Raw genomic sequence first — 72,089 nt, 5'->3', positions numbered from 1 at the left:
TAACCTCTATTTTGTTATAAAAAAACTCGGTCCCAACTTGGTAATAACCTCTATTATCAAACTCTATTTAATAATAACCTCCCAATTGTTATATAAATAGCTCGGTCTCAAGTGTATTCTTATATAGAGGTTTTACTGTATAGATAACTTTTCTTTCTAGAAATTTTTTTAAATTTTCCTAATATGCTCTTTATTTATTATACATAAATAATAATAAATAAATAAAACACATCAAATTAATTTAACTCAAAAATCCTGACCTATTAAAAATATTATTGTGGTACTTATATGCTGACATATAATTTGCTAATATTTATAGTGTAATCTATCAAAATTAAAAAATATATATATGAACAAATTTAGATGGAATTATTATAGACAGCGAAATTGAACTTTTAATTATAAATAAATAGTGGAATCTAAAATTACAAAACATGTTGTAAATAAAATTTAAATATATAATAATTTAAAAAATAGATGTTGAATAAAATTTAAATATACAACACAGAACCCAGGCTTTGTCAAATGCAATATTGACAGGACAATTTTTAAAGAACTAAGGAGCAGTGGCATGGGAGCGGTTATCAAAGACGAAAAGGGAGCATTCTTACTATGTAGTAGCAGTATTGTCCCAGGTATCAAAGAGCCTCGTGTCATTGAAGCTCTTGCAATTCGTACGAGCTTACTCTGGCTTTCTAATATGGGATACACTTCTGTTGAATTTGAATCTGATGCTAAACTTGTGGTAGATGCTATTCATTCTGGAAAACAGGATATCTCTGAGTTCGGTATGATAATAGAAGAATGTCGAGCAGTGTTAAGATCCATCCCATCATTTAAATTAGCTTTTATTTCTCGTGTAGCGAACAGTGCAGCTCATTTGGTAGTTAGGCTTGCATGTTCCAATGCTAGCGATTTCTTTTCAACTGTAGTGCCGGAATGGCTTGTAAACACTATTTACATGGATGCAAATCCATCAGTTATATAATCTTCACTTTCTGGTTCAAAAAAAATAATCTACGTAAGAATATATTATTTTCTTTTGCAATACGACTGTTATAGCATTATTTATATTATTTTTTCGATATAAAATGATTGGAATTACTTTATTAAAATAAAAATAAAAATTCAATAACTTTTATAATAAAGTGAATTTTAATTTTTTAACTATTTCAAAATTTTATTAAATATTTTTTTATCTATATTTTGAATTCAAAAGACAAAAAAAAAATAATAATAATTCGGAAAAATGCAACCAAACCGATACGTAATAACCATACCATATGCACCTAATCCATACAAAAATATATAGTGGAATATATAATGGATATCATATGATATTATTGGTATAGGAAATAATGGTTCTAGAAGAAGCAAATATTATATGGGAGATGACGCATTGACTTTGCCAGTGGCACAGTCATGGGCTTTCAATATTATTTTCTCATCTCATCTCATCTGCTTCAAATTCAATTATTTGGTAACATTTGGCTCATGATCTATCCAAAGTATTAGTATTTGCTGTAGAAACAAAAAAGAGAATATAAGAACTTATCGGGACGGAATTGCTGTGTCGTGAACAAAACCACTGAGTTAAAAACGATTACGGTAGACTCTGGTGCAATCTGAAAGTTTGATCGTCAATCAAAGTTTACACAGCAAGCATCGACCTAGTGCACTCTAGGAAGAAGCTTTGGAACAACAAAAGTATTTTACCCAGAAAAGAAATAATTTTGAGAGCAAAAAGAGAATCGCAAAAACCGTGTATACAGAACTGTGTTGAAATCTCTTTTATTTTAGTTTGGAAAACGAACGTTGTAGTGGACAACGTTTGTGAGAGAAAAACGTGGTTTGTTGAATGAAATTAGGGATAGTGGAGATAAGACTTGAACTGCTTGAGAATTAGTCAAAAAGGTTTAAAAATATTTAATTGTCAAATAAAAATTAGGTCCAGTCGGGACGGGCGGGCACGCGAACAAACGAGCGAGCGCGCATGGTATATTTTGTAAAACCCACTAAAAACAATTTAATATCTCATAAGGCCCAACCCAATATAAACCCTTCAACTAACTCTCAAGTTTCCAATGTGGGATAAAAAAAAGTAGCAAAACAAAGGCAATGGCTAAAATGCCATTTCACATAAAATCTCCGACATTTGCCTCATGATTTATCATTTGGTTATATTTGTGGATGGTTAAGATTTCACAAATTTGAATAGATTGCGGGGCAAATGTTACCAAATAATAGATGAGAAGAGAAAATAAACATTTTGGATAGTTACGGGAAAAAATATTACCAAATGATAGATTATAAGTCAAAAATCAAGTCTTCTCTCTCTCAGATCTGTTGTCATGGTGAAGAATTTTTATGAAGATTAAGAGTTTTGAGATCTATCTCTTCTCTTTTAGATCTTTCTCTCTCTTTTAGATCTATCTTCTCTTTTTCAGATCTGTCTTCTCTCTCTCAGATCTGTTGTCATGGTGAAGAATTTTTATGAAGATGGAGAATTTTGAGATCTATCTTCTCTCTCTCAGATCTATTTCTCTCTTTTAGATCTTTTTCTCTCTTTTAGATCTTTTTCTCTCTTTTAGATCTATCTCCTCTCTCTCTCTCTCTCTCTCGGCTAGGGTTCATGGTAAAGCGTGTTAGGGATAGATCTAGGGAGAGGGGGGCTATGGCCGGCAAGGCGGGGTCGGATCTGGAGGGGATTTGCGGCAAGGAAGGGGGCGGCGGCCTGGTGGTTTGGGGCGAGAAGGGTGAGGCAGGTTTTGTTGGCGGCGAGCGTGCGCCTTGTGTAGATCGGGGCGGGGCGCTTGGCGGGGTGGAGGCATGGGAATCCAGGGGCGTCGGTAGGGATCTCATGGGCATGGATGGTGCGTCGGCAGGGTTCTCGCGGGCGCCGCCCGTGCGGCTGGGGACGGATCTTTGCGATCCACAGGCGGCAGATTCGGCAAGGTTGTCGCGGCTGGGTGCGGATCAATGGGAGATACGGGCGGCTGGGTTTTCTGATGCCGGGGGTAAGGCTCCCCCAATCTCGGGGGGAGAAGTGGGGCGGGGGGTGCCTGGCGCAGGGCTATGCGCCGATAGTGCCGGGCACTGCCCAGGCGCTGCCGGCTCCTCGATCGGGCAGTGGGCTGGGGCTGTCGGCGCAGTGCCTTGCGCGGGATCCTCTCCTCCGGGCTGTGAGGGGCAGGCAGGGGCTACGACGGGGAGGCAGGCTGCCTCGGGTCTGGATGTTTCTAATAATTCGGGAAGGGTGGGTGTTGTAGGAGTAGCTCATGGGAAGACGGTCTCCCCCAGACCTAGGGTTCAGATGAGCGAGATTGGTAAAAACTCTTGGAAGGACACGGTCATGGGGGTGGCTGAGGAAGAGCCGGTTTTAAAGGAAGTTTTAATGGTGGGAGATTCTGATGATATGTTCTCGGATTCTGATGAGGAAGATAATAGCCAGGAGGATCCTCTCTGTCCGGTCATTAGACTTTCCGCTGCAGAGAAGCGTGAGCTTAGAGAGAAGTGGAAGGTGTCTTTGATTGTTACTGTCCTCGGTAAGCGAATTAGTTTTAACTATTTTGCCCAAAGAATACAAGCGCAGTGGGCAAGGAAAGGTAAAGTCAGTATTACTGACCTGGAAAATGACTACTATGTCATTAAATTTACCAGGGTTGAGGATTATAATTCGGTTATCAAGGGAGGCCCATATATCATTTTCAATCATGTTTTGGCCTTAAGGCCTTGGGTTCCTAATTTTAATCCTCACGACTGTTCGGTTAACAGGATCTTGACTTGGGTAAGATTCCCGGGCCTTCCCATTGAGTACTACAGTGAAAACTTTCTGAGTAAAATAGGAGGTTTGGTTGGTAAGGTCCACCATGTGGACAAGACTACAATTGGGGCCATTAGGGGTAAGTTTGCTAGGGTATGTATAGATGTTGATCTGGCTAAACCTTTACTTTCAAAGTTCTGTGTTCAGGATAAAGTGTTCTTTATTGAGTATGAAGGTTTACATAACATTTGTTATGATTGTGGCATGTATGGTCATTCTCAGGAGGGTTGCCCTAAAAGGGAGAGGGTTGTTATAGAGAGGGTTGAGAGTAGTGTGCGGATTACTGGAGGGAACCAGGGGTATGAAGGGAACTTTGGTCCCTGGATGGTGGCAAAGAGGCCCGCTAGACGTAGGAATCAACCTGCAGTGGTTCACAATCGTCCTCCTGATATCAACACAAATTCTAAGTCCTTTTCTCCTAAAGCTACTGTTATTCCAAATGTCAAAGAGAAGCCTGTCCTCAAAGCTAGAAATGAGGCTGGGGTTTCTTCAGTAGCCTTGCCTGGGTCCAGATTTGGGGCCCTGATAATTGAGGAAGTTCAAGAGTCGGACCAAGATGAGAATCATATGGATTAGAGTATTCCAGGATTGGAGTCTGTAGATCCAGTCGAGAAGGTGGTTGAATCTGTGAACCCGCTTTTTATCTCTAAGGATGAAGCCCAGGGGGGGACCCTGACCCTTGCAGCTAGAAGGATGAAGAAATCAAATGAGGTTAGTATTCATGTTCCTGGTATTGATCCTGGGATTGGGAAATCTATAGGAGTTAACAAAACTAATATGAAAAAGCTTAAAGGAAAACAAAAAAATGGCCTTAACACTTTGGCGTTTCCAGATAAGAGGGGGCCTGGGGGTACCTCGGTAAGGCTCTCAGGATCCCCTAGTAAATACCTGGCTTAGGGTAGGGGTGTGGTCAGTTGTCCTCCTTTCTATGGATTTGTTATTTTGGAATGTTAGGGGTGCGGCTAGCAAGGCTACCCGTATCCATATTAATGATCTTATTAAGCAGTTTAATCCATCTTGTTTTGCTCTTTTGGAAACTAAGATTAGTGGTGAGAAAGCAGATGAGGTGGTTAAGAAGTTTAGGAACTGGCACTGTGTTAGATCGGAGGAAACTGGCCGGTCTGGGGGGATTTGGCTTTTTTGGAGGCCAGATCGGATTCATTTTGATATTCTTAGAATGGATAAGCAGTTCATTCATTGTAAAGTGAGTATTTCCGGCAATACTCCCTTTTTTATTACCCTTGTGTATGCTGACCCTATCTTGTCTAATCGAAAACGGCTCTGGAAGGTTCTCTATTCTATGAGTGTCAGCATTTCAGAGCCCTGGTTTGTGGCGGGTGACTTTAATGATATCGCCTTTATGAGTGATCAGAGAGGGGGATCCAATCATTATGTTAATCGTTGTCTGCATCACAAGAATAGTATGGATTTATGTGGGCTTTCCGATCTAGGGGCTTCTGGTCATAAATTCACTTGGAAGCGTAATAATACTTTTGTTCGATTGGACAAAGTCTACGCTAATGTTTTAGCTCTAACTTCCTTCCCCGAGTGCTCTGTGTTGAACCTCCCGTTCCGTCATTCGGATCATTGTCCTATTTTGTTTAGACTTTTGAGAGGTAAGCATCCTAGGGGTAAGAGACTGTTCCGGTATCAGTTGGCTTGGGAGTCCCATCCTAAGTTTAAAGAGTTCGTTCATGAGAGTTGGAGACCTCATTTGTATGTACTGCAAGCTGCTGAAGGGTTCAGGAATAAGGTGCATGGGTGGAATAGGAATGTGTTTGGGCATTGATAACATTGAGATATTATCCTGAGGACCAAAAAGGATATTCGCCTCTACATACGCCGCGTAGTGATTCTCCAAAGGGAGCTGATGGGCGGATCTCTATAAACCAGCTCTGAGAGATCCGCTGGCGGACCGACAAGGCGAATCTCTTCATTCGCCTCTATAACGGCTGGCCACCGACACGGCCATAAAAGATCATTAATGAGCTATCAATTAGCTAACCGACACATTAAAGATAACCTGTAACCGCCATTAATGAGGCATTAATGGTGACTTTCTAGTTGCCTAAAGGTTATAACTTCCCAGCTATATATAGCCCAACCTCTTAGGCTATCGAGGTATGCTTTTATCACTATCCTTGTCAATTCAGTTTGTTTTCCTTGAAATACCTTACTAACTTTGGCATCGGAGCTTCCCCCCGTCGAACCCAACGACGCCCCCACAGGGACGAACGTTGATCGGAATTTCTCCCCTTGTTAACATTGGTGCGGTGATCGTGGAACCCTTAATCAAACAAAGGGTTTTCCGTTCACAATAAGAAACTATGATGACTGGAGATCAGAATCCCTCTTCAGGGATCGAAACACCATTAGTTACACCATCTAGTGCTGGCCGCACAGACACAACTGCTCCCGCAATGCACGTTGAAAGTAGTATGAACCCTGATGCTTTCATCAGCATGTGTGCACAAGCCATTGGTGAGCGGTTTGGAGCCGAGACAGGGAATCGCCTACGGTCGTTCATGACTATACCTCCACACTAGAGCATGGCATCCACATCGACTGTATCATCCCGGCCCTTGTTAAACTTTGGACCGGGCGCTCTGAATTCTTCATTCCTCCAAGCTCACACCACGGACTCTATGATAACCACCACGACGTCGGCGGGTGAGCGGCACATCAATCGTGAGTTATTTCCTGATGGCGCTGAAGGAAGTCAAAGAAATGATTCGACTCTTCCTGGCGGATCTGGGGGTCCACGGTTGAATCTTGGTGGGCCCAGTGTACCCAGGCGTCCACGGACGAATTTATCCCTTGGCGGATCTAAAGAACCAACTCACAAGAAGCATAGAAAAGGGAAAAGTAAATGGACTAGGTCACCTTCGCCCAGGCGAGCGAGATCCCCTCATCGTGGTAGATCGCCCCCATCTACTGGCCGTAGACAAAGTAAAAGGCCAGAAAAAACGTTCCATGCAGGTGGACCACCACCGCCGCCGCCTTCGGGAACTGTCGGGCATATCCCGTCAGGAGGACAGGGGGGAGGAAATGGTCTGACTCCCCCAGATAGAGGAGACAGAGGAGGAGGTGGTGGTGGAAGAGGAGGCGAAGGAGGAAGTGGACGTGGTAATGGAGGAAGACGTTCGCCATCAGACCCTTCATCTGATTCAAGTTCCTCTTCTTCTTCTTCTTCTCCAAGCAGATCACCACGAAGAGGCCGCCCCAGGGCGGATCCGGAAAATTTTGATGATAGAGTAAGGGCCCTGGTGCTCCGTATGAATGAAGAAAATGCCAGGCACAACCCGTTCGCCAATAGAGATTCGCCTTTCGCAGCTTGGATTGAGGCGGAGGAGACATACAGAGCTTTTAAGATTCCCAATCTTGCAATATACACAGTCAAAGATAATCCAGAAGCTCACATTCGAAAGTACCGAATAACGGCCAGCCTCAACCGAGCTACTGAGCCTGTGCTCTGCAAGATGTTTGTCACCACGCTAGGGGGTCCGGCTTATTTGTGGTTCCAATCTCTACCTCCAGGCTCGATTAACAACTTTGATCAGTTGAGCAAGGAATTTTGCGCTAAATTCGCCGGTTGTATTCCTGCAGTGGTGAAATCTGGAAAGCTTTTTGAGTTAAAGCAAAGGGCGAATGAGTCCCTTCGGGAATATGTGGACACCTTCAACCAATTGTGCATACAAATCGTGGATGTAGATATCTTCGTAGCTGTGGAATGCTTCGTGAGAAACACCACTTGTAAGAGTTTACAGGAAGATCTCATTCGAAAGAAACCCACCAGTATGGCAGAGTTGATGGAGCGTTGTAAAGATTTCATAGAGGTGGATGACATTCGCCGAGGTTCACCATCATCACCAAAAAGGGACAAAGGCGAATCTCGTCCTCGAGATAGAGACAGAGACAGGCGTCAGGACACTTCCTCTAGAAACAGACGAAGATATTCTAAAGGCAAATCAACGTTTGTTACCTCTTTCACACCTCTCAACGCTTCTAAAAGTGAAGTTCTTATGTGGATCGAGAACAGTCAACACAAGCGGAGAATTTCATACCCCGAACCAAAGGGAGGGGAGTACACCAATAATGGTAAAAATCCTAAAAACTATTGTAAATATCACAGGAAAAATGGCCATGACACTGACGCATGCTGGGAGTTGGCTCAAGAAATCGAACGTCTCATAGAGAGGGGCAAATTGGATCGGTTCATCCAAACTGAGGCCAAGAGAGGAGATGGTGATAGATCCAAGGAGGACCCAAAGAAGAAAGGAAAGGGTACCATCAATGTCATAGCAGGCGGACCTGGATACCAGCCAACGTTGAAAAAAGCAAAGACTACCGCCCTCGACCGAACATCGTTAAATCGTCCCTTTTCAGAGGCAGGTCCAGAAATACCACCCCATGCAGATGCACTGGTCGTCACTATGACAGTGGAAGGCTGGGAGATAAAAAGGGTAATGATTGATACTGGAAGTTCATGCAATGTCATCACCAGAGGTGCTTTCGCCAAACTCATGATTGATCCTGACCAAGTAGAGCCAACTGTAGTCGATATCTTGGGAGTGACGGGGCATACTATTCAAACAAAAGGCCAAGTCACTCTAGATTGTGAGCTTACAGATGATGATCAAATCTGGAGAGGAGATTTAGAATTCTCTATCTTGGATGGTCAATTAGCTTACAATATCATCCTCGGACGACCATTTATCTCTGAAGTTGCAGCTCTTATCTCCATTCGCCACTTAACACTCTACATTCCCACGGCCAAGGGAGGAGTAATGATCAGATGTTGCCAAAAGGTAGCCCAGGAGACATATTCGGCATCACTAATGATTCGCCCACAATCTAAGGAAGAAGATGAAGAGGAGCACGTCACAATGGCCTTGGGCGAGACCGAAATGTACCTTATGGCGGATGAGAAGCAGGTGCGAATGGCTAAAGGGCTCAAAGGGGAAATTAAAGATGCAATCACCAAAGTGCTTTGTGAAGCGGTAGATGCCTTCGCATGGAAGGATGGAATTCTCCCTGGAATCAGTCCAGACGTGATCACTCACAAGCTCAATATTGATAAAGATGCAGTTCCCGTGGCTCAGAAATGGAGAAATCATGGACCGGAAAGACAGAGGGTGATAGAGGAAGAGATCGCCAAGCTCCAGAAGGCGGATGCCATTGAGGAAGTGCGTTACACTCAGTGGCTGGCGAACGTCGTTTTGGTGAAAAAGGCTGGCGGATCTTACCGCATGTGCATTGACTTTACAGATCTCAATAAAGCTTGCCCCAAAGACAACTATCCTTTGCCATGTATTGATATGCTCGTAGATGGAACCGCCGGCCACGCAATGTACTCTTTTACTGATGTAAAGTCAAGTTACCATCAGATCCCCATGGAGCCCTCTGATAGAATCAAGACCTCGTTCGTAACACACCAAGCCACTTATTGTTTTAAAGTCATGCCTTTCGGGCTTAAGAACGCAGGTGCAACTTATCAGAGGATGATGAACAAGATATTCGCAGATAGTAAAGGGGATAACTACTCTGTCTATATAGATGACATGATCATCAAAAGTACGACCATAGAAAAGCATGCGGATGATATAAAAGAGGTACTGGACGTACTCCGACGCCATAATATTAAGCTGAACCCAGAGAAGTGCACTTTCGGGGCAACATACGGAAAATTCTTAGGATTCATGATCAGCGAAAAAGGAGTTAGCCCAAATCCTGACAAAGTTAAGGCGGTCCTGGAAATGCAAGCGCCGTGGAATATCAGAGAAGTACAACGCCTAAATGGGCGTATCATAGCGTTGGGCAGATTTATCTCTTGTTTAGCTCGCAGATGCCAGCCCTTTTATGAAGTCATCAAGAAGCAAAAGGCATTCGAGTGGAATGAGGATTGTGAAAGAGCCTTCGAGGGAATCAAGCGGTTCCTCACAGAACCGCCCATGATGAGTCGACCTTTAAAGGGAGAAGATCTCTACATGTATGTATCGATCACGGACAAAGCCGTGTGCACGGTCATGATACGAGAAGAGGATGGCCAGCAGTTCCCAATCTATTACGTGAGCAAGGTTTTGAAAGACGCCGAAACCAGGTATTCAAAGCTTGATAAAATGGCACTGGCTGTCGTAACCACGGCAATCCGCCTTAGGCCATATTTTCAGGCGCATACTGTAGTGGTTCGAACAAATATACCAATGAGAAAAGTGTTGCAGAAGCCAGACACTTCGGGAAGGTTGATGGAGTGGGCAATTCGCCTTGGCGAATTCGATGTGAGGTATGAAAGCAGGTCAGCCTTAAAGAGTCAGGTCCTGGCGGACTTCGTGAATGAATTCACTGATGAAGGGATGGATCATCCCAAGCCTCCGATAGAGGAATGGTCAATGTACACCGATGGAGCCTCCTCCACGGATGGAGCGGGTGCAGGCGTTGTGATTAAAGGTCCCCAATACATAAAATTATGGTACGCAGCAAAATTAAATTTCCATGCCACTAATAATGCTGCTGAATACGAAGCTCTGATATTGGGATTACGCCTACTCCAAGAAATCACTCCGGAGCGGATCATGATCTATAGCGACTCTAAACTAATGGTCAACCAAGTAATCAAGAATTATGAGGTGAAAGATGAGGTTCTGGCCAAATACGTAGCGGAAGTCAAAAAATTGCTGGATCACCTCGAAGCTAAGGAAACTAAATGGGAGCTGATTCACATACCAAGGGAGTCCAACACAGAGGCTGATCATTTGGCCAAAATGGCCTCTTGTGAAGAAAACTGGACGGATCCGGATTGTCCCTTCGAAGTTAAAATAGCTCCAGCATTTGCCTCAGAGGAGGTATCCCTACTCACAACAGTAGAAGATGATTGGCGATCGGACATTCGCCAATACCTGCTAAATGGAACCTTACCTGAGGACAAAGAAGAGGCACGACGGATAGTCAGGAGAGCAGCTTATTTCTCCTTGATAAATGACGACCTCTACAGAAAGTCCTTTAGCCATCCTTGGTTGAAATACATTCTACCGGAAGAAGGGCAACATATCCTCAAAGAGCTACATGAGGGATCATGTGGGGCGCATGAAGCATCCGCCACCATCTTGAAAAAATCCAGGATAGCAGGTTTCTACTGGCCCACGGCTGAATTAGATGCCCAAAAATTGGTAGAATCATGTCACAGTTGTCAGATTCATGCGAATGAATCACATATTACCAAGCACATTCAGAGGCCAATCATAGAAGGGCGCCCATTCGCCCTCTGGGGAATAGATATTGTCGGCCCATTTCCCCCAACTCGTCGGCAAAGAAGGTACGTGGTAGTGGCAGTGGATCATTTCACCAAATGGGTAGAAGCCGAAGCCGTTTCCTCCATTACTGCAGAACGAATGGTGGAATTCGTCAAAGACAACATCGTAGGAAGATACGGTGTTCCACATACCATCATCACCGATAATGGAACACAGTTCAACTGTGGCGAGTTCAAAGCTTTCTGTGAAGGGTTGGGCATCCTGAACAGATTCGCCTCCGTTTATTATCCCCAGTCCAATGGAATGACCGAAGTTACCAATCGTACGATCGTAAAGGGGATAAAAAAGAGATTGGGAGAGCATGATAAGAAGTGGGCGGATCAACTAACAAGTGTTCTATGGGCTTATCACACCACCCCGAGGACAGCTACGGGGGAAACACCGTTCGCCCTTTCTCATGGCGTGGAAGCCGTTATTCCAGTCGAAATATAGGTCCCCAGTGATCGAGTGGCCTTTTATTGTGAAGAAGACAACGGCAAACGACTAAAGGAGCACCTAGACCAGATTGAGGATCGCAGGGATCAATCCTATGTGCGCATGGCAACATACAAACAGAGGATTGCGGCTTACCATGATAAAAGAGCCAAACTTGTGGACCTAAATATAGGAGATCTCGTGCTCCGTAAAGCTGATAAAGTCCAATCTCGAGAAGGCAAGGGCAAGCTAGGACTCAACTGGATGGGTCCATATCAGATAGTGGACAAGATTGGACCAACCACATTTAAGATACAAGACATGGAAGGCAATACACTACCACGCACGTGGAACCTCCAAAATCTCCGCAAATACTTTGTCAGAAAATGAAGTGTATACACGGTCTTGAGTACTCTTTTTCCTTTAATAAGCTTTTTCCCATGTGGTTTTTCTTATTAAAGGTTTTAATGAGGCTCACTTATAAGACCTGCTTGCTGTAATAAAGCATTTTACCCATTAATAAACATCATTTGTTCTATTATCTATGTTCTTTTTTATTTACTGCAGCAATATCAATATTCCAGTCTTAAAAAAAAGGGGGGACACCCAACGCTCTCCACATTTACAACGGATCGCTATCTTATAGCTACGTTCTCTTCGCTCAGGGGACATAAGAAAGTCAATCTTATGGGCGGATTCGCCTCTAGGCAAATCCCAATCTCCAATAGAGTTAAAACGATCCTTGGACGCAAGGTCTTTACACTCTTTTATCCTTTTCCAGGAAGGATCCACAAGTCCTACGGGCGGATCATTTCGTCTCAAAGATAGATAGCAAATTGATCCCCTAGGCAGCTTTACTTCCTCTAGAAGGAATAGAACAGCTTCTAAACCTCCACAAAGGTTCATAAATCGAAGTATGGCTGGCCACCTACTTCACATCCTAGATGCCTATATGTTTCCTTACGCAAACGTAAAGGTAAAATAAACATAGCTTCCATAAAAAATAAAAACAAAGTATACTTAGAAATGTTTTTACAGTATCCCAAATAAAAGCAAGCTAAACAACTATAGGAGCATCCTCCTTTACACTCTCTTCGCCCACGATGCTTGTTTGGGAACCTTCTTTCTCCACATTCGCAGATACGCCATCAGGAGATACTTCCTTATCCGCCAAAGATGTGGGGTCAAGTAGAGGGGCTTGACCGGGAATTGGTTCTGCATCCGCCTTAAGGGGCACTTCATCAGGCTCATCCACCAAGACCGTAGTGGAGGGTTTAGTTTCCTCCATAGGCCCCTTCATCCATCTCCGGACGTAATCACGGAGGTACTCCTTAGCATCTGGCATTTTATTGAACCTCGCCACATCTTCTGGTTCAGGAACAGCGAATTATGGATCTGAGAAATCAATCTCGGGATGCGCCAAGGAGAAATACGCCATAAGCATCTCTCCGTAATAAAAAGCTTGTACACCCGCCGTGTATTCAGCTTCTCCAAGGGCGTCTTCGTGGCTCTTGGCATCAGAGGCAATCTTTGCCTTTAAACTCTTATTTTCCTCGTCCCTGAGAACTAAGGCGGATGTGGCAGAAGCAAGGTTCGCATTCACAGAGGCAAGACTTGCATTGAGAGAAGCAATAGTGGAATTGGCTTCCGCTATCTCTTTCTCCAACCTCTCGATAGTGGCCTTATCCGCCACATTCTGAAGGAGCTCATTTTCCAGGGAGCGAAGGCGAGCATACAACTGTCAAGAAACAAACGACTTAATCAAGAAACAAAAAGATTAAGGAACTAATTCTTTCTACATCTTTTCTAAAAGAAACTCACCGAAAGGAGCTCCATCTTCCCCTTTTGGGTATGAATTGAACCAGGAATCTGGTTATAATTCCTCTGCACTTCGCCCACCTGACCCAAGGCCTCATCCAGGTCATTAAGGATGGATTCGTTCTCAAAAGAGCCTTGGGCTCCCAATTTGGCGGACCAATATCCACCCATGTCAGGCCTCGCCGTCTACACAAACATGAAAAGGTCAGAACTCCGATCCAGAGCTTGAGGAACAAAATGGAAATCAAAGGTGAACTACCTGTGCAATCTCCTCGACAGGTCTGGCGGACCTCATGGCATCCGCCATAAGCTTAGGAACCCCAACGATGTTGGGTTTCCTCTTCTTCACTGGCGGAGCAACCCCCGTTTCCGCAGGACGTCTGCCAACAGCGGTCGAAGGATTCGCCGCTTGATCTTTCTTGCGTGCTTCGGCCTCCAAAAACTTCCTACGCGTCTCTGCAAGAGCGTGATTGGCCTTAGATAAACCCCTGCCAAAGGAAACATTAAAATAATCAAGGTTCGTGAAGAAAATGAAAGGTACCTTGGTCAAATTGCGTAATCTTGGAGTAAATGAATTGATCCCCCACTCGGCGAATCAAGGGAATTTCACTCATCATAAAGGCTAGGGCATCCGCATATGTCCATGCGTCCGCCTTGATTTGCTTCATGAGCTCCGCCACCTTCTCATCGCTGTCTATCAGGATACGCATGTCATCCACCATATGTAGCGGCCTGGGATTCCAAACTGAAGGAAAACCCAGTGGTTCGCCATCCTTTATCTTCACGTAGAAGAAACTCTCGTCCCAGCAATGGACATTGGACATTTTGTCACTGAAGGGCGAGTATACTCCGAATTTGGCGAACGTGAGATAAGATTCAGATTTCCTTTTCGAAGGTTTGTGAAAAGCTCTAAAGATACGACCCGTATATACAACTCCTAAATTCGAAGCAAAGAAGCAGTCCAGAGCTATGTCCAACCAGCAGTTAGGATGAAGCTGGCTGACGGTGATGTCAAAATAAGAGAGGATATCCGCCATCATCTTTGGAAGAGGAAGTCGGAACCCTCTCTCCACATGACTACAATGTACTGTGAGGAAGCCGCTAGGCGGACAGGAAGGACGTTGATGAGAGGTGGCGAGCTGGGTCTCATAGTTTTTAATACAGGGAAAGCGATTCGCCAGATCTACTAGATCAGCGGCGCTCATACGAGACGGAGTAGACTCCGCTCTAGGGTTCTTTTTCCTCAGAGGAATCGAAGAAGAGGCCATTGATCCCCGGAACCACCTAGGGTCACCGGCCGGAACTGCGCCGGAGATAGAAGTAAAAAGAGAAGGATACCTAGTAGAACGAGTCTGGTAGGGATTACGCGCCGAGTTACTAAACCCAGCAAAATCGGAGCTAACTGTTTCCTCAGAGGAAGATGAGTTCTCCGATGAAGAGGTTGTCCAACTAAAATCAACTACGATTTCAGGGGAAGGAGCCAAATTAAAAAGCTCGGAGGTCGATCTAGAAGACGACGAAGAACTCCTAAACATTCAAAGAAAGATTAAAAAGAAGAAGATAAACTTACATGTGAAATCGAAAGCTCGAAACAAAAACTCTGAAATTTCCAGGAAAAAACTTCGCGCAGAAAAGACGAGAGGGAAGACGAAATGAAGAAGAAAGAGAAAGCGAAGGAGGAAGAAGGATGTCTTCTCTTTCCTGGGACAGTGTGTCCGTTACACGTGTCACTCATCGATTGGCATCGAACAGAGTGCTCATTAATGCGGATGTTTATGACGGCGCGCGGAAGTTCAAAAGCCCTAAAGGACTTTTAGAGCATTTTGGGGGGGCTTCTGATAACATTGAGATACTATCCTGAGGACCAAAAAGGATATTCGCCTTTACGTACGCCGCGTAGTGATTCTCCAAAGGGAGCTGATGGGCGGATCTCTATAAACCAGCTCTGAGAGATCCGCTGGCGGACCGACAAGGCGAATCTCTTCATTCGCCTCTATAACGGCTGGCCGCCGACACGGCCATAAAAGATCATTAATGAGCTATCAATTAGCTAACCGCCACATTAAAGATAACCTGTAACCGCCATTAATGAGGCATTAATGGTGACTTTCTAGTTGCCTAAAGGTTATAACTTCCCAGCTATATATAGCCCAACCTCCTAGGCTATCGAGGTATGCTTTTATCACTATCCTTGTCAATTCAGTTTGTTTTCCTTGAAATACCTTACTGACTTTGGCATCGGAGCTTCCCCCCGTCGAACCCAACGACGCCCCCACAGGGACGAACGTTGATCGGAATTTCTCCCCTTGTTAACAGGCATATTATCAGAAGGAAGAACAAGTTATTAAAGAGGATGGAGGGCATTCAACGCGGGTTGGAGGGGAGGTTTGATCATAGCCTTGAGGGCCTCCTCAGAACCCTTCAGAAGGAGCTGGAGGCTGTGCTTAGGCAGGAGGAGTTCCTTTGGTTCTAGAAGTCTCGGAAGTCCTGGATTAGAGATGGGGATCGTAATACCAAATACTTCCATCTCTCTACCCTGATCAGAAGGCAGAGAAATAGAATTGAGGCCATTAAGGATTCTAATGGTGATTGGGTTTATGAAGATGAGGTTATTCGGAACTTAGCCCTGGATTTCTACAGAGAGCTGTTCAAAGAGGAGTTCTTTTGGAGAGGGCTCACTCTATTGCTACATTTCCTTTAATCAGTGAGGATTGTAGTCAGGAGGCCTTTCAACCTATTTCCCAAAAAGAGATTGACCAAGCTATCTTCAGCATTGGGGCTTCTAAAGCTCTTGGGATTGATGGTCTTCTGGCGGGCTTTTACCATAAGCATTGGGATGTCGTGAAGGAAGGCATCTATAATTTTGTCTTGGGGGTGTTCAGTGGTTCGAAGGATATTGAGCTGGTTAATAGAACCCTCCTGGTTCTGATTCCTAAGATTGATAAGCCTTCTTCCTTTTTGCATATGAGACCTATCAGTCTTTGTAATGTTCTTTACAAAACTGTTACAAAGATTGTGGCTAATAGAATCCGTGGCATTCTTCCTGCGATCATTTGTCAGAATCAGGGTAGCTTTGTGCCTGGTAGACAAATGATGGATAATGTGGTGATCGCCCAAGAGATGGTCCACACGATGAAGATTAGGAAGGGGGGAAAGGCATTGTGGCTCTGAAGCTAGATTTAGAGAAGGCCTATGATCGAATTAATTGGGATTTCTTGATGGAGAGCCTTGAGAGAGCTAGAATCCCGGACAACTGGAGAAGTTTAATTAAGGTATGTATTTCTTCTCCTGTGTTTCAAGTTATGGTCAATGGGGATATGTCGGAGGAATTTTCCCTAGACAGAGGAATCCGTCAGGGGGATCCTATGAGCCCTTTCCTTTTTGTTATTGCTATGGAGAGGCTCTCTCACCTGATTCAGGATGCGATTGATAATGGGAGTTTCCATCCTGTGGCGATCAACAGCTTCTGTCCCCAGGTGACTCACTTATTCTTTGCAGATGATGTCCTTATCTTTCTTGAGGGCAATGAGGAGCAGTTGAGAGTCATTATGGATATTCTGGATTGTTTTTGTTCGGCCTTTGGGCAGAAGCTTAATATCTAGAAATCTAGGATGATGTGCTCTAAGAATATGAATCAGAGAGTCTGTAAGAGATTAAGTGATCTCTCAGGTATTCCTCTTACTGATTCTCTTGGGAAGTATCTGGGTGTTCCCCTCCACAGTGAGCGTGTGTCTAAAGGCTCCTTCAAAGAGACTTTGGATAAAGCTAATTCGAAGTGTGCCACTTGGAAAGCCAAGACTCTGTCTCTCGCTGGCCGCCTCACGTTAATTCAATCTGTTAATTGTGCTGCTCCCAATCACATCATGCAAGCTTGTAAGCTTCCGGATCTTGTGCTTAATGATGTTGACAAGATTAACCGTAGGTTCTTATGGGGGAAGCTGCGGAGGGCAGAAAGATCCATCTTGTGCCTTGGAGTGAGGTTTGCCAGCCTAAAGATTCTGGGGGTCTGGGTATTAGGAAAGCAAAGGATAATAATAAAGTTTTATTAATGAAACTCCTTTGGCGTATGTGGCAAAACCCCTCCTCTCTTTGGGTTCACCTCCTTTATGGTAAGTATCGGAAAGACAAAATCTTCGGGGGCCCGAAAGAGAGAGTTGCTAATTGTTCCTTCCTTTGGAAAGGACTTAGTGCTGTGTTTGATGAGTTCTGCTCGGGAGTTGGCCTGGAGGTGGGGAATGGTAAGTCCATTAGTTTCTGGTTTGATAAATGGATTGGGGATAAACCGTTAATTGAGGTGTGTTCTTCCCCCCCGCCTAGTGATATACGCAACTAGAGGATTGCCGATGTGGTTGACTCGGAAGGGGACTGGATCTGGTCAAAGTTTGATACTTTCTTTAGCCTTGAGACTCTCCTTAGAATGCGGGGAGTGAAGGTGAGTAATCAAGAGGAAGACTTGGATAGGCACTGCTGGGCGCTAACTAACAATGGAGTTTATTCTTGCAAGTCGGCCTTTGAAGCTTTCTCTCTCTTTAGATCTGATCCTCCCTCGGATGTGTGGAAGTCGATTTGGACCCTTAAAGTTCCTTTCCGTATTAGGAGTTTCCTGTGGCTGGGCGTTAAAGACAGACTTCTTACTAATTCGGATAGGCACAGAAGGCACTTGGCTGATTCTGGAGCTTGCAGTAGATGCAGAGGCCATGTTGAGACTTTGTGCCATGCTCTTAGAGATTGCTCTAATAGTAAAGAGGTTTGGAGGAAAATTCTCCCACACCATATTTTCTCTTCCTTCATGGCACATTCTGAGGTCGACTGGTTCTCTGATGGTGTTAGAGGAAAGTTGCTTCCATACATGGAGCATGGTGACATTTTCTTTGCTATTATCTGTCACCAATTTTGGAAATGGAGAAACGAGGAGATTTTTGGAGATAAAACTGTTTTTATAACAAACTTAGCTGATTTCTTCTCGAAAAAACTTTTCTCTATTATCGGTAGTTTCAAAGGAGAGTCCCTTGCCAGAGCCTCTCAGTGTTGTGATGTCCATCTCGTGGGATGGAGCAGGCCAAGAGAGGGGGTTGTGAAGCTGAATACTGATGGTTCCTGCCTCAGTAACAGTAAGATTGCGGCTGGAGGTGTGCTTAGAGATGCAGGGGGCGTCTGGCTTTCTAGGTTCTCCCAGAATTTAGGGTTGGGTTCTTCCTTTTCTGCGGAGCTCTGGGCTATTCTTACTGGAATCAATCTTGCTAAAAGGCTGGGTGTTAAGAGGCTCTTTGTGGAGTCTGATAATTTGGAAGCAATCAAAATGATTTCTGAGAATCATTCTATGGGTCTTAACAGTCGCAACCTCATCAAAGCTATTAAAAGGCTTTGCTCCTCCTTTGAGTTCGTAGAGTTCAGACACATTTTTAGAGAGCAGAATCATGTTGCTGATCGCTTGGCGGCGGCGGGCCATGAAGAGACGTTAGGCGTTACTACCCTTCCTGTTTCCCCTAGTTTCATCTCTCCTCTTCTCTTAGAAGATAGGATTGGGGTTAGCTTCCCTAGGCTAATTCCTGGGTAGTTTGTTGTTGTTCGTTTTTCTTTTCCTTTTCTACTAAAAAAAAATAAGTCAAAAATCAAATTTTTAGATAGATTGGAGGCCAAATAGTACTTTAAACCAAAGAAAAATAACTTGAAAAATAACATTTTTTTATTACATTTAAAAAGATATACATCAAATTCCAAATGATAGATCTTGAGAAAAAAATCAACATTTTTGGATAGACGGAAGGCTAAATAAATAGTGCTTTAACCAAAGAAAAATTGCTTGAAAAATAACACTTTTTTTTTTATTATTACACTCGAAAAGATATATGATAAAAACACCAAATTTCATATCAACTTTTTTTATTTCTCTTTAATTACCTAGTTACTTATATAAAACATTATTTAGGAAACATTTCTAGATGTCAAATCATTATACATCAATATGCTTTGTAATATTTATGTAATTTTTCATAAAAAAATGTTGTTTTGGGTATCTCCCTCCCTTGAACCGTGGATATGTATTGTGATTGTTTAAATGTATAATTATTTTTTTAAAATGTTACTTTTAGGTTTCTAGACAGGCGTCCCTCCTGCTCATACCTAAGAATAGCGCTGCTTGATATGGTCTTTACAAGTCCACCAACTTTTGTGAAATTTAGAGAGTTGGATGTTAAAGATGGATCTAACAACTGCTTTAGGTCAAGTCTAATTGCTTAAGCTTTGCGATATTAAAACGCGTCTACGCATATTGAAGACACATTGTACTAATATAATTAGTCAATTCCTCTCCATTTCTGATATGAGATTCAATTCATTCTTACCTCATCACCACCTTCTTAGGGGATGACAACAGACAGGGTACCCGTGGGTAATGTCAATCTCAAACTCTTACCCTTTTATTTTTTAATTACCTGTATCCGTCCCATTATTCTAACGGGTATACTTTTTGCATCTCATACCCGTCTCATTTAATTCACGGGTACTCGCGGGTACCTTTATCTGTTAAGAATCAATAAATAAAACAAAAAATATTCTAAATTTAATAAAGTATAAATTTAATAAATCATTCATCTAAAAATTTAAATAAATTAAATCTTAATCAATAAGAATAAAGTAGCTTAGTGGTATTACTCAATGGTTGAAGGATAAAATATTGAGGGTTCAAATCTCACATCTTACATCTAAAAAATAATGATATTTTTTAATATATAAAAAAGTTATGACGGGTAATGGGTACCGGGTACCCTAGGGGTATTCACATACCCATCCCATTACCCTAACGGATAATGGTTTTGATCCTGTATCCGTTACATATACTTTTAAACAAGGTACGAGTAGTCTTATTAAAGTCGAGTAGTGTCGGGTATCCGCGAATATACTACCCAATACCATCCCTACACCCCACATGGGGTCATGTTAATGAGAGGAGTTGTTATTTGTTGACCTAAAGGGAAAGAAAGTAAGTACTAGTACAATCCATTATCAATACTCTCTTTGTCTCGAAGCATGCTTCCTTTCTTTCTTTCTCTTCTTCTAATTCTCATAATTAACATAATTAACACCCAATAACTACAATTATTATGTTATCTTGCTACGTTAATCAATGTCTTTTTTCTTTTTCTTTTTCCATGGACAAAAGAAATTGTTTCAAAATGATGTCTCCCAATTTAGGACGCAAACTTCATAAACAGCTTCCAGTACACTTGAGGTGAGATCAGCAAACTGTCAGAGAGGGATCGGAGGCATCCCTTCTATGATGCTTAAGTCAGTGATGTTACTAAGAGTAAGTAAATGATTAGAAAGCAGAGTGAAGAGTAAAGTGATTGCTTACGTTTTTTGAAGTAACTATTTATAGAGATAAATGAATGGTACCCTGCAACTGGGAGGATTTCCACGTATCAATATTTAATAGGCCCACATGTCCATGCCATTTTGCGTCTGTCTCCCTTTTCCGTAAGTTACGATGTATTCTGGGGATTAAGAGCCGCCCTTATGATTGAGATGCATGTCTTAAGTAATTATGCCTTTTGCATAAGGGTCTTCATGGTCTACCTGTCCGTGTACTTTCAGTTTCTTTATTTGGTGTGATATCACAAAACATGGGTAGATTACTTACGTGGTGTACAACTTTTTTTATATTTCACAATTTAGTGTACAACATTCACTTTTACACATAAAACTATGCAACCTTTTGGTGACTTCCCACTAAAGTGTACAACCGGTAATTGGGACTGATCAACGCGCCATATGAGCAATTTGACCTCCCTAAAAGTCAAAATTACTGATGTGGCGCGTTGACCGATCAACTTTTGACTTTTAGGGATGTCAAATTGCTGACGTGTCACGTTAACTTCGTGTTGACCGGTCATATGTACTAGATGTACACTTTAGTGAGAGGTCACCAAATTGTTATACAATTTTATGTATAAAATTGAAGGTTATACACCAAAATGTGAAAATGGTAAAAGATACTGCACCTTTACCCCACAAAAAATAAAGAAATATATATCTAACTAATAAAAACTATGATTTTAGCTCTTTATTTACGAGAAACATATTATTGTTTTGTGTTTTTTATACATTCTTTTTGCTCTTTGTAGTCATTTTCATCCCTTTGTGGATATTGTATTTGTTTTAGCCTGTAATCATACGAGGTTTTATTCTTTATATTTTGCTTGTTGTACTTCTTCTTTTTTTCATCTTGTGAAATTACAAACATTTTTCTAAAAAAAAAAAAAAAAGATTTTTGTTAGATAATTTGGATCCTTCATTTCGAAATAAATAATAGAGATTTAGTTTTCATATTTAATATATTTTTCTTTGTAATTACATTAAATTATTCAAACAAGTTACTGGTTGAAATAGTTATAGAAGAAGCACCAAGGTCTTAGATTCGAATATTATGTTGACGGAAACAAATATCTATATATATAATGTAAAAAGAATTGTAAATAATGACGTATAGCTATTAATTTTGGAAAAGATAGTACGATTAATAGAAATAACTCGATACAATTATTATTTTAATTTATTATTATCGTATGTAATTATATATAATATATAGATTATATAAGATGATTATAATACAATAATTTATTCGATATCCCTATAACAAGTAGGGATAACAACTATCATGTTCATATTGTGTCAATTACCGAGTTAGTGTCGAATGAATAAAACCAAACCAACTCAAAAAAATATTGTATCATAATGACATCAATCCAATCGGATCAGTGTCGAGTTCCCATCGTGCTTGCTGATTGTATTTTACTACCAATTTGTGACATTAAAAAGTATTGGAGGATATAATATTTCTAAATATTTATGACTTTTTTGAAACAGTTTAATCCTAAGCATCTAAATATTTGACCTAAAATCTATTTAATAAATCCATAATCCGTTAATATCATGTTAGGTTCATGTAATGTGTTTACAAGTTACATTTAATTTTACCATCTCTGATAATAATTGTAAATTGATTACCTTTATCAGTTAAGGTGACATGTAAAAGTATAAGAAGATATAATAATAATTTTAAATTTTCGCGTTATTTTTTAGTTAATGAGACATGCTTAGCCTAATCCAAAAATTTACATGTTGATAACGTAGTAAGAAATTTTCACCTCGATAGATCTGGAGACGACTTTAAGAAAGATCTATTTTGATCATGCAAAACAAATAGCTAAAGAAAGAATCCGACGGGGGACTTTTCAATGCTCAAGTCAGTCTATATTTGATCTAAATCTCAATAAAACAATAATATTTTGATGTAATGTCATATGTACCATGACGGCCTCAACTTTTATATAGGGATTAAATGATCTTATGCATAATAAGATGAAACTTTACTAACTAGGAAAGAATCCTAAAATGATACAATTTCTTCAATAAGGGAACTAATCTCAATTGTCCATATTTCCTAATCAAATAAGGAAGAGATTCTAAAAGCTGCTTCTGGATATCTAGTGATCACGTCCAAGGAAAATTCTTTCATCGAGGATCCGAATATCAGAATGGGATAATTCGGATAGTATTGCTGATGATGGAGATTATGTGTGTTTGCTTGAACCAGCAAAACAAAACTTGGTAAGATCCCTAGTGATGGATGGATACTTCGACGTTCAAATCAGATCTGATTTAAAGCGGTGAATTGAGAATTTAGCAAAATCATTTTGAGATGAGTTAAGTTATTGTATCTTAATGAGGGGAGTTGGCCAGTTTATATAGGAGTGGAGACTCCTAGTATAAAAATGAGAAAACTCACTCTCAATCCGATAAGAAAATGACTCCGAAAAGATAGAGATTTCTTATTGGGTGGCGTTATTTACGCGCAGTGGACAATCTTAAATAGGAGAGAAGTCTTTGAAATGGCTAAATAAAAAGGAAGATTTTGGAAGCTCGGATAATACATCTAGATGATGAGGGATGAGGATTCAGTATGATCTATAATTGAATGTCCAATATTCATATATGTTATTAGAATCCCCCTATAATTCAAATTTAGCTTTTTAAGGCTCGAACTAGCGTTTGGGATAATTGTCTTTTGGGCAAGTATTGTTTAATTTGGTAAAGTATACGCACATCTATTGTGATTTGTTTGGCTTCTTTACTAGGACTACATTATCCATCCAGTTTGGATAATACACCTCCCGGATGAAGCCAACCTTCAGTAATTAATCTATCTCCTTATCAACTTATTGTTGCCTATCTAGCGTTTGATTCATTTTCTACATAGAACCGATTTTGCTTTTGAATTAATATTGAGCTTTTGTATGATTGTCCTCAGATCTGCTCCCTCCATATCATTCATCCGCCAAGAAAACACATCATATTGTTTTAACAAGAGATTTATAATCTCCTGTTTTACGTCGTCTTTCAAATTCTTGGCACCCTGAAGCATACGATCCTCTCCAACATCAAATGTCTTGATCTCTCTACCTTGCTTTGTACTCTAAGTCTATTCTTCCTCGATTTCTAGGTCATCTTCTGGGGAGACAATTATTAAGGTCTATAGAGATACTTGAGGGACGCCTCTAACTATTGACATTCTCTCCTCCATGGGAATGCACAAGGATTGATCTCTAATCGATATGAGGGCCTCTAATTCAAGATAGAAAAGGCCTTCCCATAATGATATTATAGGCAAAGTCAAATTCTTCTATCATAAGTTCGCAATCTACCTTTAACTAATGTTATTCATCCCATAATACACAACTCAAAGTGACACAATCACTTACTAGAATATTGCACTAGCTTAAACATATCACTTATACTTGCACATGTATAACCCTGATTCGCTCTATTTACAATTATCGTACCACGTCTCTTGTGATCAGATTAATAGAACTATTGGTGTCTATCAGTAAAAAATTTCACGATGTATCCTTCTATCAACGATGTGATGCCAAGACATTGGCGTGCAAGATAGGTGTTTGCCTGACATAAGGAAAGGAAAGATTAGGAGAATCTCGGCTATCCAAGGCAATCTCTTTACTTTTTGAGGACCTGACTTTTTTAGTATTGGGGTTGGGATCCAATCCCTTGATGACGACATAAACAAAGTTACTCTTTCGTTTCCGAGAAATCTTGGCTATGTTAGGGGAATTATCTATCATCCTTAAAGAAACCATGTTTGTTTCTATCAAGATAGACTTGCCAAACTCCAATAAAAGTTCTCATGTCCACACTTACTGCACTAATGATAACGTCAAAGGAAAATTCTTCTATTGAAGATCGGATACCATGATGGGAAAATCCAGATAGTAAACCTGATGGTGGAGATTGGATGCGTCTTCTTGAAATTACAAAACAAAGCTTGGTCGGATCCTTGCTGATGGATACTTTGACGCTCGAGTCAGTTATAATCTAAAGAGATGAAGAAAGAATTTAGGAAAAACACTCTGAGATGAGTTGAGTTATTGCACCTTAACGATGAGAGTTGGACCCTTTTATATATGAGTGGAGACTTCTAGTCTAAATAAGTTAAAACTAACTTTGTATTCGATAAGTAAAGAACTCTGAAAAGATAGAAATTTATGTCGATTTCATATCATATTCTCGAACCGTGTACCTAATTGTCAAGAGGACCCACAAGAGGTAGAGGAGGAAAAATGGCTTGTGCTCCACGAATGCAAGAGGAGAATGGGGGCCAATGAATTATAGAATCCAAGATGGCATTGCTTAGTTAGATGGGGAGACCAAACGTCTTCTTCAAATCTTACTTTTTATATCTTCATTACCTCAACCTTCTTCTCCACAATCATCCCCTTTTCTTCTTTCTTTCTTTTTCTTCATGGTGGTTGGTGGTGTTGCCCTTTGAGAGGATGCCATTATTATACTTTTTGGGTTCACCACTACATTAATTAATTAACTCTTATTCTATTGCTACACTCTACTACTTCTCTTTTCTAATAATAATACTATATAACAAAAGAAAATCCATTATTCAAAACTTTGGTCAATAAAAAAAGCCAGTCGAGGGAACTTAATTAGTGTAAACTTGTGATTGTCAATGGGTGAGTAATACCATATCCATGGGATGGAAAATCTCCATTACCCTTTTTTATAGAGTCGGTGATGGGAAAGAAAATGATCTCCATTCCAAAAGATGGGTCAGAAACGCTAATAACTATCTTGTCACATAAGGATCTCCAACCCACTACTGTTAGAGTTAATTATAGGAATATCATAGTATTTTTTTTAATATATAATATTAATACTATGTAACATATTGATAAAGTAGGTATTGTGATCATAATTGATAGTGATATAAAAAAAATAATGATATAATTAAATTTATTTAGGTCATAATTTTGTTAATTTTAAATGAATTTTTTTTTTATTGATTTGGACTTTAATGCTACAATAGTTGAGACTGTAAAGTTAAAAAAAGATTAGGTTAAAAAATAAAATTTTAGAGTCACAATAATTCATCACCAATGAAATGAAATTTAGCCATTCAAAAAGAAAAGCCCATAATAAGGTTGAAGACCTAATTCAGAAATTAGTATTTTAACAAGGCCATACTAAGCCCAAACCAAAAGCCCATTAGACCCAATACTTGGGAACATAAATAAGTAGGATTGCTGTCAGGCCAGGGCCAGGCCCAAATATTAAATATTAATTTGGGTCAAATACATGAATATCATAATTAAGTACAAAATTACAACTAAGTCATGTTAATAATCTTAATTCTTAATATGTCATTATTCCCTATATATTATAATTTAATATCATAGTTTAAAAATTTTAGACTCCAATTCATAAGTCATAAACCTTAGAAAATATATTCTAGACTTCTAATTTGTAAATTCTAATTCTTAAAATATATTAAAAAGTACTGATTTTACTAGTTTGACATAATCCAAAATTATGACTTGACATAGTTGTAAATAATTGTTAAAACATGAATTTGTGTGTAATTTTCCCTATTAATTTTCTATCCTATTTCTCTTGGAGCCCGTTTGTTAGGTTTGTTGTTGTTGTTACTGTTTACTGTATGTTGTTACAGTTTGCTGTTGGAAAAAACTATTTTTCTAAAAAGCATGGATTCCCTGCTTTTGTAAAGGGATGTTTTTCAGCAGTAAAAGGCAAATAGGAGGTTACTAACCAAACACTTAAAACTTTCCCTTTTGAAATAAAAAGGTAAACAATGACATGAAAAATAGCTAGCAAACACCCCATTGGTTTCAATATAAAGGGTTTGATTATTATTGAAAACTAAAGTCGATAGCTATTTTGGAAAAATAATTGACAGAATACCCACCACACGATAAATACGAATACCCACCACAAATTGTAACTATTTGAAATAGACTATAATGATCTCTGTGGTGGTGAAAAATGAGTTTGGGGAAGATGACTTGAAACTGTACAACCGAATGATTTTCGATGATGACTCAATTGATGATCTTTACTTAGTTCAAGGATCTGATTGATGATTTTGATAATTATACTCATAATTGACTTTGAGGCTTTAGTTTGGGCAGTTGCGTTCACATGGACCCTGGTGACCACGTAAATTTAGTCATTCACCGTTAGATCTAGACGGATTAAATATAAGCCTTAGGATGTTTTGAATTTCCACCTTAGGATTTTAATCCGTCTAGATCTAACGATGAATGACTAAATTTACGTGGTCATCAGGGTTCATGTGAACGCAACTGTTAGTTTGAGATACCAAATAGATGTTATACCTTTTAGAAACAAAGACTCGGGTATTTGAATCACCAAGTTCAGTGTAAGGGGTGTGATCCATTCGGTCCTAAGAAAAAATCAACGGTCAATCCGGTTTTAGATTTTTTATTATTCAAATATTCGATCGAGTTCAAAAATTTCCAATATATTTTTTTAGTTGACAATTCAATCCCATTCTAAAAGTTTTTACTCGAAGTTTTTGTAAGTGTTGTATGTCCTAGGCCATTTCTTTTGTATATTTTACAGTGTAAATTTTGTATCCAAATGGCAGTTAATAAAATATGTATTCATGTGTAATTATTTGTATTGTTTAATTACTTAATGAATATATATTAGTCCAAAGATTATTTACAAAGAGATAATATTATTAAGAGTTAATAATAATGAGATATATTTCTTTGGTAAAATAATAATCTTAAATGTTCATAGTCGGTCAGTGACGGAGCCAGAGCTCAAAGTCCGGAGGGGCTCCATTGCATGAAGATTTTTTTTAATAATAACGACTTAAGGCTTTGATTCATTGTAGTCAGATCAAAATTTTCAAATTTTTGATAATATAAGGGTAAATTTGATCATAATTGGAAACATTAAGGTACAAAACAACTGAGATTCAATATAAAGTAAGGATAATGTGCAAAAATACTCTAATGTTTACACCTAAAAATAATTTTACCCCTAACGTCTAAAATGGTACAATTTTACCCTTAACGTTGGCAGCCAAGAGCAATTTTATCCCTAACGTTGACAAGTTTGGTCAATTGGAGAAATTATTCATCAAATTGTCTTCTCGGTCATGAATTTTGTAACTAAAAAAATACAATTAAAAATAATAAAGGAGAATGAGGTTAATAATGATTAAAAATGATACTTAATATTTTTAAAGGAGAATGAGGTTTATGAGAAAAAATTAAAATGAGATAAAAAAGTGAAGAGAGGTAGATTCGAACATAGGACCAATAGGATGTAGAGATTCCTTTAAATATCACAAAACCAACTATGCAAACTTAGTTTTATGTCATATAATCACATTCTACATTATAAGTACTAATTTTAACTATTTTGGGGGCTGCTCGGGATTGAACCACTGTTCGTTAAGGGTATTCCGGAGGGTCGGAGGGTCGGAGGGTCGGGAGACCCTCCCCTACCCCCCTAGCTCCACCCCTGTAGTCGGTGATTGGACATTCATTTATCCTTAGACTATCACCTCTGTTTATTTTCTCGATTAGTATGAGATATTAATCAGAAACAGAAAATCTCATTCTGTTTGATATGTTGATATCTGAATAAATATGTGGACATTCAAAGAGGTGAATGGTTCGAACTGTGACGTTAGATAATAATTGCACAAAGATTTACTCCTAGTCAACATAATTATTATCTAGGTCATAATAGTGCATATAGTCATTTGACTTGAGGAAACTTAGTTGTTCTTGCGCAAGTAATTATAGTTTGTTCCTGCTTTGTACTGGGATCTTAATTCTGGTAATCCGGCAGTGAATCGCTATAGTTAGTTGTGTAGTGTAACAAGAGTTTGCTAATAGAGGATTCATTACTCTAAGTAAATAGAGATAAATCCTAAGATAGTTGTTGATTAGTTTTTTTATGGAATGAGTTCCTGGCCAGGACAATAAGACTCACCTTATGAGATAAGTATCAAAGAATGGTTATTTGATGAGAGTCTTATTTTATCAAAGACTTAATCAATATTTCTTAGTATCTTGACGGTCAGAGCTTGACACTTTGTGACTCTAGTCAAGATTGATTTTTTTAATGAAAGGACTTTAGTGCATGGAAATTATGATCGATGGTTCATAATTAGTTTAATTATGAATTTACTTCAAGTAACTTCATTCTTTAATTGGGACGTCATGGCGCAGTGTGTTAGCTGGAGATCATGACCTTTAGAGGACTATAAGTATATATAAGCTAAGCTTATATAGGATACACTTGTAGTACAAGGAATTGGATTCCTAACATAATTAATAAGTGTTATTAGTATGCCTCTAATGCCAATTAAAGATGAACCTAGAAAGTCACACACATACAAGTTGTTTGTATCAAGTTTTAGTTAAATTGATTAATTAAAAGTGTTTTAATTAATTGATTGACACAATTGAATATGTCAATGGGATTGACAAAACATTCTAACACTATTTAATATTCAATTTAATATTCAATTGAGAAAATTATAAATTATTATTCTTCCTCAATTTAAATTGATGGCTTTCTCCAAATACAATAGTCAAGTGTTGACTGTTGGAATAAAGGATATAATAGTAATTAATTAAGTTGTTAATTAATTATTATTATATTAAATTAATAATAATATAATTAATTATTATTATATTATTATATATATATATATATATATATATATATAACATGCACCAGGACATGTGTCCTAGTGCATGCTTTTGTTTCAATCCAGGAATGGATTGAAACAAAAATATACATATATATCAAAAGATATATATGTATACAGATATACAATAATAGAGACATATGATTTTTGCGGTTCAGAAAAATTGGATCCGGAATCAGTTTTCGATTTTGAGAAGATTAATCAATTTTTTCGAGGCTTGATCTAATCGATTTAGTGGACTAACTAGAGGCTTCACCATTAGAGAAGCTTTAATACCCGATTGGAATCTACAAGAGGTATTTATTCCAATCTCGTAGTATAAATATCAATTTGATTATTAAAGAACTTAATGATCTTGGTTAAGGATTTGATGTCAAACATCGGATGTTTGACTGTTTATCAGAGTGATTGGATCACACTGATTGTTTGTTTAGGAAAAAATTTTGAAATTCGATTCATAAATAACAACATGCTTCCACTTCAAATCCTTCGGTTTTTATCCGACTATTAAATTTAGTTTAAGAAAAAGGAATAGGTAATCTGAGTCACTTGGTGGCCGTGCCAACATCATGGCTACATCCATTAAGAATAGTAGAAACAGAATCCAAAATTAAATAGGTGGTCTGTCCAATCATACTTAGGAGAATCTCACTCTAAATTCACTAATGGACATATTATTTTCCTAATCAAGCAATTTCCAAAATGTATTAATTCATTGAACAAGCACACATAATTTTGAGGTACATAATAGTTCCTTCTGTCTACGATGAGAGATTTATTCCTTGTCTTTGTCAAATCAAATTAAGAAAAAAAAAAACATTAAAGTACAAAGAATGTAGGGTAATTTATATTTGTTGCCCTAAATTGTAACCTATTCATGCGAAGGGAATCTGGATTGAACTTGATGAGTCTTCAAGATACTTGAGGCAAGATAGAAAAGTGGTAAAAAAAGAACCGGAAATCGGCGACCCCTCTTTAATACCTAAGTCAGTGATGGAATGATATTGAATAGTACACGAGCTTAGGCGAGTGAATAGAATGGAGTGAATGCCTTTTGGATACTATATACCTTGTATTTATAGGAGGTTTAGGTTGTGCGCCTTAAATGTAAATAGAACACCACATGGCGGTCAGTCAATGGTTAGGTCAGTAAAGGTCAAAACAACCACACATGTGATTCCGCTAACTGCAACATTGCATGCGGTTAATGATGTGTGTGATGTTAAAGCCTCTTTTGACAGGTCCATGTGGTTGTGGCGGTTACAGTTTCGAAAGGAGGTCTTTTATTGTTCCACGTGTATAAATAATAAATTGCCCGAAGCATCTAATCTGAGGTGCTTTATGGCTTCATTTCCCAAGATAAATCGAAGGACGAATCCCTTAGTTGGTTGACTGACATTTTATCAGGCATGTCATACCGAGGTTTCTGTCTTATGTTTCTGGATATATGATAGCTATCACTGGTCATTATATTTTATTTTTCGGGTAAAGGGTGGAAACATGAAGTGACCCATCAGGTTCTGCCAGCTCACGTGGGTGCAGAAGCGTGATGTCCTTTCACTACTTTTTTGGAAGTCTCTTTAAATTCCTAACATGTGTCACTTCTGCGTGATGTCCTTTCACTACTTTTTTGGATGTCTCTCAGAATTCCTAACATGTGTCACTTTTGCATGTTGTTTTCCATCGATCAATGTAATTCTTGTCGTCTTTTTAAACGTTTAGACTGCTTTGGGATAAGGCGTAATGATTAGGGACATTTTCATTAATTATACTTCCTTATTGCCTTCTTCCATCGTCTATAAAAGGAGGAGAAATGTGCCTGAGAATTCTTTCCTAGCTTCTTTCGTAATTCCTTAAAGTTCTTAAAACTATAAGTCTCTTCTTTTCTTATGGTTAAGAATTTTGAAGATCCCCTCACTTTGTGAATATACACAATTATCATGGCTCCAAAAAAATCCAAGACTTCAAAGGTCGCCGAGAAAAATGAGACCACAAAAAAGCTTCTTCCTCCAAACAAGTGAACTTTTGGTTTATGACCAGCCTTCGACTATGATGGCTGAAGAACTTATAAAAGTCGTGGCTGCCTATCTTGAATTAGACAAAATGGATGCCTGTCTTCTGATGGAGCGTCAAAGAGCATTTGATCCCCCCAATGGGTAATTGGGGTTTTCACCCAATTATTAAAGTGGGGGTTGCGATTTCCTCTCTCCGATGGGATGTTGAATGTGTTCGCTGAATTTGACCTCTGTCTGTGCCAAATTTCCCCAATGACTGGTTGGAGTTTCTTACCTTCACAAGGGTATGTGAAGAATTTGATGTTGAGCTGACTGGATCTCTGTTTCGTTCGTGTTAGAGAATCATTAAAAGTGACAAACGACATGATTTATTGGCAAATGAGCGGTCATCGAAAAGCATTCCTTTTTTGGAAGATGCAAAGTGTGAAGGAATTTAAGTCAAAATGGTTTTAGCTGAAGGGCAATCCTTCCATTCCCAAAGGCGTTTATTATGGTGGTTTCCCCTTCCAAACCGATCTTGAACTAACTTGATGAGTCCTCATGGTACCTGAGATAAAACAGAAAAGTGGTTAAAGAGAGGTCGGTAACTAACAACCCACTCTGATGTCTAAGCCAGTGATGGGATGATACTGCATAGGTGTCGTAACCACATGGATCAGTCAAAAGATGCCTTAAGTGAGCGATGGTCTTAACAACCACACAGGTGATTCGGCTAATTACGACAATAATTGCGAATAAGGATGTGTGTGATGTTGAGGCATCTTTTGACTGGTCCACGTGGTTCCGACGGTTACAGTTTCAAAAGGAGATCTCTTATTAGTTTATATGTATAAATGATAAATCGTATTATATCACCTATTAACAACGTGTTATATTATTGAAAATTCATTTTCTTTGTAACTTCTAAACTTTACTCAAATCTAACAAACTTTGACTACATTATTGTTATCGTTATCTTTTATTCCTATGTTATCGTAATTTATAAATTATGATAATATAACCTCTCACTTTTTACGTTTTACCCGTAAAATAGCTTGAAAGTGGTTTTCCCTTCTACGAAGAGAATTCAAATCGGAAAAGTTTCATCTCATATAGCCTCTAGCATGCATATATATATATATTAGTCTTGCATATAAAGAGAGAGATGAAAAAAAGGTGTAAACAAAATATATTTTAATTTTTTTTATAATAATTGATGGTGACATATAAATAAAATAGTCAACGATTTACGTTCTATTTGGTTTAATTGATTAATTATTATTATTTGTTAAAACTGTGATAAATTGTTACAGTTAGTATGTAAAATGTCAAATATGGACATGTTTTAAATTATCAATAAATAAATTATAAAAATAATCTACATAAAAATAAAAAAATTATAATTTATTTAACTAAGTAAAACCTTATTATGTCGGTAATAATTTTATAGAGATATGAATACATTAAATAAACGTGTTTTGTGGGAATAACAACAATAATTTTGTCTAAAAGGTGTTGTATAAATCTAAACTAAACACTATATTTTTTACGGTTTGGAGTGAGACGCTAAACAGTACTCTGAAAAACTGAAATAGACACCACAATAATCCAATGGGAAAAAGTACCTTGAGGCTCGATCCATTAAACCTTTTATTTAGAGAACAGTTCATTAAACCTTTGATTTTTAATTTGGACATATTAAATCTATGGTCTTTTATTTTTCATCACATCACACTCTTGATCACAAAAAAAAAAAAAAAAGATTTGAACATAAATTTCAATTAACAAAATGTTATTTATTTTGCATACGTCCAAAATTTGTAATGAGTAGAAAAACTATAAAAACCTTATTTCAAACTAGAAAAAATATAATTACAAACAGAAGTGAAATGATAACGCATTTTTAATTGAAGTAGATGTTCACAATTAACTAATTTCAAGCAAAAAGCTTAATGTGGCCACAAATAAAAAATCACATACTTAATGTATCCAAGTAAAAAATCAATAACTTAATGAACAAAAAAAAGAAAAATCAATGAGGTATGCATTTTGCCTCATTCAACGCGTTCAAGTCATTATTTGGTTAATGTTTAAACGGATTTTAATTAATTTGTGAGAATAGGATAATTTTACCCAAAGAACATGTTTTTGAGAATCAACATCATCATAAGCTTTTTCAAAAAAAAAAAAATTCATGAATTGCATGTCAATAAAAGAAGGTAAAGTGAAAGTATGAAGCTTTACTTCTTTGAATAGACAGACATTCACTTGAGTTTCACATATCTTTTCTCCACACTTGCCCACATTCTACTGACCATAAAAAGAGTAAAGAGAAACACACTCAAAATATTTAGTTTTTTTTTATAGAAATTGGGACGAGACAGAACTTAGACGGGGTGAGCACCCGTGACCCAAGAACTGACAAACCCACAATATATTAATAAACGAAAAATGAGTGTTTGAACAAGAGAAGATGAAGGAGAACAACTAATTTCAAAAACTCGGTTTAACCATTCATTTTATTTGCGTTCGAAATTTGTATTGCATTTTTATCTGTTTGCAAACATTTATTTTGTGTGAATGTCACTATATAAAAACTTTATTACTCTTATTTCGATCTGTAAAAAAAAACAAACAAACAAATTTTCTAACACATTAAATGAGGACACTTTTAACTGAATTAAATGTTCACAACTAACTAATTTTGCTTAACGTGACCAAAAATTAATAATTAGAGAAGGTGTTAAAATAAAAAATCACAAACTCAATCCACAAAAAAGCAAAATGATCAGATATCGCAAGATTCTTTTGAATATGTCTAAAATTGAACAAAGTAAATGCGTCGTTACTAAAATTAGACTATAAATTTTTAAATTAAATTCATCTCTTAAAAAAAATTGTTTGATTTATTTTCTCACCGAACCAAAATACAAACAATCATCTCTATTCTATTTGGTTTTGTTTGGTTCAATCTGACCGGTGATTGGTACAATCTGACCGGTTTATGTTCACGCTCTCATCAGCAACTCCAACAAGGAAACTATTCTTTGTTATTCCTAGAATAGAGATCAAATTTAACTATACCATTTTCAAAACAGTGCAAATTTGATCTTAACGTATGAAATGGTACAAATTTAACCTTATCGTTTTCAAGCGATATTAATTTTAGCTCTATTTATTAAATGGGCTAGTTTGTATTATTTAAGAGTCATATCAAACATTCTAAACAAGTTTGTTGATAAACTGAAGCAGTTTCATATATTTTCTATTGTTGGTTTTTTGTAACTATAATAGTAACACAATAAACATTTCAGACATTTTAACAAAACAAATTTGTAATTAATAAGTTTTTTTTTCTTTTGTAACTGTGTAACATACTAAATATCTTTAGACATAATTGATATTTAGAAGATCCAATGTAACCGTTAAATAACAATCACACCGTCATTTTCAAATTTTCGGTAACATAAAGGTCCTGTTTGACAAATAGTGGTCAGGTGATTACCTTTTTTGTTAGTTAATTGTTTAAACTTGTTTAGTAAAAATTAAGTGATTGCTTATAGCTGTTTGTATACATGACAAATAAGAACATGAAAAACATTTATTTGGAGTTAAAGGGTGGTAATTAAGGGTAAAAATGTCATTCAAAAGAGATGGAACAATAAGCTAAAATGAACTTTTTCAAAATTAGCTTTTTGGATCCAATAAACTCTTTCAAATCTCTTTTCATCAAATATCACTATTAGAGGTTTGACTAGTTAAAATCTCTAAAATGGTTCAAATCTTCTAATTTTACCTCAAAAAGTTCTTTACCAAACATGGCAAATATATTAAAAAAAAATTAATTTTTTTTATACCATTTCATATGTTAGGACTAAATCTGCCCTTTCTCGAAAATACTAGGATCAAATTTAGCCATTATTCCTTCTTTCTAAGGTAAATTACACTCATGGTCATTAAACTTTACCCATTTCCACGGTATGACCACTGAACTTCAAAATGCAACTAAACTTTACATTTTCTAACGTTATAGCCATTAAACTTCAATTAACGCTTGAAAATAACGGTTGACAGCCTCAAAATGAAATTTTCCAAAAATTAAAATTGTCAAGAATCACATTTACCATAGAACCACGTTTTTTTTCATAAATAACAATTTCCGGAGCTATCTTTCTATACATTCACTCCCTCTCACCTAACCAAACAACACTCAACAACAACAACAAAGCTTTAGTTTCGAAATAATTCGGAGTCGGCTAACATTAACCGTCATATGAAACCGTAAAATCAAGTCGTATCAGCAACATAAATTCTCTCCATCCACTTCGTCCTATCCACTACCATATTTTCATCAATCCCCAATAAACTCACATCACTCTCAATCACCATCTTCCAAATTTGTTTAGGCCTTCACCATTGTGTTTCTTTGCCACCCTTCAAGCGATCTTCATCTTACATGACCAAACCACCTTAGTCGGTTTTCCCTCATTTTATTCTCAATAGATGTAACCCCCTACTTTTGTCTTAATTATTTCATTACTCACCCGATCATTTCTCGTATGACCACACATCCATCGCAACATATGCATCTCCGTCACCGACATCTTATGAATATGACAGTGTTTCACTGCCCAACACTTCGTACCATATAACAATGCAGGTCTAATTGTCGTGCGGTAGAATTTTCCATTCAGGCATGCCAGGATCGCAAAGAAAACCCGTAACACTCTTCCACTTCGACCAACCAGATTTAATCTTATGTTAGCGTTTTGAAGTTTAATATACATAATTTTAGTTGGGAGTAAAGTACAATAGTCATGCGTGTAATTTACTCCTCCTTTCAGTCTAGGAGTAGGTAGTAATAAAATATAGTGGGCATTTCAAGAAAACATGGCAAGTCAAAATTGGGTACAAAAGGCGGCTCCTTGGTTTTAGCACCATAATAATAATAATTTCATTTAATGTCTCTGTTTGTTTCCGCTGTTCATCAATAGAATCTACCTAACAATTACTGTATAACATGTCAAATAAACAAACAGTAGAAAGAAGGAATAAATCTGCCACTAACCTGATCATATTGAATGCTTGACACGCCCATAAGTTTGAAATTTGCCCTTTTCTGGTCCCCCAACAACGTCCGCCATCCAAAATGTTGTAAGAAATCTGCAGTAAGACAATGATATATAGCTACAATGGCAGTATCTGCTTAGTCAATGCTCTTATTGTCCTACTAAACTAAGCCTCTACTTCAACACAACACAATTTAGGGTTGTAAACCTTGTGGGGCAGAAGACCGAGACAGTTCTCTAACCCCATCTCCCACCTCGTGGAGAATTTTTTCGGAGATTATCCATTCTCGTCGGGTCTGCTGGTAGGCTGAGAAATCCCTGCTTTGTTTACAAAGCTAACACAACGGTATTAGGATTACAAATGGAGCAGGATAGCGGGATGGGGATAAAGACTGCTTTCCTTCCATGTCCCCATCAAGATGGGGAAGCCCTGTCCCCGTCCATGTCCCCGTGGGGTAGGGTGGAAGGTCTCTGTCCCTGCTCCATCCCTCTCTGAGGGTTTTGTTTTCATCCTACCCCATAGGGAAAACAAATTGGGATTCTTCGTTGCGAACGAATCTCCATCGAGCACGGATAATATTCATCCTGTGGCATTGCTTGACTGATGACAGAACATAATTCATCAGTGTCAAAGGCAGCAACTAAATGAGAGTGAAATTCAACAGCAACTGCATCCTGTGGCATTGCTTGACTGATGACAGAACATAATTCATCAGTGTCAAAGGCAGCAACTAAATGAGAGTGAAATTCAACAGCAACTGCATCCACCAAACGCTCATCAATTAACAGAACCAATAAAAAAATTAGCAAGCCTGTTTCACAGAATTCTTGGCTGAATTACTAAATCTCAAGTGGGAACTTCCAGATTAGATTATCATTTTCTTCCTGCTGACATAATAACACAATTTATAGACAACGTGATTGATCACCATTTTTCTTACATTTATATCATATGTAATCATATGGATACATTACATAACACGATTTTGACACAATTAACCCAATTAACCGAATAACCCGAAATTGCCACCCCTTCTATGCACCTCATAGAAAACTACAAAAGCCCTCTTCACAACCACAATAAATCAAGTCTTCATGTTTTCTAATCAAAGCACCCCAAATAGAAGTAGAGCATCCTTTACAAGATTTAAACAGATTGATATATACATCAAACATAAAATCAAACTACTTCTAACAAAAACAACAGAAGAATCTCTTATCTTTTATTGGAATTCATATGTGTTGAGTAAAACAATAACAAGTTAAAGAATCTCTTATGAACATGATATGATCCAATAAGCTTGAGCTTGAGGGGGAACATAAAGAATCTCCTATGTTTTATCAGGAACACAAAGAATGCAATTATACTCTTAATGAAAGGGAAGCAGTTTGATGAGGTGAAGTGGTAAACTGCTCATTCAATTCAATGGCTGTGACAACTTTCGTAGAAATTTCTGCAAATTTATGACTTTGATATCTTAAATTCACAGCTTTAACTATTGTATCCTATAGACTCTGATTGAAAATGTTGGAAATTGAGAAGAAATTACAATTAACCAATGTGTGGAATCTTTTGAATTACAACAGTTTGAGTTCAGAATAGGTTTATTGAAATGTACAGAATTCAAAAGAAAAAAAAAAGGAGAAAGACATTAGACATCCTCATCAAACTAATCCTCTTTCTTTCATTTGTACACAGAACTATTCAACAAAGAAGAAGAAGGCATTAGAAAAAAAGAACAGAACCCAAAAACCCCCCCAAACTCACCTCCATTGTAGGCTCTTCATCAGTCCATCAATTGACAACCGCTTAATGTTTGCACCAAACTAGAAGCATTCCTCATTATCTTCTCATTCTCATCCTCCATTAAACCCAGACATATCTCTAAAACCCCTTCTCTTTTAGCTTGCTCACACATTAATTCACAGTAAGTACACAGAGTATTCAGAGTGAAAAGTCCACATTGAATCCCTCTACTGCTCCCATTCTTAATCACTTTCACCAAAACTCTCACACATCCACCAATTTTCCCCATTTCATCTCTCCCTTCCTTACATTTCACCAACACACTCAAAACCTCAACTGCTCTCTCCAGCCCCATCCCCCCAATTCTCACCAAAATCGGCACAGCTCCGGATTCCACCGCTCGCCTTCTGTTATCTGGAAATGAACAGATTGCATACAACGCCGTTGCAGCTTCTTTCACCTCTCTGCCTTTCCCATATTTGAGCAGCCTAATTAGGGCATGAATTGCATTTGGATAAGCCCCAATTGTAGCTTTGTTCACTTCAACCACAGCCAAACTAGTCAATATAGTGCATCCTAAGGCACGGCTATCCGGAGACTCGGCCTGAAGAACTGTGACAACGCGGCCAATTGCGCCTTCGGCTACAAGACCGACCTTGTTATCGTCATCAAGGGAGAGATTGAGTAATAACGAGAGGGCTTTCTCCTGAAGAGCTGACTCGGGAGAGTTGACACAGTTGAGAACAGCAGACACCGCTCCAGACTCGGTCAACTGGCGACGAAGAGCAGGGTCGAGCTTCGTGAGTCTGGTGAGCTGCGTGAGAGAGTCGAGCTTAAAATTGAATGGAGAAGACGGTGAAGTGAGAGTAGAGATTAGGGTTTGAGGCTGTGGTTTCGCAGGAGAGGCCGACGATGAGTGTGATTTGCAAGGGGAAAGAAGGGTATAATTGGAAATAAGGCTTCTAAGAGCATGGTTGGGGATGAGTATAGGATGTTCCGGCAGTGGTAGTTTAGTAATTGGACAAGTACGGTGGCCGGAATCAAGCCACCGCTGAATAGAGGCACGGTCAAAAGTGTGTCCAGATGAGAGGATTACCGGGTCGGACATTATTTCAAGAGAAATCGGACACTTGAAATCGTCAGGGAACTGAATCGCCATTTCCACAACTCCGCCGTGCTTTCTCTCTCTAAATAGTAAAGATTTTTCTCTCTCTAGAACTCCGGGGAAGGAGGAAGATGGAAGGGGTTTTCTGAGGTTTTTGGGAACTGCTTAGAAGGAGGGAGAGAGAACTCTTTATGCTCCATTTTTTTTTTCCGTTTCTGCTGCTCTGAGAGTAACTGAAGAAGATGAATAGACTGTTCTACCCTCGTTCTTCGTCCAAATTTTCACCGCGAGTGCTTCTTCTTTTTCTCTTTCGGTAACCGTTGGGAAGGTAAAATACATAGATAGCCCATAACTATAATTTTATTTATTTTATTATCTATAAATTTCATTTTTGTGATATAAAATTAATATTTTGAACAAATTTGCTTATATTTTTTAATTTTTTTATAAACTAGCAAAAATTTAATTTCTTTTTATCCTCTTCAAAATAATTTTAAATAGTTCACTTTAAATATTAATTTTGTATTTATTACTTGTCTGTTTTGAGTTTATAATATACTTTTAAAAGATTTCATGGTATAGTATATGTTGACTATTTCAAATTATTCTAAACTTCATTTATCTGTTATATATTTAAGTCTCAAGTTGACAAAAAAAAAAAAAAAACCAAAATTCGTTTATAGTTTATTTTGAATATATATAATTTATAGAAATAATTTTAAATTAATTATATATTATTTATTTATTTATTACGTCATCTAGGATCAATCTGAGTCATTCGATCTGACTAAATAACTCGCAATCTATCTATAAATACGATTTTATGTCCGATTCGGTTTTTGATACCATTAATAATTTAATGGTCATAAATGTAATGTATCCAAATCTTTGGTGGTTATTATTAGAGATAAGGTATCAAAACAGATCTATGGTTTTTGGAGAAGTATCAATTTAGGCGTCATGTGCAAAATTGCATCAATATAGGTTTAATGTGTAAAAAATGTATCAATTTAGACATTGATAACGGATTGGACACGTCATTCCTATTAATTTGTTAAGTTCTGATTTCTTCCTCCACGTATAATTAACAGAACTTAACAGAATAATATCAATAACGTGTCTCGTTCCGTTATCGAAGATTAAATTGGTATAATTTTTTAAACGTTAAACCTATATTGATGTTATTTTGTATGTGGAGCCTAAATTAATACTTCTCAAAAAAAACCATATGCCTATTTTATCTTTATTATTATTATTATTATTATTATTATTATTATTATTTTATTTATTTATGTGATGTAAATTTGATGATTTCAACCTAAAATAATTATTACAACCCAGCATACTATACATACTATACTGACGGTTAACTAATTATGGTGATGGTCAAAACTTCCGTAAGAATTTAAATATTTTATTATATAAAAATAATTTAAATATTCAACTACGACCAATATATATAGTAAGCTTATTTGAACTTTTTTTTTAGGGATGAGGGGTAAAAAAAAAAAAAAAAAAAACTTTTAATGTTTATTCTTAATGTCTAAAATAATACAATTTTATTTCTAACGTTGACAGCTAAAAGCAATTTACCCTTAAAGTTATCAAGTTTGGTCAATTTGAGAAATAATTCACCAAATTATCTTTTCGATCATAAATCTTGTCATCTACACTTCATATATGAGTCATTTTATCACTCATTAGTAACAAATCATAAACATATTATTAGACGTAAAAAAAATTAAAAATATTAAAATATATTGTCTACTATACGAGTTGGATAAAAAAAATTAATGATACACCGAATTTATGAATACTAATATCAAATTCTATTATTAAATTAAAGAAATGATTGAATTTTTTTTTAAACGAACTGATTGTAATTGGTATCGAATAATGAACAAAATATCTGTGTTTTATAATAATGTCTGAAATTGACCCAATTTACCAATGTTATAAATAAAAATAATACTCTTAATTAGTAATTTTAAGGATAAAATTGTACTATTTTGGATTTTAAAAATTGCTCACGTAAATGATTTTTTTTTGCACCTTATTTTTTTTTATAATGCAAAGTATTATTAGAGTGAATAAATGATCAAGTTTTGTCCAAAAAAAGGTCAAGTTTTGACAAGTCATTTTTATAATGCAATATATTTATATAAAAGAATTTAATGCAATAAAAATGCAATTCGTGTTGTATTATAATATTAATAAAATTTTATAATTTTTTATTTTAGGTTTGAATGCGAAATGATTTGAGCACTTTTAATAAATATAATATATATTTTGTCTTCCATCTGATGGCGAAAGAACGAGAGAAAGCTAGGGCGAGGTCGACGTTGGCGATGGGCGGCGCGGGTGGCCGATCGGCGCTGGGGTTGGGGGATCGGGCGACTGGGAAGGAGCTGGATGCGGATCCAGTGCCGGATGGGGTGATGGCGGGGGGTGATGGGAAATCGGCGGTGTCTTCAAGAGAGAGACGTGTGAGCGGGGAGAGGGTTAGGGATCGCTCAAGGGAGCGGGATCGGCCGGCTCGTAGTGGGGTGAGGGGCCGGATCCGGAATCTTGCGTGGCTGGCGCAGGGGATTTGGGGTCGGAGAAGGCAAGGGAGTGGTGGGATATGTCTGCGGAGCTCGGGATTGACGGGGACGGGAAGGTTGTAGCGGACGGGGTGCCGGAGTGTGCTGAGGGAGTGCCGGTAAGGGGTTCCGGTTCTGGGGATTGCGTGCAGCGCCCTGGATCTGGTGCGGATTTGTCCCGCGCTTCGCAGGGCAGTGGTCCGGATGGGGATGTTGGCAAGCGGCACCCTGATTCTTGTGCGGAGATGGGCAATTTTGCCGCGGGAGTGCCGGCAGTGGTGGATGTTGCCCAGGCGCGGGATCTGGTTGTGTCCCCTGGTCCTAGGGCAGCGAGGGAGGTTGAGGCAGTCCCGATGGGCGAGTCGTTGGCCCAGGGGACTGCGGGTCAAAATGTCACATATTCTATTGCTAATCCAGGCTCGTGGAAAAGTGTGGATACGGTAAATAATTTCACCTTGGAGAAAGGACTGGGGAAATCATCCTGGAGAGATAAGGTGTTGGGGGTGGTCGAGGAGGAACCCATGATGGAGGAAGACATTATCGAGGATGAGTCTGAGGATGTCTTTTCTGACTCTGATGTTGAGGATTGTCACGTCCGTGTCTAAATTTCTAATTTATATTTTGATATTAGTATATATTATAATTATTGGGTGTGTGAAGTTAATTTGGTGTTATAGAAAAAGTTTGGAGTTAATTTGATGGTTTTATGTGTAAATGAAAAAGGTTAGGATAATTTTTAAATGATTATAGAAAGATGAAGGATCAAACATGATATTTATCAAATTTGATATATATATCTGATTGTTACGGATATACACGATGATCATAGTCATTATCCTTTGCTTTTTCCTTTTCTTTTTCTTTTTCATTTCATATTTATCATCAGTTTTCTCTGAAGCGTTTCTCCACTATTTCTTCGATTTACGGAGATTCGACCGTTCAAATCACTCGAAATTGGAACCATAGCATCCTTATGTATAGATCTAAGTCCGAACCAAAGAGTTTTTGAGTTTCGGCAGTGTTTGGAGAGAAACGTCTTAGACAGAATTTATAGGAGAATTGAACGGGTCTGTTTTCTTCAATTAGTGACCAAGGTAAGTAACTATCAACTATATTTTGAAGTTTATATATATATATATATATATATATATATATATATATATATAATCAAAGAAGTTTCAGAAATTGATATTTTAGGGTTATACAGGAATTTTGTATACTTAGGGTTTTACTTCAAATATCATATATCCGATATACGATACACTTTATAGTCGTATTTTGCTAGCATTAAACCCAATCTCACTTTTATAGATTTAAATCACAATTGATTTCATCAATTGCATATATATCAAATATGATATTTGAGTTTTATTATGGATTTATTGGTGATAGAATTGACTAGGTTGAAGTTTAGAGTTACTAAGAGTTATATATAAATAATTGTTACAGTGATGTGGATATGGATAAATGATGAAGTTAATGGAAGGAAACATTAGAATTTGTGGTCTTATGATGATTATGAGGAATCTTGATAATTTGAAATAATTTTGTGATCTTGGAGATTATTTGAGGAAGAAAATTTAGATTAGAGAATATGAATTTCGAGGACGAAATTTCTTAAGGTGGGGAGAATTATCACGTCCGTATCTAAATTTCTAATTTATATTTTGATATTAGTATATATTATAATTATTGGGTGTGTGAAGTTAATTTGGTGTTATAGAAAAAGTTTGGAGTTAATTTGATGGTTTTATGTGTAAATGAAAAAGGTTAGGATAATTTTTAAAAGATTATAGAAAGATGAAGGATCAAACATGATATTTACCAAATTTGATATATATATCTTATTGTTACAGATATACACGATGATCATAGTCATTATCCTTTGCTTTTTCCTTTTCTTTTTCTTTTTCATTTCATATTTATCATCAGTTTTCTCTAAACCGTTTCTCCACTATTTCTTCGATTTACGGAGATTCGACCATCCAAATCACTCGAAATTGGAACCATAGCATCCTTATGTATAGATCTAAGTCCGAACCAAAGATTTTTTGAGTTTCGACAGTGTTTGGAGGGAAACGTCTTAGACAGAATTTATAGGAGAATTGAACGGGTCTGTTTTCTTCAATTAGTGACCAAGGTAAGTAACTATCAACTATATTTTGAAGTTTATGTATATATATATATATATATATAATCAAAAAAGTTTCAGAAATTGATATTTGAAGGTTCTGCAGGAATTTTATAAAATTGAGATTTTTCACGATTTTGCTTTTTATTGTGAAATTATAGTTCAAATGAAGCCATTGATTATGCTTCTATGTGAATTTCAGATTTTACTTGATTACGTTGATTTAATGCTTAATTTGGTTGATTTACATATATACATATATGTTTTTGGTTTCAATATATATCTATATTGAACAAAATGAATTTGATGACTTCTTACTAATTGTTTTTGGATTGAGAAATCTGTTGCGGTTATTGTTGTTATTATTTTGGATTGAAGTCCAAATATGATTTTTATGATACAAAAGGGCTAATTGAAGCCAAATGATTTATGGTTATGACATAGTTTGGAATTTGATTGTGAAAGGAACATATCCATCGAGAGTTATCCAGATCGGTGATTTTATATTTGAAGACCATGTTCAGTGAGGGACATGGCCTGTGTACACAGTCTCAAGACTTATTGGGTATGGCAGCGAAGTGTTGGGTAAGACCATATGGGATAGGCAATGTTAAGATACGTCTCGACTGTATATGTGGTTATGGATTGATACTTAAGGGGAGAAACTCGAGGATGGATACAATGTTTTAAGTTCATTTGGATTATGTTTTCGGTTATGATTGATTTTGATATAAGGTTTTGAACTCAAGAATGGATACAAGATTATATATTTTTGGTTTTTGGTTTAGTACTTTGACTATATTATGAACTTAAGTTTTGAGTATATTTTATAAGGTTTTGATTAAATCCTTTTATAAATGTATATATGTAGCTATGTTAAATAAAGTTGGTTTTTATAGCTGATAGTTTCTTACTGAGATTTTTGTCTCAAGTTTTTAAATGTTTTAATGTTTTAGGCGAGAAAGAACAATGATAGGAGAAGTCACTAGTTGATAAACAAGGTTCAAGTCATCGGGTTTGTCTTTAGTTAGGACATTTTCCTTTGTAGTAATTTGGAGATTTGGTTATGTTGGGTAGTATTTGACACTTAAATGTAATAGAAATATGTATATAGTCGAAATGTATTTGAGAGGAATTCTTGAAAAGTATGATAGTTGTGATATTTGGATAATTTGGAGACTCTTAAGTATTGATTATAATCTTTCTATTTCACGTCCGATGCCTGTTGAGGTCGTTTAGGATCGGGTGTGACAAGGATGGTGAACAAGAGGACCCGCTGTGTCCTGTGATCCGTCTTTCCTCTGAAGACAAACGCGTCCTCAGATCAAAATGGAAATTAGCCTTAATTGTCACTGTGCTTGGGAAAAGGATTAGCTTTAATTACTTTGCTCAGAGGATCCAGGCACAATGGGCGAAGAAAGGGAAGGTTACCATTACGGACCTGGAGAATGACTATTATGTCATTAAATTTACAAGGGCAGAGGATTTTAATGCAGTTGTTAATGGTGGACCTTATATCATATCCAATCATGTTTTGGCGCTGAGGCGATGGGTCCCAAATTTTAATCCTCATGACTGCTCTGTGAATAGGATCCTTACTTGGGTTAGATTCTTAGGCTTACCTATTGAATACTATAACGAAAGATTTCTTAATAAAATTGGAGGCCTTGTTGGAAAAGTTCACCATGTGGACAAGACTACCGTTGGGGCAGTGAGAGGCAAGTTTGCCAGGGTTTGTATCGACATTGATCTTGCTAAGCCTCTTCTGTCTAAATTCTGTGTTCAGAATTCGGTTTATCATATTGAATACGAAGGTATTCACAATATTTGCTATGAGTGTGGCATGTTTGGCCATACTTATGATGGTTGTCCTAAGAGAATGAAGGTGGTTGAGGAGGTGACAGTGACTAATAAAGTTAGAGCTGAGGAGAGTCAATGGGAAGGGAGGAATTTTGGACCCTGGATGCTGGCTAAAAGGTCGGTTAGAAGAAAGCCACGGGCAAATGTTGTTCGAAACCAACCCCCTGATATCAGCAAAGAAATGATTTCTCTACAAATTGCTCCTGAGATCAAGGTCAGGCCCCCCGACATCAAGATTGGTGCTGGTGTTGATTCAGCATCTGGTTCAGGGTCAAGATTCGGGGTCCTGTCTACTGAGGAGGGCCAGGATTCGGATCTATCTAATGAGCATATGGAGTTAAGCATGCCAGGCCTAGAGTCTGCTGAGCCAACTACTATCCTAGGTGACTCTATTAATCCTCTGTTCGACTCCAAAGTTGTTGCCATGGGGAGCTCCCAGAATGTTGGCTCAACTAGAAATTTAAAGACCAATGAGGTTAGTAATTCGAAAACTTATGTTGACGTCTCAAATGGAAAGTCTATGGGAGTCAATAAGATGAATATGAAGAAACCTAAGGCTAATCCTAAAAAGAACCATATTTCTTTGGACTCTTGGGATAAAAGGGGGCCTGCTGGCACCTCTTCAAGGCTCTCAGGAGCCCCGAATAAATACCTAGTCTAGGGTTTGGGCATGTGGTCAGTAGTCTTCCTTTCTGATGGACCTTTTTGTTTGGAATGTTAGAGGTGCAGCTAGTAAGGCTACTCGCATCCATGTTAAAGATTTAATCAAACAATTTAATCCTTCTTGTTTTGTTTTGCTTGAGACCAAGATTAGTGGTTGCAAAGCAGATGAGGTGGTTAGAAAGTTTAAGAATTGGAGGTGTGTCAGATCTGAAGCTACTGGTCGGGCAGGGGGGATTTGGCTTTTCTAGAAGCCAGGTTGTGTTAATATTGATATTATCAGTATGGATAAGCAATTTATTCATAGTAAGGTTTGTTACCCTGGTAATAAACCCTTCTTTCTCACCTTTGTTTATGCCGATCCTGTTTTGGCTAACCGCAAAAGGCTGTGGGAGATCCTGTATTCTTTAAGTACAAGCATGGTGGATGCGTGGATGGTGGCTGGGGACTTTAATGATATTGCCCTTATGAGCGATCAGAAAGGGGGGGTAATCATTATGTGAATCGGTGTCTCAATCACAAGCAGAATATGGATTTATGCGGGCTGTCTGACCTGGGAGCCTCTGGTCACAAGTTTACTTGGAAATGGAATAGCGTGTTTGTTCAGTTGGACAAAGTTTATGCGAATGTTGCTGCGATTTATAGATTTCCCGAAGTGAATGTGCTTAATCTACCTTTTCGCCACTCGGACCATTGTCCTATCCTCGTTAAGTTGGTTAAAGGTCATCGGCTTAAAGAGGATAGACCTTTTAGGTACCAGGTAGCCTGGGAGTCCCATCCTGAGTTTAAAATTTTTGTCAAGGACAATTGGCAGCCTCATTCCAATGTTCTCCTTGCCACTGAGGGGTTTAGAAAGAATGTGGTGGGATGGAATAAAAACATCTTTGGCCACATTATCAGAAGAAAGAATAAGCTTTTAAGAAGAATTGAAGGCATTCAACGCTGTTTGGAGATCCGTTTTGATCACAGTCTGAATTGTCATCTTAGATCTCTCCAGAACGAGTTGGAAGCTGTGCTTAGACAGGAAGAGCTTCTTTGGTTTCAGAAATCTAGAAAGGCTTGGATTAAGGACGGTGACCGGAATACCAGGTTTTTCCACCTTTCTACTATTATTAGGAGGCAGAGGAATCAGATCGATGCCATTAAAGACTCCAATGGTGATTGGGTCTATGAGGATGAAGATATTCGTCGCCTGGCCCTTTACTTCTATAAAGACTTATTTAAAGAGGATGATGTGAATCTGGATAAAGCCCTTTCTGGGATCTCCTTTCCTAGGCTGGAGGAGGATGCTATTAAGGAAGCTTTCCATCCTATTGACCAGAAAGAGATTGATCTGGCGTTCTCTAGTATTGGAGCTACTAAGGCTCCAGGGATCGATGGTATTCCTGCTAGTTTTTACCACAAACACTGGGAAACTGTGAAGGAAGGCATTTACAGTTTTGTTAAAGGTGTTTTCGGCGGATCCAACGATATTAGGCTGGTGAATAAAACCCTCCTGGTTCTGATCCCAAAAGTTGAAAAACCTTCCTCCTTTTTACAAATGAGGCCGATTATTCTTTGCAATGTGTTGTATAAAGCTATTACTAAAATTGTGGCAAATAGGCTCCGGCGTATTCTTCCTGAGATTATCAGCCAGAATCAAGGCAGTTTTGTTCCTGGCAGGCAAATGATGGATAATGTGGTTATTGCCCAAGAGATGGTTCCCTCCATGAAGATGAAGAAGGGTAAGAAAGGGATTATGGCTCTCAAGCTAGATCTGGAGAAAGGTTATGACCGTTTAAACTGGAGTTTTCTTCTGGATAGTTTAAAGCGAGCTGGTATCCCGGAAAGTTGGAGGAGATTGATTGAGGATTGCATTTCTTCTCCTATTTTTCAGGTTTTGATCAATGGAGATATGTCTGATGAGTTCTCTCCCTCTAGGGGGATCCGTCAAGGGGATCCTATGAGCCCTTTCCTTTTTGTTATTGCTATGGAGAGGTTGTCGCACCTGATCCAAGAGGCTGTGAGCAATGGGAATTTCCATCCTGTGTCCATCAACAAGTTCTGCCCTCCTATTACCCATTTGTTCTTCGCTGACGATGTGATGATCTTTGTGGAAGGGAATGAGGAGCAAGTTGGTGTGGTTATGGATATCCTTAATTGTTTCTGAGCTGCTTCTGGCCAGAAGATCAATATCCAAAAATCTCGGATGCTTTGCTCTAAAAACATGGATAAAGGCGTTTATAAAAGGCTAAGTGATTTATCTGGTATTCCTCTTACTCACTCTTTGGGTAAGTATATTGGGGTCCCCCTCCATAGCGATAGAGTTTCCAAAGCCTCTTTTAAAGAAACTCTGGATAAAACTAATGGGTTGTGTGCTAGTTGGAAAGCTAATTCTCTTTCCCTGGCAGGCCGTCTAACGTTAATTCAGTCTGTCAATTGCGCGGCTCCTAATCATATCATACAAGCCTGCAGAGTGCCTGAGCCTGTTCTTAATGAGCTTGAAAAAATTAACCGGTGTTTCCTTTGCGGAGAGTCTGGAGAGGGGAAAAAGATTCACCTTGTCCCTTGGAAGGAGGTCTGCCAGCCGAAGAGTATGGGAGGTCTTGGGATAAGATAAGCTAAGGATAATAACAAAGTCTTATTAATGAAGCTCCTCTGGAGAATGTGGCAATGCCCCTCCTCTCTTTGGGTTCGTCTTCTTTGTGGAAAGTATCGAAATGACAAAAATTTTAGGGGCCCCAAGGAGAGAGTTGTCAATTGTTCTTTCCTCTGGAAAGGGCTTAGCGCTGTGTTTGCGGAGTTCTGCTCGGGGGTTGGCTTGGAGGTGGGTAATGGCAAATCCATCAATTTCTGGAATGATATCTGGATTGGGGACAAACCGTTAGTAGAAGTGTGTAGCTCCCCTCCGCCTAGTAATATCCGTAATTGGAGGATCGCCGATGTGGTTGATTCTGAGGGGGATTAGATTTGGTCTAAGTTTGACACCTTCTTTAGCCTGGATACTCTCCTTAGAATTAGAGGAGTGAAGATAAGTAATCAAGAGGAAGATAAGGATAGGCATTGTTGGGCCCTGACTAACAATGGAGCTTATTCCTGCAAATCGGCCTTTGAAGCATTTACCCTCAACAGGTCCGGTCCTATCTCTAATACTTGGAAATTCATTTGGGCCCTAAAAATCCCTTACCGTATTAGGAGTTTCCTGTGGCTCGGGGTTAAGGACAGGTTGCTTACTAATTCGGAAAGGCATAGACGACATCTGGTGGATTCAGGAGCTTGCAGTAGATGCAGAGGCCATGATGAAACTTTGTGCCATGCTCTTAGGGACTGCTCTAAGAGTAAAGAGGTGTGGAAGAAAATTCTCCCACACCACATTCTTTCTTCATTCCTTGCCCACTCTAAACGTGACTGGTTCTCTGATGGTGTTAGTGGGAAGTTACTGGCGAACATGGAGCATGGCGATATTTTCTTTGCTATCATCTGTCACCAAATTTGGAAGTGGAGGAACGAGGAGATTTTTGGTGATAAAGCTGTTTTTATTCCTAACTTAGCTGAGTTCTTCTCGGAAAAACTCTCTAATATTACTGAGAGTTTCAAAGGGGATTCCCTTGCCAGGTCTACCCAGAAGAGAGATGTCCACCTCCTTGGTTGGAGCAGGCCGAGAGAAGGGGTGATGAAATTGAATACGGATGGCTCCTGCCTCAATGATGGGAAGATTGCTGCCGGAGGTGTTCTTAGAGATGCGGGGGGCGCCTAGCTGTCTGGGTTCACCCAGAATCTGGGGTTGGGCTCTTCCTTTTCAGCGGAGTTTTGGGGTATTCTCTTTGGTATCAAGCTTGCTAAGAGTCTGGGTTTAAAGTTGTTATCTGTTGAGTCTGATAACATGGAGGCCATTAAAATGATTTCTGATAATCATGTTATTTGTCTTAATAGCCGAAACCTTATCAAAGTTATTAAAAGGCTCTGCTCTTCCTTTGAGTTCATAAAGTTCAGCCACATTTTCAGAGAGCAGAACCGGATTGCTGATCACTTGGCGACGGCTGGTCATGAGGGGATGTTGGGCGTCACTACCCTTTCTGATCCTCCTATTTTTCTCTCTTCTCTTCTTTTAGAAGATAGGATTGGGGTTAGCTTCCCTAGGCTGATCCCAGGATAGGTTTTCTTTTGGTTGGTTATTTTTTTCCTTTCCTGTTTCTACCAAAAAAAAATATATATATATATATATTTTGTCTTCCAAAAAATAATATATTTTTTATTTTTTTGAAACAATATATTTTGTTTATGCTATATAAAACATTGTATTTTTTTTCATTATGTTGTAATGTGTTCACCATATTTTAATCTTTTTTATTGGAATTAGGTCATTCCTTACTATAGCATTTTCATTCAATAATATTTTTGTAATTTTTTATTTTTCATAATTTTTACATTAGAAATTATTTTTATTTTTCAAAGCACCTCATCAGACACATGGAACAGCAGTAGCAGCAACAACAAGAGCGTTGTGGAGTCCACCCAGATCATGAGCCGTCAAGTGCAATTCTGACATCGCAATATTCGTGGAAGATGGCTGCAACGGGTTAGGGGCGGTAGTGCGAGACGCCGTGAGTTCTCTTTTATTCTACAACAACAGTTTGGTTAATGGGATTAAAGAACCAAAGATTCTCGAGGCACTTGGGGTACGTACTTGTATGCTTTGGCTCGCTAATCTTAATTTCAGTCATCTGGAATTTGAGTCTGACGCCAAAGTGGTTGTCGATGCTATCCTCTCATCACGTGAGGACCTCTCTGAATTTGGTTCAATTATTGCTGACTGCAAATTATTGTTATTGTCATACCCACATTTTAAAGTTTCTTATATTCCTCGTTTAGCAAACGACATTGCTCATTTGGTAGCTAGGCAAGACCGTTCCAATGCTACCGATTTTGTTTCTTCTGTAATGCCGAATTGGATGACAAGCGTCATGTTGAAGGACGCAAGCCCTTCTGATTAATAAGATTTCCGAATTCGAGTCCAAAAAAAAACAATACTTTTGAAAAAGAGAGGCGGTAAAGGAACTAGATTGTCTCTCTGTGTATTAGGTTAACTTAAGTTTTTTTTAGTGTAGACTAACTATCTATTTATAGTTAGAGATTAGGAAACCCTAATCATCCGCCTTACTAATCATTTAGCTCATTCTATACATGAGGATAAATATTCAGTCCATATCAAATATATTCTACATGTCCCACTCGCACGTAATATTGGGACATATTGCTAATCTCGTCTCATTCTCATTCATAGTTATAAATAGTTTGTGCGACCAACATACACTCAAGAACGCTAGTATTATGTACTTGTTGGAGATACATAACGTCTCAATGGACATGTATTGGATCCGGTATAGCCTTTTGATTGACCATCCATCATAACAAGTTGTATGCTTTATCCTAAATTTCACATCACATCCATTGTAATTTCATTGATCTCTACAATATTCTATTTTCACAATTATGCATATGTGCATAAATATCTGGATATTGAAATATAGAAACTTTAAGATGTTAATACATGAAGATCTTTTCATCTTACTATATTCCTCATGTTATAATCTAACTCGCTTGTTTAGTCAGTCTATTACACTCTTAATTGTTTTATGGCCCTTTAGAGTAGATTATACTTTCAGAATAAGTTGAGGGTCCTAAAGATAAAAGAAATTTGAAAAATTACAATTTTACAATGTGAGATCACATTAGGAAAAGTTGAGAGTTTTTCTTTTATATCTCATAGTGGCTAAGCACGTATGGTATGAAATCATGTGTTATGGCATTCTATCCTTTCCGTTTGAAAGAAGCACATATCTCTCAATAACATTACTAGTCGAAAACCCGTGCAATGCACGGGATATAAATTTTTTATACAATTTAGATAAATAAATAAATTGACATATTTACTTTTAAGTAATTTTATATCATGTTATGCATATTTGAAATTAATATATATATATTTATTGATAATTCAAATTAAATTAAATTATTTTTTTATAAAATTTTATTTAACGGTAAATGATTTATTTATTTTTAAAAAATTCAATGATTTATACTTTTTAGCAATTTTAATAGATTTTTATATTTTTTATAACTGGAATTCTGTTAAACAATAATAATAAAATAGGAGATTAATTAAGAAATAAATTAGAATATAATGAAAAACCAAAAATTGAATTAAACTATAATTAAAATTAAATATTATATTTACAATACAAAATAATTATAATCTATGTTAAACAAAAATTGAATTAAACTACAATTAAAATTAAATATTATATCTACGATACAAAAGAATTACAATCTATGTTAAAATGGAAGCAACATCAATATATTATGCTATAAACTATTACAATCAATACTTTTCTAATGTTGCATATGAAGAAACTTTATCAATTCAATATGTTACAAATTCATCTTGACGATAATCATTTTGCTTGATTGAATTTCATGATCACCAAGTATTCGAATTCAATTATTCATTATGCTACAATAACCCAATATATCAAATTGAATCAGCTTAATTTGGTGATTTCTCCTATTTTCATCTCGTAATATCTCATCAAGACATTCAATAAATTTGTTCTTCATTCTTTCACTCTATAGAATATGAGTCACGCTTGCAGATATCACTTATTTGACTTCATTAATATTTTCTAATAATTATATATTCTTGAATTACGTAAGCAAGAAAAATAAATAAAAGAATAGAAAACAAAAATGAAGGGACGAAAAAGATAATTAAGAGAGAACTACCTTCCTCTTATTTTTTTCGAAAATAAGAGAGAATGTCAAGATATAAACATATAAAGAGAAGAGTGGAAATATTTTTTGTCCATTAAGATTTACTTTTTCTTAATGAAATATTAAGTCTATAAATTAATTTTACTTAAATAGAATTAAATCGTAATTGTAACCACTCGGTAAAAAAACGTTTTATAATTAATATGTGAAATTAATTCTATTAATTAGAATCATTATGCTCAATATTTGAAAATTTGAAGAGATTCAAATAATAATATTTTTTAATTAATATTTTCCAACAACTTGTCCTATGATCATGTTTCATTTTCATCTGTTAAAAACTCTTAAAATACTAACAATTTTGTACAAACCACAATATAATAGTTAAAAACTACATAAGCCAATGTTGCAAAATCAATTATCTCAATATCCCATAATTAATGTACATTTTTAGGATTTTGAGCAAAGTTTATTTTTATTACATTTATTTTGAATTTGTATCTAGCATAATCCAAATTCTTCAAAAATATACAAAATCTTTATTTTAGTCATTTTGAAAAAAAGAAGACAAAAAAAAACATGGATACGATAGCGAGAGATATGGAACCTGAGTAACGACAGAAATGGAATTTCATCTCTCAAAGATGAAACTATAACAACTATTGTTTAATAAAAATAAAAACAACAACACAATTGAGAACAAAATAACTACAACATATGAAAAAATCGAATAATTACCTTGAGAAACATAAGAATTTTTTGTAATTTTTGACTTTTTTGTGTTTCCGATTTTAGTTGTCCATGCATCTTCTATTTCTATCAAATTTCTTCAATTGGAGATATCAGTTTGAAAGAAAAAGACAAACAAAATAGAAAACATGGATAAGGTAGCGAGAGCTATAGAACCTGGATAACGGCAGAAATTGATCTGAAAGATGAAACTATAACAACTATTGTTTAATAAAAATAAAACAACAACACAATTGAAAATAAAATAACTACAACATATGAAAAAAAATCGAATAATTACCTTCAGAAGTTTATTTGTGACTTTTGGATTTCCTTTGCTTTGTGTTTTTTCATCTTCATGTAACTCTTACTTTCTTTCATTATTTTAATTAATGAGCAACTAATTATTTAATATATTATAAATATAAATCTATTATTTTTAATTAATTAAATCTTTTTAATTTTGATTTTTTACTACGTTGACAACTCATCAAAAATGCCTCTAAAACACTTCTCCTTATTTCTCTCTGCTTCCGCTATTATATATAGTATAGATATGAGAACATGGGTTCAGATTTTCCCAAACATTCAACCTTAATCTACTCCATTTAGCAACTACTTCCAGTACAAAAACAGACAGCTTAAAATTACTCTAAATTTTTCATTTAGATTGCATGTATTTTTTTTATGTACACACATTGTTATATATATATATATATATATATATATATATATATATATATATATATATATATATATATATATATATATATTATCATGTTGCACTTCAATGAATTATCTTCATAGTTCAGTAAGGCGGCTTCTTTTTATTGTACAAGCTCTGAGAACTAACATGTTTTTTACATAAACATCTCTCATGGCAGGTTTGGTAAAGGGATCTATTACCATGTCATGAGTAGATACATACTTCGTATAGACTTCTTTGTGTGCAATTAAATCTCTAATACAATGATACTTAATTTCTATGTGCTTTGATTTGCTATGGAATATTTGATCCTTAACAAAAGCAATAGAAGATTGACTATTACTGTTTAATTTTACAAGAGTATTTGAGGTAGTAATGTCATGAATCTGTTCATCCAACTACCTCTTGAATTGTGTATGAGTATGACACATACTCTTTTTCCATGGTGGACAATGCTACACAAGTCTATTTCTTCCGCATCTATGTATTTTCTTAGTTGGAGATCTTTGTCTAGATAACATAGAGAATAATTTTGTAATTGTTTTAAGATAATTTAATATCCTTTTCACAGTTGTCCAATTTTTTTTGTCCAGGATTAGACTGATATCTACTCACCATCCCAACAACGTGATATATATGGGGTCTTGTATACAATATGGCATACATCAGACTACCAACAGCACTAGCATAGAGAATATTTGTCATCTCTTCTTTCTCTTGTTGTGTTTGAGGGCACATTTCTGTGTTAAGGGTTATATCTTTTGACATTAGGATATCAATGAGTTTGCAATTTCTAATATCGAATAAAGAGTTCATTTTTTAAAAAAAAAGTCTTGCGGTTTTACATGTTCGCAAATCGGTCCTTATGGTATTTTCGGAGTAAAAGCATGTTTATGATATGTTCCATTACAAAATAAAGGAATTTTATCTAATGTCGTTAGTTTTGCTGACGTGGCAAGTGACAATTTTGTCCCAATTTTTTTTTAATTTTCAAAGTGAGAATTAATTTTTATATATTTTTTATTTTCACTCGCTCTTCCTTCTCTCTCATACCTTCTTCCTTATTTCTTATTGTTCTTTTTCCTTTCTTCTTCTTATTCTTCTTCTTTCTCTTTTCTTCTTCAATTCAGAAATTTCTAGATTTCTGAAAATTTCAAATTTCTCGAAATTCTAAATTTCTGGAATTTCCAAAAATCTAGCATTTCAAGATTTTTAAAAATTTCAAGAAGAAGAATAAGAAAGAATATTTAACAAATCAATTTTTGCTTTTGAAAAGTAAAAAAGGTGAATTGGTCAAAATTGCCCATTACCACATCAACAAGACTGGTGGTGTTAGACGAAAGTCCTTTATTTGTTAACGGAGCATATCACTAGCATGTTTTTACTCTAAAAAATACCACAAGGACCGATCTGCGAAAATGTGAAATCACAAGGTGTTTTTTAATTAATCCTTGAATAAATTGGGGACCTTGTTGACATATGTTTGTTGACACAATGCCAATAATTTTTTTTTGAATGATCTCTTGAAACCTTAACTCCAATAATATACATTCATTTCAAAACTTGAGTTAAGTCAAGGGTTTTTTTTCGTATACATATCCAATGTCGTTTTGAGCTATAAGGATGTCATCAATGCATAATGATAAGATGAAAAATTTACTTCCATAACGTTTTGTAGAGATGCAACGGTCTTCTTCAATTAGATTGAAGTAATTTGATATCATCTATATTATGAAATTGAATGTACCATTGTCTAGAACATTGTTTAAGGGCATACATTGATTTGCTCAATTTGCAAACCTTTTATTCACAAAATTGAATGTACCAAAGAATATGAGCCTCCAATAGCAACTTTTCTCCTTATAACTTCTCTACAGGATTAAATCGAACAATGCCATTTATTAAAAGCTTTTCCCCTTCCCGAATGAAAGAAATGATTGTGTATATATTGATTGAATTCTAGAACTGTTGTAATTACAAATCTAGTAATTACAATTTAACAAGAATTAGTGAACCACATCAGAGCACCTCAGCAACTGTTGAAATCTGATTCTTTATCAGTAGCAGTAATGAAAAATTTCAAGATGGGTGTGTCCCACTTTTCTTAAGGGATGGTTTAAAATGCGTAATGTGGCAAGTTGACTAGGGTTGACTGGTCATTTTTTCCAGTTGTACACTTTAGTGGGAGGTCACCCATAAAGTGGTGTACATTACTGTGGCAAATTGAAGATTATACACTAAAGTGTGTTATGAGGTAAAAGTTGTACACCATGTATGTAATTTACCCAAACGATGGTTGTCGTATGTGGTATCATTTGAAGGGGTTGACATGGGAGGTGTCTTATAAAGAGATAGAGGACAATAGGAACATATGGTTTATGATAGAATATAACAAAGATTATAATGAATGGGCGATATACTTTGAGGCTCTTAAATCTCCAATGGAAGTGGACAGGACCCATGGGTTAGGCAAGAATTTACAGAAAGTAGTAATTCAGAATTGCAATTATAAGGGATGTGTTAAATGTGAATGAAAATGTAGGGCATGGTGTAAATGTAGATGAACATGTTGTAAATGAAAATGTAACTGATGAAGTAGGTCAGGATAGTGAAGTAGGTGATATTAAGGAAGAAGATGAACAGATGGCATATATTTTAGGAATCATAAACGATTATGAAGAAGATGTTGATAGTGATTAAGTAGGTGATAAAAGGGGTGAAGTAGATAGTGTAGTGGATGTTGAATCACTTGATTGTGAGGACTCATATGTGCTTGATAACTGGTGATGATTTATTTGACAATGAAGCACGTAAAGAACCACTAACTTAACCACATCCCGTACCACACATTTCACCATAAACTACATCACCAAATGAACCACCAATTGAACTAGTAAACGAACCACAAACCGAACCAGCAAATGAACCTACAAATGAACTTGCAAATGACCCATATGATCCAAATAAAGAGCAATTGAGACAATTCAATGAGCATATGCCAGATTTAGATCATGAATTGGGTAGTTTACAAGGCTTTGACAATGAGAGGTATGGGCCAAATCCTAAGTATAGGCCTAACATAAGAAATGAGTTGTCATTAGGGATGAGATTTACTTCATCTGCATAATTTAGAAAAGCATTAAGGTATTGGGTTGTAGATAGAGGTTATTCTTATGTGTGTAAGAAAAACTACAAAGATGTGATAGATGTTAGTTGTAAGTTTGAGGATAAATTCATTCAAGCCAGACCACACACGTTAGTTGCGAATTCAAGATTAGGGAGTCTAATGTGAGAGATAGCCTTACTTTTAGGATAAATCCATTCAAGCCAGACCACACATGCTCTAGAGAATATATAATCACTTGAACACCACCCAATTCATAGCTGAGAAATATCTAGAAGAATTCAGATATGATGAGGACTGAAAAGTGCATGTAGTGCAAAGGAAAATAAAGAGAGAGTTGGGTATTAATGTGTCAAATTTAAAATGATATAGAGTTATTAAAACAGTTAGGGAAATCATAGAGGGCGAGGTTAAAGAACAATACCGTAGACTGTATGGTTATGCAAAACTGTCAAGACTAACCCTAACAGTAGAGTGACCCTAAGGACTGAGTTGACCTTAGTGCATAAAGATAGAAGGGCAGAGGTGAGAATGTGGATGATGGAGCTGATATAAGAAGTCTTCCCATGGAAATAGTAGTGTTCAAGTATATCTATTACAAATTGACTGCACAGAAACATGGATACTTCATTGGGCTTAAACCTTTGATATGCTTGGAGGAATGCCATTTGAAGAGCTTTATGAGAGGCCTAAACAACAACAACACAGTTATCAATCATATAATTACAACTCCTCATACACATGCTTTTAATATATAGCATTTTATCTTCTTGTAATTCTCCATAATGTCTTCAAGATATTACCATTTTTTCATTTTTTTCACACATCCAAGTCCTCCAACTCCTTATTATACTCTTCTAACCTTTTCAATTTAAATTGCAATTCAGCATCACGAGCAACACATTCCTCAATTTCATCCTCACAAATATTGATTTTATGTCTCATATCTTGCAAAACTTCTCTTCCTCTAACACATATCATCGGGTCAATCTATTCGAAATATCTACATGTATTTCCATTTAGGTATCTAAACCAACCAATATACCTCCTTCCCATGTTAATCCTTGTCCATGTCATTCTTCTTTGTGCTCTAAATTCACAGTAACAATAAGCTCCATTGCACTTTACATTCATTATGTTTAAATTCGAAGAATCCGAGGTCAAACTCATGGCACCATAAATCAATTTTATTGTAAATTTTGATGTTATAGTTATTGTTGCAATCTTATTATGATTTTAATGTTATATATCACTTCGCATTTTTCGCAAACTGCGAAGCCTGTGAAGGCAATACTACTTAAGTACATGAATTTTTGCTTTGCAGTTTGCGAAAACTGCAAAGTAAAAGTCATTTTGCGAAGTATTATTGTCTTCCTAGGCTCCACGGTTTGCAAAAAATGTGAAGAAAAAGTCATGTACTTAAGTAATATTATCTTCACAGGCTTCACAGTTTGCGAATCTGTGAAGTAAAATCATGTACTGAAAGTATTATTCTAAGAAAAACATACAAAATAGTAAAAAATGGAGTGTCAAGTTCGTAAGAAGAAAGATTTTACATATATATGAGTCAATAATTAGAAACGGACTGCCAAATTCGCAAACAAAGAAAGAATCAAAGAGAGAAACGGAAGAGAGAAAGAAGAAAGAGTAAGAAATTTCTAAGTGGTTATATATATATAAAGGGTATTTTGGGAAAGTCACAAATATATAGTCTAGATAGATAATGACTTGAGTAATTGGTCTAAATATGTAAATGGATCTTCCATTTGACCCAATTTTGTAATTTTCTCTTTTAAGTATTAAATGATATAACTATTTGATAAATACTAAAAGTAAGTATTGAATATAAAAATTATTAGTTAATAATATTTAACTTAAAGGTTTTAATTTTTCAAAAAATAATTCTTCAAAAAAAGTATTTTTCAAAATTTTTTTAAAGGTTTTAAGTTTTTTTTTTTGGGATGAAGGAAGGCACTAGGCCCAGGAACAAAAAAAGAAAAGAAAGAGCAAAAATAAATCCTAATGTACGATCATTCTAGTCCTCTCTCGGCCTTGCCGATCTTCGAGTAGAATGTGCTGGAGACCTGCAGGAGGCGCACCACACTCGTGGTGACCCAGGGCAAATGTGCCTGCAAAGTTTGCCATCCAGTCAGCTGCCTGATTACCTTCCCTGAAAACATGCTTTAGCTATACTTTCCAATTTCTATCTATGAGTCTCTGACATTCACGTATTATCCATCCCAATGGGTAGTATACTTCAGTCGTGTTTTGCAAAAGAAGGATAGCTGGTGATGAATCAAGCTCGACTTGTACTTGTCTGAAGCCCTTAGCCCAAGCCAAACAAAGCCCAAAGTATAAACCCCATAATTCTGCTAACGTTGAACAAATTCTCAAATTGACTAGGAAACCCTTTTTCCACTCACCTGAGCTATCTCGGAAATAACAGTTATAAAACAGACTCCAATTTTAAAAAAATGTGTAATATTTTAATTTAAGTGATTAAAACGTTTGTTAAACAAAAAATGTTTTCCTTAAAAACTATAAAATCTGCTTTTTGGAAAACCTACAAAGTACTATTACTTTTGAGAAAAGTAACGTGAAACTCGTATTAAAGTTTTGAGAAAAATAATTCTAACTTTCAATATAATCTAATATAAATATATCATTTCTTAACTTTTAAAACTTTCATCATGTATCAATTAAGGTTGGTTTGAGTGGCTAAAAGCCTCAAATCGCTTAAGCTAAATCTCGAATTCGAGTTCTATCGTAGGTATAAAGCTTTAATTGGAAGAAAATCCACCTAATTAAAGGGTGTCTGACGAACTGAAAAATTAGATAAACTATAAAAAAAAACTTTTATCATGTATTTACCAAATACTTCTGGTCTTTTTCCCATAACACTTTCGGCAACAATGCCAAACTGACATGGGTTCTGAAAAAGCAATATCAAACGCGTTTTAAGTGGGTTATCGATCGGATGTAATTTTCATGCATCAAATTCCCAATGTTAAAATTAATTTCTAATCCTGCATTAGTTATATATATATATTAATCATGAAATTTTAGTCAATGAAATTCAGCATGGGGTATTGTTTTTTTTTTTTATTATGAAATCTTAGTCAATGAAATTGAGCATGAAAAAGTTAGGTAGAGACTTACCAAAATATCAACAAATTGATTCGATTATTAAGGCAATATACTTTATTATAAGAATAAAGAAGATAAGACTTAAATAATAAATTAAAGAGAAAAAAAAAAGTCATATTGTTTCAAAAAAGAAAAAAAAAAGTCATATCTACAAAACAAAGACCTATTCAAAATGATAATTATTATAATCTATAACTGCCATATCAAAATCTATTCCCTTATAAAATAAGGTTATTGGCATTTCATATTCTAACTCTTTTTTTTTAGAAAACATAATCTAACTCTCTCAAAAAAAAAAAAAAACCATTCAAAAAAAAAAAAAACTCTTAATTTTTTTTGGTAGGAAAAGGAAAAGAAAAACCAACAAAACAACCCCACAAACTAACCCGGGATTAGCCTAGGAAAGCTAATCCCCACAAGATCATCTGAGAGTAAAGAAAAGAGGAAGTCCGGAGGATGCGAGAAGGTTGAGACCCCCAACATCCTCACATAGCCCTCTGCAGCAAGGCGGTCAGTAATCCTGTTCTGCTTCCTGAAGACATGTCCAAAGATGATGGAATCGAAGGAAGGACATAATCTTTTGATCCCTTTCACTAAATTTTGGCTACCCAAACACAAAGCCTTGTAATCAGAAATAATTTTAACCGCCTCAAGGTTGTCAGATTCCACCAGAAGTCTTTTCACACCCAAATTCTTGGCAAGCCTAAGCCCAGAGAAAATCCCCCAGAGCTCGGCAGTGAAGGAAGAGTCCACTCCTAGATTCTGAGCAAAGCGAGACACCCAGGCACCACCAGCGTTTTTTAAAACACCACCAGCCGCAATTCTGCCGTCCAGAAGACACGAGCCATCAGTATTTAGTTTTTTATTATAAAACTGAAAATTAAGTACTGAAAAAATAAATACTGAATTTTAAGTGTTAAATATTATAAATGTTAAAAGTATTAAATAGTCTAATTGTTTGATAAATATTAGAAATAAGTAATAAATTTAAAAATATTTTTTTTGAAACGATGAATTTAAAAATATTAGTTAGTAATATTTAACTTAAAATTTTAAATTAACTTTTCAAAAAAATTTAAATTAAATATTTTGATTTGCTAAAATAAGTGAATTCTAATTTAACTGAATCATTTAAGTGACTAATAAAAAACAAGAGATAAGGTACAAAAAAATACCTCTAACGTTTACAACGATGACCAATTTTACTCATAACGTCTAAAATAGTGCAATTTTATCCATAATATTGATAGTCAAGAACAATTTTACTCATAGCGTTGACAATTTCAGAAATCATTATAAAACATAGATATTTTGTTTTTTTATTCCACACCAATTGCATATCATGTTGGTTCTAAAAAAAATCATGTTTTTGGTGATTTAATAATGAATTGAAGATTAATATTTTTAAATCCGACGAAATATTTGATTTTTTTTGTTCAACTCGTACAAAATAAAATACAGTATATTGTTTTAAATTTCTTTTAATGGCGCAAATATGAAGGGTAGATGACAAGATTCATGGCTGAGAATGAAATTTGATAAATTATTTCTCAAATTGATCCAACTTGTCAACATTAAGAATAAAATTGCTCTTGACTACCAATATTAAGGGTAAAATTACATCCTTTTAGATATAAAAACTAAAATTGCTTCTGAATATAAACGTTAAAAATATTTTTACATCTTATCCTAAAAAACAATCATCAAATAAATATATTTATTTAAATAAATAAGTGCTTAATAAATTAATTTAAACGGTCTTAAAATTATCGTGTCAAAATATTGACTTTGAACCTATATACTTAATTCGACTTATATGTGAGAAGATAGAACTTAGAACTTAGAATAGATTCAGATTTAGAAAAAAAAAAAATTAAGGATGAAAAATCATAAAATTAAAATATCCAGGGCCTAAAATTTAAAATGATTAGATTTTTTTTTTTTTTGAAAAAATTTACTAAACTAGAAAATAAGACCTCTTTTTTTTTTGATCGAAAATTAGAAAATAAGTTTTGAATGCGTATTACTTTTCTCCAATACGTCACGTGTTGCAGTAGATATGATAATAAGTCAACTCTGCAAAATTATCCAAACTTTTTTTTTTCTTTTCCAAAGTTCTAATTTATTGCCATAAATAAATAATATAGACGCATGGAATCTATTTTTATTTGGAAAAAATGTTACCCTACATATAAAGTTATATTTATATTTTCTAATTATTTTAAAAACTTCGTCCATAATTTAGATGGCTATATAAGTTACGTGAATAATTTTTTTTAATGAAAAAATATCAATTAATCAAATTAATCAATGAATGAATTGTCTTTACAAATAGCACTCATTAACCAACTAGGTATTTGGAAACTAACAAACTCAGAAGCATTGGAATAGATTGCCTTGCAATTACATGGGCAACCATATTTGCATTCCGAAAAATAAACGACACTCTAATGTCCTGTCTAACTCTTACCCTCTCATTACATTCATTAATAATCATCTCAAGCTTAGAATAATCCACAAGAGAAGAGTTAAAGCCATCCACAACCAGCTTGGTGTCAATTTCAATCTGAACATTCGCCAACCCAAGCGAAAAAATCCAATCAATAGCCCGTCTAAGCGCTAACGCCTCGACCACAGCAGCAGAAAAAACTCCCTCCCTGCAAGAACTGATACAATCGAGAAAATCTCCCGTATCATTTCGCAACACAACCCCAATCCCGTGACAGCCTTGATCCTGAAAAATAGCACCATCTATATACGTGAATAATTAGGCGATGTTTGATATATGTAATAGACTAGGAATAGAATAATTATTACTCGATAATCTCTATTTCACATTTGAGTCATTAGTTTTCTATGAAATAGTTGTTTTATGGAATTTGTATTCCACATTCGGTTGGAATAGGGATTCTTAAATTAAACTTAGGAATAACTATTCTAATACTCATATTTTCTTTAATTCCAAAATTAACCTTCTCATATCTATTGATAATTTGTTTTATGTTTCACGCAAAAAAGGGTAAAAATGCAAAAAAGAAAAAAAAGAAAAACGAAAAATGTGAAAAATTATAAAACGTGAAGAGCGCAAAAAAAAATGAAAGGTTAAAACATGAAAACAATAAAAATGTGAAACGTGAAAAACATAAAAACTTAAAAAAGTGAAATGTGAATAGCTACGGTAAAAATTATGTTAACTGACTTTGTTTTTTTTTTCGTTTTTCACGTTTTAACTGTTTTTTCGTGGTTTTCATGTTTATACCTTTTTCACGGGGTTTTTTGCATTTTTCTGTTCTATCATTTTTCATGTCTTCCCTTAAATAATATATATTAAATATTTGAATAATTTATGTGTAATAATTAAAATTTGAAAATAAATAGAAAATTACACTTAAGGGGTAAAGTTATCTTTTGAAAAACAACATTAACTATTCTATATAATGTCATGCAATCAACCAAATATAGGAATAATTATTTCTAAAAAATACATGTTATATTCTCCCTTATTCTATTCCTTACTAATATCTATTCTATTTCATTATCTTCCATTACGTAAACCAAACTGTACCTTAGAGTATATCCGAACTACAAGTTATAAATAGATAACTACTACACCATATAATCATAAATGAGAGATAACACAAGAGAGAAAAAATTGTATTCTCTCTCCCTCCGATTGCTTTTAGTTTGTGAAATCGTCGCTCCTCATCCTGAACATCTTTGATGTAGGAGTTTTGTAACTGGTAATACGAGATTATGGTTTGATTTTTTCGCTTTATTAACCCACCGATAATTTGCATTTCGAGATGTAACCTAATTACCCGTATATTTTATATTTGGATTTATATGTGTTTAAATTCTTCATTGGTATAAGAGCCACATATTTTGTGTTCTATCAGACGAGATGTTTTGATTTAGTGCAAAAGTATGTTATTGTAAGCATAAAATATAATCTTGTTGTTAGATTTAATTTATTATGCATGCATACGTATTTTTGGATTTGTTTTTGCTTTGAAAAACAAGTTAAACGCATATGAAATTGTCGAAAAACATTAGTCTCTGCAAATTAGAATTTTTGGATTCAGACTGTTACTGTTTTAATCTCGACATGTGATATGTTAACCACAAACCTATTTATTGTTCGTCGTAAATCCAAACAAATCAGAACAACATGATCGGAGACCTCAAAAACCCGCATAAAAAATCTGAGTCGGTAGAGGTCAGGAAGGGCAACAAGTGAAGTACACATACTATCGTACAGTGAGACGGGCCGGACCAAAAGTCTGATGCATCTTAACCACGTGTTGCACGCCTACTAGAGGATGCTCGACATGTCATCCATCGTCCCCCAGTCTATACGAGAAACGTGGGGCACATGGCTAATGCATGTGACGCCTTAAACGCAACTTTCGACTGTTAGATTTTCTGGTCTCTATTTTTGCTATTTTTTCAAATTTTTGGTTTATTATATTTAATTTTTGGGTGAAAAAAAATTTATTTTTTATTTTCTAAATATCCTAAAATCATTTTACAATTTTAGAAAATATTTTTAATCACCCAAAATTTTAAAAAACTTATAAAAATTTCAGAAAATTAAGAAGCAATTATTTTGAATCGACCGAAACATGTTTTAATTAATATAAGATGCTTATATATGCACATTAATCTTTTTATTACTTGTGACATTCATTGACAAGATGATTCAAACTTCTATTATTTGCTCGTTTTCTTCATAGGTTAACTAAGTTGCAAAATTTAAATAGGGAAATAAAGAACTATAAAATGAATCGATATGCCAGATGAGACAATGTTGAAGATTGTACTTCACATAATTAAACTGTAAAAATTGATGTAAGATTGTATTTAGACCGGTGGTTATCTCGTGAGCAAGATCACACACTTCTCTTAAACAAGTTGAAAAAATCCATTTCAGCACAAAAGTTAAGAGATTTGCTAATTGAATATTGATTTGAAAGTGATAAACGATATGGACAAGCCATTATCAGATTTATGAGACGGTTGGGTATCTTACGTATTACAGCTCGCGTTGGTTATGCTTACATAAAGTTGAGGTGTAGGAAACTTCTTTCTAACCCATGGTACAAAAGAGAATTTACCCTTATCTCGACCGAACTATTTTAGAAGGTCAATAAGTAAATCCTAGTCAAGATCAAAATTGTTGATTAGTTGATAATGTTTTAATGAACTTTATTAGTTAGTTCAGTTGTTTTGGAATTTTATTTTTAGAAAGTTTTTAGTTAATTTTTTTTTGCAGTAATCTGTATATTTTGGTTATTATTATTTTCGTATTGATTCTTTTAATATATTTAAATATATTTAATGTGGTTTATTATATTTTGGTAATTTATTATACATGAATAATCATTACTCATTACTCAAATTTTAATGTTATTCGTGAATGAAATTAATTTTTAATAAAAAATCTAAGTCGACATAAAACTTAAATAGTGTTCTTCTAAAAGTTAAGAGACAGTTGCATCCAATAACTTAGTTCTCTATACACAAATATCTAGTTAGTAAAGTTGAATATTAAAAAAATAAAGGGTAATTAGAGCCTCTTTATGTCATTTTGTTCGATTGGAAACCTAGTGTTAAGACTTCATTAGTTAGATATAGTTTGAATAAATAACTTGCGCATATTGTGGTTAACTTCTTATTAAGTTGTGGAATTTGATATGCATATATTTTACCTATGATAACATTGGGATATTATCCAAAGGATCAAAGGAGATATTTGCCCAAAACGGCCGTGTATTGATCACCTGATACCGGAATGCCATGGCGTATCAAGCAAGGTGATCCGACAGGCGGATCACCAAGACTCCGCCACATGAGATCCGTAGTCAAACCTATGTGGAGATCCGCCATAACCCCTCGATCCGCCAGCGGAGCAGCTGAGCCGATTCCGCAATAAAGGCCATTAATGAGCTATTAATGAGCTAACGGACATACTTAAAGGAAACCAGTAACCGCCATTAATGAAGCATTAATGGAGACTTTCTAGTTACTAAAGGTTACAACTTCATGACTATATATAGCTTGCATCTCAAGCTATCAAGGTACACATTCACACAATCCTAGAAACCCTACTTTGTCAATTCAGTTTACTCTTCCATACTTTATACTGACTTTGGCATCAGAGCTTCCCCCCATCGAACCCAACGACGCCCCCACAGGGACGGAAGCTAATCGAAAATTCTCCACTAGTCATCAATTGGTGCGGTGATCGTGGAGCCCTAACCAAATAAGGGTTTCATTCACATTTTAAGACATGACGAGTGGAGGGTTGGATCCCTCCCCAGGGATCGAAACGCCCTTAGTAACACCCTCAGCCAATCCTGTTACGGACGCTGGTCGCGTTAATCCCTCCTCAGGGATTGAAGCTCCTACGGTACATGATGAGAGAAGTATGTCACCTGATACGTTTCTTGAAATATGTGCGGGATCCATAGGAAAAGAGTTTGGCCCTGAGATGGAAAACTGCTTAAGGTCATACATGTTAACTCACCCGCTTCGGCGCACGGCACCAACTCCTATAGCATCTCAATGGCCACAGGCAGCTATAGGATCGAACGCCCATAATTCTTCATTTTTCCAAACTCAACCTGCGGATTCCATGGTGATTACTACCGTCGCAGCTAGTAACCCACCACTCAATCGGCAACTCTTTTCTGATGGAGCAGAAGGGAGTCGAAGGAATGACCAAACTCTCCCGGGGGGACCAGTAAACCCTAGGGTGACTCTGGGCGGATCAGGTGCCCCAAGTCGCCCACGGTCCAATCTCCCAGAAGGCGGATCGGAAGGCCGAAGACACAAAAAGAGAAAGAAGGGAAGCGGCAGGCGATCAAAGTCACCTTCACCTCCAAGGTAGAGGTCATCCCGATGGGGTAGGTCACCCCCATCCTCAGGTCGGAGACCAAGTAAGAGGCCAGTAGAGACACCTCACCCGGATAGGCCACAACCACCGCCGAACCAAGGGGTATATAGACAAGCTCCTCCTGGAGGGCATGGAGGTGGAGGTGGCCATTCGCCATCAGATTCGTCATCCGAATCTAGCTCCTCATCTTCTCCGAGTAGATCTCCAAATAGGAGACGCCCCAGAGCGGATCCAGGCAATCTAGCAGATCTAGTTAGAGCTACGGTGCTCCGCATAAATGAAGAAAATGCCAGGCATAACCCATTCGCCAATCGTGATTCGCCATTCACGGCGTGGATCGAAGCTGAGGAGACAGATAGGCACTTCAAAATTCCTAATATCCCAGTTTACATGGGCGCAGACAACCCCAAAGCCCATGCCAGAAAGTACCGAATGTTGCTTAGCCTTAATCGAGCCAGTGAAGCGGTATTATACCAGATGTTTATCACCACGCTAGGAGGACCTGCCTATGATTGGTTCCAATCTTTGCCTCCCGGATCGATAGACAGCTGGGATCAGTTGAGTAGAGAGTTTTGTGCCAAGTTCACCAGATGTATCCCTCCAGTGGTCAAATCACAGAAGCTTTTTGAGTTGAAACAGAAAGCAAGTGAACCCCTTCGAGAATATGTAGACAATTTCAACAAATTGTGTATACGAATTATCGATGTGGATGTCTCCATGGCGGTGGAAACTCTAGTGAAAAACACCACGTGTAAAAGCTTGCAGGAGGATCTGATCAGAAAGAAGCCCAGAGATATGGCAGAGTTGATAGAACGGTGCAAGGACTTCATGGAAGTGGATGATATCCGCCGGGAGTCAGTGTCTCCGCCCAAGAAGGACAAAGGCGAATCTCGACGACGGGATAAAGAGAATGACAAGAATCCTGATTCGTCATCCAGAGGCGGGCGTAGAGGCTCTAAAAACAAATCGGCATACATGTCATCGTTTACACCATTAAACGCCTCCAAAAGCGAAGTGCTGATGTGGATAGAAAACAGCCAGCACAAGCGGAGCATTTCATACCCCGAACGAAAAGGGGGGGAGTACACCAACACCGGGAAAAATCCCAAAAATTATTGCAAATATCATAGGAGGAATGGTCATGATACGGACGCATGTTGGGAGTTGGCTAGAGAGATAGAAAGGCTTATCGAAAGGGGAAAGCTAGACAGGTTTGTCCAAAATGATAACAAGAAAGGAGATGGTGATAGGTCAAGAGACGATCAGAAAAAGAAGGCGAAAGGCACCATCAATGTAATAGCGGGCGGACCAGGATATCAACCTGTGCTGAAAAAAGCAAAAACCACTGCTCTGGATAGGGCATCGCTTAATCGCCCTTTTGCGGACGTAGGCCCGGAGATTCCTCCTCATGCAGATGCACTGGTCATTACCATGATGATAGAGGGATGGGAAATGAAAAGAGTGATGATTGACACCGGAATTTCGTGCAATGTCATCACAAGAGGGGCATTCGCCAAGCTTATGGTCGATCCCATACAAGTGGAAACAACCATAGTGGACATCTTGGGGGTAACAGGGCACACCATCCAAACAAAAGGCCAGGTAACACTAGATTGTGAGTTGGCAGATGAAGATCAAATCTGGAAGGGAGATCTGGAATTCTCCATCCTAGATGGCCAGTTAGCTTACAATATCATCCTTGGGCGACCCTTCATCTCCGAAGCCGCAGCTCTCATCTCCATACGCCACTTAACTATTTACATCCCCACGACTAAGGGAGGTGTAATGATCCGAGGAAACCAAAAAGTTGCTCAGGAGACGTATTCGGCATCCTTAATGATTCGCCCGCAGTCTAAAGGTGAGGATGAGGAGGAACTTGTCACAATGGCCTTGGGTGAAACAGAGATGTACCTTATGGCGGATGAAAAACAGGTACAGATGGCTAAAGGGATAAAGGGAGATATTAAGGAAGCTATTACCAAGGTTCTCCATGAATCGAAGGATGTTTTTGCGTGGAAAGATGAGATTCTTCCAGGGATTAGTCCGGATGTGATCACTCACAAACTCAACATTGACAAGGATGCGGTCCCGGTGGCACAAAAGCGGAGAAACCATGGTCCTGAGAGGCAGAAGGTGATAGAAGAGGAGATCACCAAGCTCAAACGGGCGGACGCCATTGAAGAGGTGCTTTATACACAGTGGCTGGCGAATGTGGTGCTAGTCAAGAAAGCAGGCGGATCATACCGCATGTGTATTGACTTCACAGATCTCAACAAAGCTTGTCCCAAAGACAACTACCCCCTGCCGTGTATTGATATCCTAGTAGATGGAACTGCAGGACACGCCATGTACTCCTTTACTGATGTGAAGTCGAGTTATCACCAGATCCCGATGGAGCCTTCGGATAGAATCAGAACTTCGTTCGTGACACACCAAGCCACTTATTGCTTCAAAGTCATGCCCTTTGGGCTTAAGAACGCGGGGGCAACCTATCAACGGATGATGAACAAAATATTCGAATGAAGCAAAGGTGATAACTTTTCTGTCTATGTGGATGATATGATCATCAAAAGTACCACTATAGAGAAGCATGCAGATGATATAAAGGAGGTACTCGGCGTACTCCGGCATCACAACATTAAATTGAATCCAGAAAAATGTACCTTTGGAGCGACATATGGAAAATTCTTGGGATTCATGATCAGCCAGAAGGGAGTGAGCCCAAACCCAGATAAGATCAAAGCTGTCCTGGAAATGAAAACGCCGTAGAATATTAGAGAAGTGCAACGTCTTAACGGGCGTATCGTAGCCTTAGGCAGGTTTATCTTATGTTCAGCTCGACGATGCCAACCCTTTTATGAAGTGATCAAGAAGCAAAAGGCGTTCGAATGGAATGAGGATTGTGAAAAAGCCTTCCAAGGGATCAAACGGTTTCTCACGGAACCACCCCTAATGAGTCGGCCCTTGAAAGGTGAGAATCTCTACATGTATGTCTCAGTTACAGATAAAGCCGTTTGCACGGTCATGATAAGGGAAGAAGATGGCCAGCAGTATCCAATTTATTACGTGAGCAAAGTATTAAAGGATGCAGAAACCCGATATTCCAAGCTGGATAAAATGGCGCTGGCCGTTGTCACCACATCAATTCGCCTCAGGCCCTACTTTCAGGCTCACACTGTCATAGTTCGCACAAGCATACCAATAAGGAAAGTATTGCAAAAGCCAGAAACTTCAGGGAGATTGATGGAATGGGCAATTCGCCTAGGAGAATTCGATGTTCGATATGAAAGTCGATCAGCCCTAAAAAGTCAAGTCTTGGCAGACTTTGTGAATGAATTCACTGAAGAGGGAATGAATCTCCCCAAGTCTAAAATTGAAGAATGGACGATGTATACAGATGGGGCTTCATCGGCAGAAGGCGCATGTATTGGCATCGTGATCAAAGGTCCCAAATATATAAAACTGCATTACGTTGCAAAGTTGGACTTCCTCGCAACCAACAATACCGCGGAGTACGAAGCCTTGATATTGGGACTGCGCCTGTTAAAGGAAATCACTCCCGAACAGATCGTAATCTACAGTGATTCCAAATTAATGGTCAACCAGGTGATCAAGAATTTTGAGGTAAAAGATGACATTCTGGCCAAATATGTTGAAGAGGTTAAGAAATTGTTGAACCACCTCGAAGCCAAAGAAACCAAGTGGGAACTAATCCATGTGCCTCGAGGATCTAACACAGAGGCCGATCACCTAGCCAAAATGGCTTCAAGCAAGGAGCATTGGGCGGATCTACAGTGCCCGTTTGAGGTCAAGACAGCACCGGCATTCGCCTCGGAGATGGTATCCTTACTCACAACTGTGGAAAGCGATTGGAGATCACCAATCCGCCAGTATCTGATAGATGGAACTTTGCCTTTGGACAAGGAAGAAGCTCGGTGGATAGTAAGGAAGGCGGCCTATTTCTCCGTGATAAATGATTGCCTATACAGAAAGTCTTTTAGCCATCCCTGGATGAAATGCCTCGTGCCGGAAGAGGGACAACAGATCCTCAAAGAGTTGCACGAAGGTACATGTGGAGCCCATGAGGCATCTGCCTCCATTTTGAAGAAATCCAGGTTAGCAGGATTTTATTGGCCCACGACGG

General features: G+C 37.0%; 1 protein-coding gene across 1 annotated transcript; it reads right to left on the bottom strand.

The window, feature by feature from the left end:
- Nucleotides 1-38,035: 38,035 nt before the first annotated feature.
- LOC136232783 (U-box domain-containing protein 8) lies at nt 38,036-39,587 on the bottom strand. The gene has a single exon (XM_066022190.1). The coding sequence runs from the start codon at nt 39,413-39,415 to the stop codon at nt 38,297-38,299; it is 1,119 nt and encodes a 372-aa protein (XP_065878262.1). The 5' UTR covers nt 39,416-39,587; the 3' UTR covers nt 38,036-38,296.
- Between the last annotated feature and the right edge of the window lie 32,502 nt (nt 39,588-72,089).

The sequence above is a fragment of the Euphorbia lathyris genome, chromosome 6 (genome assembly GCF_963576675.1).
Source record: "Euphorbia lathyris chromosome 6, ddEupLath1.1, whole genome shotgun sequence".
NCBI classification, from domain to species: domain Eukaryota; kingdom Viridiplantae; phylum Streptophyta; class Magnoliopsida; order Malpighiales; family Euphorbiaceae; genus Euphorbia; species Euphorbia lathyris.
The sequence above is the reverse complement of the archived record's forward strand: the minus strand, read 5'-3'. Positions and strand labels throughout refer to the sequence as shown.

Coding starts and splice junctions, on each gene's coding strand:
- LOC136232783 (XM_066022190.1), bottom strand. CDS start 39,415: ATGGCGATTCAGTTCCCTGACGATTTCAAGTGTCCGATTTCTCTTGAA.